We start from the raw sequence: 68,152 nt of genomic DNA, 5'->3' as shown, positions 1-68,152 counted from the left end.
ATTTGTATACCAGACAAAAACAAAGAACGTAATTATGCACTTAAAATTTGTCTTGACAACAAAATAATTTTATTAGCAATGATGTACTAAGGTTCATATAATTTTCTAATTGCACTTTAAAAATTATGATACCAGACATGCTTTTAGATTAGATTACTTACAGTGTGGAAACAGGCCCTTCGGCCCAACAAGTCCACACTGCCCCGCTGAAGCGCAACCCACCCATACTCCTACATTTACCCCTTACCTAACACTACGGGCAATTTAGCATGGCCAATTCACCTGACCTGCACATCTTTGGACTGTGGGAGGAAACCAGAGCACCCGGAGGAAACCCACGCAAACTCCACACAGACAGTCTGCCCAAGGCTGGAATCGAACCTGGGGCCCTGGCGCTGTGAGGCAGCAGTGCTAACCACTGAGCCACCATGCCACCACTTAGCTACAGATAAGGGAAACAACTGGCAATACATTGTGTCAAAATTTAGGGATTTTGTTTGTAAAAGTATTTACTTATGTACAGTATAAAAGTCAAATGTCGGTATGCCTACAAATTGAACCACAGCCTACTGAACCTAATACTGATCCAGCTTTGCTTTGTGTTGAATAACATACCGATCAGTTGTTGGAATATATGACATAGATATGGTATTGGACAGCCACATGTTTCAGGTTAATAACTACAAGTGTAATTTATTAACGAGTACAATTATATAGACAGAAACATAGATTAATACATAAGAAAACCACACTCTATTTACAAACAGGTTAATTGGTTTTATCAGGCTAACATGATCTGAAGTAATTTTTTTTCAAGATTTGTTAGGAGTACTTTAATATGTATTTTAGTCTACACTTAGAAATCACAATACCCTTTGGGAATATCATGGAATAATGGTGGATCAGCATCTACAAGACTTTACTTTTCTGTCAATCCATCCATTGTCTCTTTGCTATCAGGTGGTTTATTCATTATCCTAGTCTCCTGCAGTTAAACAATATAAACAGCAGCAACAAATTACATTCATATAGCACACATAATGCTGAAGCACATTTGACTGAAGCATTATTATCATAGAATCCCTACAGTAAGTAAACAGGCCATTAGGCCCAACAAGTTCACACCGACCCTCCAAAGAGTATCCCAGCCAGACCAGTATCCCCAACCCCATCACTTTATATTTCTCCTGAGTTATGCATCTAACCTACACATCCCTGAATACTATGGGCAATTTAGAATGGGCAATTCATCTAACCTGTACATCTTTGGAATGTGGGAAGAACCAAAACACCCAGGGGAAACCCACACAGACACAGGGAGAATGTGCAACTCCACACAGACTGTTGCCCATGGCAAGAATTGAAGCCAGGTCCCTGGCACTGTGAGGTAGCAGTGCTAACTACTGAGCTACTGCGCCACCACCAAAAAAGGAAGCGTTTTTAACAGCAAGCCACAGCATGAGCTATCAGAATAGCTGACCAAGAGTTTTATCTATGAGGTAGGTTTTGAAGGTACATTTAAAAGGAGGGGAGAGTTGTAGAGGTTTAAGAGGGGAATAGTAAAACTTAGAGCTAACTGACATGCAAATTGGGTAACTTGGCTTCTCGAGCTCACCCCATCATTCAATAAATTGTGGCCTCAACTTTATGTTCCCATCCACTCCGATAACCATGGATTCTGTTGTTAATCATGATATTACGGCCTTCAATAGGTGAACCTACGAAAATTGGGAATGTGTAAGAGACCAGAATTAGAAGAGCTCAGAGATCTCAAAGAGATGTAGGCCTGGAGAACTTTGTAGCAGGAGGGAGATGAAAGACCATTGAAGGTCTTGGAAGTAAAGGTGAAGATCTTGAAATGGAGACATTCACTTGTGCATTGCCAGTACATTTGCAGAAAGGTGATGGATGAGATGCAATATCAGATATAAGCAGTGGAGTTTTGAATGTGCATGAGATTATGTTGGATAAAATATGGGAGATTGATGAGGTAAGAACTGACACACTCAAATCTAGAGATGACAAAAGGGTGGATGAGCATCCCAGCAGCAGGTAAGCAGGTAAAGGAAGTTGGGAGTTGGAGTGTATTACGGACCTGGAAATAACAGAGCTTGGTGATGGCTACCTATATAATTGGAAGCTAACCTTAGCAATAAGGTTGTGAATGGTCAGGCTTAGCGTCAGAGGATTGTCACAGATGGAAAGCCTTTTCTCACTGAAGATACTAATTAACTACTGTTGCTCTTCATTTTCTTTCAGGTGATCATTATTGCACCTTTCTCCCCATTTGTTGTGAATGATCTTTTCCCTTTACTCAGCAAGTACTAAATAATGGCATTTCACTTCTGCGTCACATTATTTTTTAGCCTTTTGTCTTTCTGCACATTTTTATTTTATTCACACATGGGATGTGGGAACTATTGGCTGGGCCAGTATTTATTTCCGTCTCTAGTAGTTCTTGAGAAGGTGGTAGTGAACTGCCTTCTTGAGCCGCTGCAGTCCATGTGCTGTAGGTTGACCCACAATACTCTTTGGAGAGGAGTTCCAGGATTTTGACCCAACAGCAATGAGGGAATGGTGATATATTTCCAAATCAAGAAAGTAAGTGGCATGGAGGGGAACTTGTTCCCATATACGTTTTGCCCTTGGCCTTCTAGATGGAAGTGATTGTGGGTTTGAAAGGTGCTGCCTAAAGACCGTTGATGAATTTCTGCAGTGCATCTTGCTGCTACACACTGCTGCTACTGAGCACTGATGGGGGAGGGAGTGGATGTAATGCCAAACAAGCAGGCTGCTTTCTATTGGGTGGTGTTAAGCTTCTTGAGTGTTGTTGGAGCTGCACCCATTCAGGCAAATGGGCCCATCCTGAAATATTAACCCATTTCTTTACTTTTACTGACTGTATATTGAAAGTATTGCCCCACTTATGTTGAATACAAATTTCTGTTGAAGCTCTAAGCTCCATTTAAACCATAAGGGAGGCAAAGTTTTTTTTTGAAAGAACATGATATATCAGAATAGGTTATGTTTTTAAATGGAGAGCCGTGCCAAATGAATATATTTGGTAGAACTGCATTTTGATTTAGCAGTTACGGCTCTTCTGAAATAGCTATAAGGGTATTCACATTCCAAAAGCATTCACTTGGTGTGAGGGCCTGTCATCTCCTTCCAGCAGAATAAAAAAGCACAGATTTAAATAGAGAAACATTTCAGTCAGTTTTTGGCATACCAATCGACTGGATGCAGAATAATTGAATTCAATTATTTAAGGCAAGGTTTTGATATTTGCCTGTCTTTCACTCGAAAAGATATGCGTTCTCATTCAGATATGATAAAACACACAAGCCTGACACAGATACGCATTAAATTTTTCTTCTCAAAGACATGTCTTCTGCTTCAGCATCAGCATTCGGTCCTCTGAAAATTTGGAACAACAGCTTCAATTATTCATTACCTTTGAAATCCTACTTTTCATTCCAACACTTTAACTCTGCAAATTCCTCTGAAAGACTGAGATTGATAGCAAAGATATTCATTTAGGAAAAAAAGGTGGGGAAATTGAGTTAACATATACATCAACAATGAATAGTCAATGCTTGTTCTAATGTTTCTAAGACCCCTGTCCTTTCCTTTATATGTTGTTTCAATCGGTCATTGCTGAAGAGGACTTTCTTTCCTCAGTAGTGTAATGAACCATCCCAAGATGCTTTACATTACGAAAAAGAACAAAGTCTGACAGACACCAGTCACATAAGAAGATATTAAGTCAGATGATAAAAGAAGAAGGAGCTTTAAGCAGGCAGGTGAGTTGGAGAGATGAATTCCGATGGCCTGGGGGCTAGGCAAAAACTAAATGGATGGCCAGAAATCATGATTAAAACGTGGGATGCACAAGAAACCAAAATTATGAATTGCAGCTATTTCGGGGGCGGTGGGGTTTATAGGGTTGATGGGGATTACTAGAAATAGGGAGGGTTGAGGCCACAGAGGGATTTGAAAGCAAAAAGGAGAATTTAAAATAAAGTCTTTTCTTGATCAGGAGTCACATGAGCATTTCCTGAATGGGCAGCGGGGATGTGGATGACCCCATGGTGGAGGGTAGAATGTGTGACACCAGCCGGGAGTATATCGGTATATTTAGGTCTGAAGGTCATGAACATATGACTGAGGGTCACACAGAAAATGAGCTGAGACAGACAAATTCCTGGGGTGAAGACATTGTCTTATGGGGTAAGGTTGAGCCTTGTTCCTTGGAATTTAGATGATTGAGAGGTCATCTCATTGAAATTCAGAGGTGGGGGAGGGTTGGTAGGTTGGACGCTCAGAGGAGATTTGCCCTCACTTGAGAAAGCTAGAACTTGGGGTTATCTGAGGCTGTGACATTGAATATATTCAAGGTTGGACGGCACGATGGTACAGTGGTTAACACTGCTGCCTCACAGTGCCAGAGACCTGGGTTCAATTCTCGCCTCTGTGTGTGGAGTTTGCACATTCTCCCCGTGTCTGCGTGGGTTTGCTCCGGTTTCCTCCCACAGTCCAAAAATGTGCAGGTTAGGTGAATTGGCCATGCTAAATTGCCCATAGGGTTAGGTGAAGGGGTAAATGTAGGGGAATGGGTCTGGGTGGGTTGCGCTTCGGTGGGTCGGTGTGGTCTTGTTGGGCCGAAGGGCCTGTTTCCACACTGTAAGTAATCTAATCTAATCCAAATGTTTGATCTGTAATGGATTCAGATGTTGTGACTCCACAGAGAAGTGGAGCCATGTCCACAATCAGATCAGTCGTGATCTTATGGAATAGCAGAGAAGGCTTGGAGGTGGAGGTTTTAGCGGGGAGTGGTTTGAAAATAGTCTTCAATTTCCTATGTTCTATGATAGAGGAAGGGTACTATTGCATAAAGGCCATTGTCATGGCAATACAAATTAAAGTAGAGCCTTCAGAGCTGGGGTAGAGAATGGCAAGGGCAAGGAGAGATCGAAAAAAAATCTTACTCACTGTATTGAAGTAGCATGGATAGTAATTTTAAACTTGAGATTGACAGACTAAAAGCCAGCACAGCTCACCTAGGACAGGATTGACGACCTTATACAGGATTGAATATGAGGGGCAGAATCGTGGATGAGCTGGAGTATATGACAGGACTAGGTCTGTAAACGAGTAAGGAGTATATGTGAGTAGGTGAAGCAGAATGTGACAAGGAGGTGGAAGATGTTAAGGAAGGAAAGTAGGAGGGCTTCACGATGGAAAGCTAAGAATAGAGCTCAGTGTCAAACTGACTCCATGGCAGCCCTTGTTATCCTAATAACCCCATCCAATAAATCTCCCATTTGGCCAGTTGTGTCTCCCATCCTCCACCTTCAGAACTTTTGATGAAGTTTTGCTTCAGTGGTGCACATCTTTCCTACTGAGATTACAGAGGCTTACTGATTAAGCCAACAGCACCAAGAGCCTACCCATCATCTTAAATTGGAAAGTGGGGCTGCAGGAGGTCAGTTAGGAGGCCTTTGATTAAAAGCAATGAGCTAGTCTGGCTTGTAACAAGTCTTGACTCAGGATCCCTGTTCATTCCCGCATTGGGATCTGAGAGGCATGACAAAATTCATGCAAAACAAGAGGGGCAAGTAAACCATATCGAGGAAAGTAGAGTATGGTACATATTTGGAAACAGATCTGTTCAATCAGATATCACCCAGAATAGTTTTCAGACAGGGATCAGGAGGGGTGCTATAAAAGAACCTCTGGACACGACAAAGTTAATGTTGTGAGGTTAAATTGATGTTCATAGTAATTGTAGCTGGCTCATGAGGGCTAGTGACAATGAAGGTATATCTGTACAAATGTGAAAGGCTTAGGAAATTCACAGGTTGGGGTTGGGAAGGGTAAACTGAACTGAGATGAAAATTCAAATTGTTGAAGAGTTAGAGATAATTAGTGCAAAAATGGAGTGAGAGAACATTTTTTGGTGAACCTTGGATAGAGATGGAATGAAAGGGCAGTAATAGATAACTACCTTTTTTAACAGAAAAGGGAAAACACAGAACAAAAACTAAGCAGAGCTAGAGAATGGCTAGAGGACAGCACAGTGGCTCAGTAGTTAGCACCACCGCCTCACAGCACCAGGGACCTGGATTGGATTCCAGCCTCGGGCAACTGTCTATGTGGAGTATGCACATTCTCCCCATGTCTGCATGGGTTTCCTTCAGGTGTTCCAGTTTCCTCCACATGGTCCAAAGATGTTTAGGTTATGTCAATTGGCCATGCTAAATTGCCCATAGTGTCCAGGGATATGTAGGTTAGATGGATTAGACACAGGAAATGCAAGTTTACAGGGATAAGGAGCTGGATTTAAGTGAGACTCTTCAGAGGATCACTGTGGACTGGATGGGCCGAATAGCCTGCTTTCACATTGTAGAGATTCTATGATTCAAACAAGAATAGATGTACAGGGCTTAGGTTACATAGCGTGCAAAAAATGGACATGTGACCCTGTAAAGTTCTCTCTAATTACCATCTGTATTTAATTGACATATCGACTACCAACACTCCCCCACCCCGACCCCATCACACAGCCCAAAACTAATCGTTTCAATGATCCATCGCAATGGTTGTAGATTTTCTCCAGAAAATCCTGAGTCATACTCCCTCAATGCATGATGGGTAGCCAGAACTCCATGCCAGTGACGTACTATCATAAAATCAGACCACTAAGAGTTGATGATATGACACAACATGCATGAATATTTAAAGAAACAAGAACAGTCAGCATAGATTTGTTAATTGCAGGTCATGTTTAAATAATGTAATGGCACTTTTGGAAGATAATAAAACTGGATTGGGAAGGAAGTTGTAGAAGTGTTTTTCAGAGGCATTGATAAGGTGCCATGTAAGAGAAAGAAAATTAAGGCCTATGGAAAGAATTCAGTCTGATGGATAAAGGCAGAGGAATGACTATCTTCCAGAAAGTAAATCCCAGAACCTAGGATAATCCATCAGATTAATGTAGGTCTTGACATGATCCCTGTTGTTTACCTGAACGTCTTTTGTTTTCTATTTTTATAAATAGAAACAATAACATTATAGTTTACTGATGTTATTGATCATTGAAACTGTAACTAGGAATGTAAGATATTGCAGGAAAACAAAAAGCTTAGGGGCTAAAATGACTTCTGCAGTTCTGCAGTTGGCATAGTGGCCTGGTGGTTAGCACTGTGGCCTCACAGCTCCAGGGACCTGAGTTCAGTTCCAACCTTGAGTGAGTGTCTGTGTGGAGTTTAAACATTCTCCCCGTATCTGTGTGGGTTTCCTCCGGGTGCTCCGGTTTCCTCCCACATTCCAAAGATGTGCAGGTTAGGTGAACTGGCCAATGGTGTTAGGTGCATTAGTCAGAGGGAGGTGGGTTACTTTTTGGAGGGTTGGTGTGGACTTGTTGAACTGAAATGCCTGTTTCCACACTGTAGGGAATCTAATCTATAGTAGAGAAATTGTGAAGTAGCACATTTTGGGGGAAAAGTAATGTATCCATTAAATATGTACAGATTTCATCTACATTCTCAAATAGGAATGGATGGTGATATACTCAATGCTAGAGGGCAAATCTCACCAATCTCATCTTGTTGCTGGTCTCCCCACACTAAAAACATGGATTTGGCTTCCATGAAGATGTTAGCCAGATGTGCAACTTGGATCGATATTACGCTGATAGTTTCATACATCTACATATTAACTTGAAATATCACCTATCCAAGTATTACACTGAATGCTGTAAATGCATATAGTGCTCCGACAGCACCACATGCCCACATATTATGGTGAGCCCACCATGCACCCAGACCTTGCTCAGGTTCAGAGACTCAGGCATTGATATAATTATCCAGGCAAATTTATGAAATGCCAAATTCCCAGGCCCTCCTTTAGCACAAGAAAGTAATCAAACATTGAAGAATGTTGAAGAAACAAAAGCCATAACAGCTGGAAATTCATCAATAATCTTTTCACCAGTCCAGTTTGCCCAGTTTGAGAGAAAACAAGTGCCCGGCACTTTAAGTATGCCACCCTGCCTGGATTCTGTCTGCACATTCACTGCAGTGATGGATCACAGCCAAATAAGCTTGTTGCAACAATTTTTCTTCCCTATCTCTGTTTAAGTTAACGTTGGTGCTTAAGCATTCTACAGGAGTTTCAATCTAAAAAAGAGACTGTGGCCTACTAGTTGTGAATACAAAAATAAATGGCTGTTATTCTGTTTATACTTTTAGTGGTAACTTTTATAAAGTAGGTATATGATGTATGCAGGAAGCTATCAATATTCTCTCCAAAGAGTAGGCTGTTGGTGTTACTCACCCCACCACTTATCAAACAAAATTCAGCTTTATTTTATCATTTGAACCCATTATTTTTCGAACATTGATTAATGTCAGTCAGTGGACCTGCAAGGCACTTAAGACTCAAAGTTAAACCATAGCAAATTTGGAGCTTACTTTAATCGAGCAACAAATATAACCAAATCTCACCTTGATTCATAAGCCACATATCCCTCATTAAGCCTAAATTCTGCCTGTTCACAGAACTTCTGTTTCCAATTATCTTTGCACTTTGGATGAAGAGGTTTCAGCGTTGAGCTAGTTTATTGGCAATTCACCTGCTAAAACATAAATCTCTCCACAAAATAGAGTAGAATTTAGTTTGCAAATTACAGATTGCAAATGCATTTAGGCCTGATGTTACCTTGGAAGCACATTTGGTATATCAGGGAGAGGTTAGAAAAGGGAAAACTGCAAAGTGGGCTGAACATCTTGCAACAGGTTTCCTGCCCAACAGCCAGGCTTAATTGATTGGGCGGCTAGCTGTCTCCTGTACAAACCTGTGGCAGAATGACAGAGCAGAGGGAGACTTTGCTACCAGTGTTTCCGTGGGGTGGAGGGGCAGGCAAAATTGCAGAGTAAGAAGAAATTGGATTGAGTGTGGGTGGGAGGGGAGCAGTGATATTGAGCTCTGATTATGGGAGGAGGGCATTGCGGGTCAGCCACTTGGTGGAGACATTGTTGCTTCCTTTGCCCCATCCCTCCCAAAACGTACTGTGAAGGCACTTAACTGATGGATCTGATACACGTTGGTCTTGTGAAATGGTTTGCATGGCTATGTTTATGCACAGAGAGAACATGCATGCTGCAACATGTGATATAATCATACAATGAGCTCCTAGTTTTGTCTGCCTTTCTCCTCTGTATTTCTCTCCATCTTGATTGTACGGGTGCGACGTTGAGAGACTGGCCTGGCCTCACGTACAGAGAATATTGAAAATTATGTTTACTAAGCAGCGTTTGGTGGTCAATGTCGCCTCATGTCACACAACAATCGAGAATGCCCCCTGCAGGCCAAGCGCAGATCAGCACCTTTATGAAACTGTGCTGCATTGTGATGGTCACATTTTAGGCCCAAGACCATATTTTAAAAGCTCCGCACTTCAATAAGTAGAAGCTGTTCTACACTTCCCAAGTTCCCCTGACAACATTTGTACTAAAATGAGGTGAAAGTCAATTCCGATTAGTTCAATGTGGTCAAGCCCAATCTTACAACAACGTTCCTTTAATGGTCATGGTAAATATATTAACTCAGATGTATTCAGTCTCTCACCTTGCACAACGTGTCCTAAACCATCAATGTTTCACATCCATTGGCTGTGAGAAGGCAATAATGGGTTCTACTGATCTACACATTGGCTGAGGAATGGCGGGATTGTGGGACAGGTTTCAAGATAAGAAGTCCTCCAAGAGTACATTCAATCAAAGTTCACAACTGTAGCAATGGAAATCAAATAACAATGAAACTGGATAATTAGAATAATGTCAGTCATGTTCATCAGTGTCTAAACATCCAACCCATCTTTTCTTGATAGGATGACAACAGTACCTCAGGAGAATTCAAAAGCATCATGCTGCAGAAAACTAAAAGAAACAATTAAAAGGTGAGCCTGAAACTTACCAGGCACATTCAAGAATCTTGGGAAGGAGAAAATAGAAGTGTCAACAAAAGTTTTCAAGGACATTTTTGGAAAAAAAATAAACTTGTCAAAGGACTGTAGTGTATCTAATGTCACAACCATGTTTAGCTCAGAAACAATGGGCCAATTAGTTTCCTTTTGTGGGTAAAGCTTTAACATAGGATGAAGTGATAGTGTAAACTTCAGAAGTTGAATAACTATTTATAGATGGAAAGAATCAACACAGATAAACTGTTACACATGAAGAGAACAACAAGGAATGAAGAAGCTGCATCTGATAAGAAGGCAAGCTGCCGATTTGCAATATTGTGGATGAAAGAATCTAAAAGATCATCAGTAATGTCATACCATGGACATGAGGGATGAAAAAACTGTATAAGAATCCAACCAGAATTCCTTAGCAGCAGAACTTCAAAGAACAACACTGCACAAGGATCAAACCTTGGACATCAGAGACAGACATAGCTGGTCGGAATTGCAGCTAAGTTCAGGTGAAAGCCAAGTTGAATTATGAGACTTAACTTGCTTACTTGAGGGGTCTTATTTTGGTTGCTATGTGCAATAAAGTTTAAGTAATTGTTTCAGTACTTAATTGTCTGTGAGATTTCTAAATAAGCAACCAAATTGAAGGTAAGCTGTGGTGATTTAGCCACAACAAAATGAAGTTTCAAAACAAAAACATTGATTAAATCATGGACTATCAACATGGGTTTGTAAAGGCAGAGTGAGTTTGGATCATTTAATTGAATTTTGCAAGGAAATTGCTGCAGGAAATGGAGTGCAAGTTGTATGACTGGATTTGCAGTTGCACCTTATTAAAGTGCCAAGAGACTTGCTGTCAGAAAGGCATATGTTTTTTTAACTGGAATACAATCACCCAGGTGACAACAAGTCAGAGAACAGTAAAGTAGCATATGTGGAAAGATTGCAATAACATTCCCTGGAATCTCTTATCAATGCATGGTTTAAAGCATCGCATAAGAGGAATGATATTGAACTTTGCTGATGCTCAATGGAGAAAGAGAATCACATTCAAAATCTGATTTGGAGATGCCAGTGTTGGACTATAACCTGGTGTTGTGTGATTTTTAACGTTCAAAATCAATATTAAAAGGAAGTTTCCTATAGTGTCTCCTGTTCAGCTGCAGTGAATCCATCAGAGGTAAAGACATCCTGGGAATGTTAGCATTTAGCTTACAGCTGAGGTACTCATGATAAAAATGGATCAGCTCATTCCTGCTGAGCATTCATTCATAGAGTATAGAGATATACAGCATGGAAACAGACCCTTCTATCCAACTCGTCCACACTGACCAGATATCTTAAATTAATCTAGTCCCACTATCCAGCATTTGGTCCCTATTCCTCTAAATCTTTCCTAATCATTTACCCTTTAAAATGTTGTAATTTTACCAGCCTCCACCACTTCTTCTGGCAGCTCATTCCATACACGCACCACCCTCTGCGTGAAAAACATTGCCGCTTAAATCCCTTTTATATCTTTCTCCACTCACCTTAAACCTATGCCCTCTAGTTCTGGACTCCCCTACTCTTGGAAAAAGACCTTGACTATTCAACCTATCCATGCACCTCATGATTTATAAGGTCATCTCTCAATCTCTGACACTCCAGGAAAAATAGTCTCAGCCTATTCAGCCTCTCCCTATAGCTCAAACCTTCCAAACCAGGCAACATCCTTGCAATTCTTTTCTGAACCTTTCAAGTTTGACAACATCTTTCCTACAGCTGGGAGACCAGATTTGAACCTGTATTCCAAAATTAGCCTAACCAATATCCTGTACAGCTGCAACATAATGGCATTGCAGCACGAGAGTGAAGTTCCCAGTTACTCCCAAATCCCCCACTGAGTTAAGTGAAGGCTAGATGCTTATCTGCAGGGCAAAGGCATTTGGTAAAATAGCTGTTAACCCCAGGCTGCGTTGTGGGCCTTTGAGCAGCTATCTCAGATTGTCATTGACCGAAGCCATAAGCATGTTACACTTGTGTCCCAGATGGCCCATAGATCAGGGTGGGGGAAAGTGACAGAAAGAGATAGAGAACAAAGGGATTATCAGAGCAAACATTGGATCACCTTCTTTTATGTTCAAAATTTTAAAAATATATATATATTATTTGGCTAACTAAGGAAAGTCACCAGATGTTTTTGTTTATTTTTTAATGACTTAAAGTCGACATCAATCTTTGCTTCAGTTTAAAAAGATACACACATTGAAAAATCTCTAACCATTTAAAGTTGCAATTCTTTTTTGCCAAAACAAAACCCTGAGTAACCTAGGATTCAATTTAAGAGCAGATCACAGGTACTTAAGTCTACACAATCAAATTTTGTTCATTACCAACCCCAATCCCCCCACCCCTAACACAGTATCATTGCCTCAACAAAACCAAAACTCAGAGATATCATTCCAAGAAACTGGAAAGAACAAGTGATCTGATTCAATTCAGAGGTGTCACTCAAGGGAGAGGTAATTTGTTATAACTGCACAAGTGGTCGTAACATGCTAATACTGTTGTGTTGAGTTCATCGAGGATGTTGAGAATGTACACTTATTTATACTTGAGGGAATTTCTTGAATCCAGTTTAACTCAAAGGTTAAACATTAGACTTAGATAACCATTCTGGAAATGTCTAACAATGAGTAATGTAGGTTGTGAGTACTCCTTGAAAGAAAATACTGTCTTCCCCCAAGAGGCCTTAACTGCAACTGAAACATTTCTGTTGATTTTACAATAGTGAATCTAAACTGATGACTCAATCTTTTTCACTGTTCCAGTGATAGGGAGCAGCCTTTAATCTTATTTCGACAAATGATGCTGAATTGTTTGAAGCTATTGATATTTCCATTTAGATACCCCAGTTAGTGCCATATCATTATTTTATAAAAGTAACCTGTGGCAGGAATGAGAAACACCTACTGGCACTATGTGGTCCAAAGTGGTCAACTAGGTCAGTGCTGTTTCCACAGTCCAGAGAAATAGCCAGCAATGAAGGAAGAAGGTCAACGACTTCCTCCATTCTGAAGGGTAAGAGTCACACTCTTCTCTCTGTTAGCTCGCATTCACTCTGTCTCTGGTCAGTAAGTCACTCTGCCTTAGTAAGTCCTTCAAGAAGTCACAATTCTGATTTCCCCTTTTGAATCTTGGACTGTTGCATTATGGGAGAACCACCACATGCCAAGGAAGATACCTTTCAGATTGCTGATTACATGAGGATTCACTTAGGTTGGGTACTGAAATAGGGGAATGTCAATTCCTGTTAGTTCAATGTGTCAAACCCAATCTTATGACAACGTTCCTTTAGTATTCATGGTAAATATATTTTACTGGATTTGGATTCATGTGCCAACCTCTTGATTCTTTTCTGTTCGTATTTGACCTATAAGATCTGTGGTCCGGTGTATCTTGATATAGAGCTTGCAAAATTATAGCTTGTTTGCCTTTGAAGACTACACTTTTGGAAAGTACTAATTTGTCTCTAAATGCTCAGAACGAACATACCAATGCTCAGTAGCAGCAGCATGTCCTACCAGATGCATTGCAGATGTTTGACAAAGACCCTTCGACAGCACCTTCCAAACCCACGACTACTTCTATCTAGAAGGACAAAGGTAGGAGATACATGGGAATACCACCAACTGCAAGTTCCCCTCCAAACTACTCACTGTCCTCACTTGAAATATATTGCAATTCCTTCATTGCTGCTGACTCAAAACCCTGGAATTCCAACCCTTGTGGGTTATCTACAGCACATGGACTGTAGCACTTCAAGAAGGCAGCTCACCACCACCTTCTCAAGAGCAACTAGGCAATAAATGCTGGCTGAGCCAGCAACATCCACGTCCTGTGACTAAATTTAAAAAAAGAATACCCCAGAGATGCATTTAGGTCACCTGCTTTTGATGGATTTTTTTGAGCTGTTGCAATTGGTCATGATCTGATCCAATTTGCTGAATCTGTTGTGTTTGGATGTGACCAAAATCTACGAGGTCAATGTGGAGACTGTATTCCAGTTCAGATTCAATAGTTTGTCAACCAAATGTTCTTCATGGGGTTTGGAAGTCTGCTAAAATCATTGGAAAAGGTCATTGGGGAACTTAGTTTGTTTGGTACTTCTACCTTGGATCTTCACATGCAGGTATTGTAGTCACGGTGCATGTGTGAGGTTGAGGTTGGAATAAACAATGAATTACTTGTCAAATAGGTACATGTGAAACTGTTGTATCCTGAAAACTGAAGCTGCAGTCTTTTTTCAGTGTTGGAGTGTTAGCCTGAACTGTCGTGAGAGTCTTAGAACCAGATGCAATGGGTTTGCCACCCTGTCGTATTCACATTTTGAACTCTTTCTCTAATGCATTTATTTCCAATGTGGTGAGCTTGGAGGATCATAATGTCAGGGTACACATTTGTTGAATGATAAAAAATCTTTTTGAGATTGAGACATACATTCGTGACACGGATGAGTTGGGCTGAAGGGCCTGTTTCCATGCTACATGACTCTATCTTCCTGCCATATATATGGTGTGCCTTCATTGAGAAGATTTTGAAGAAGAGATCCTTTGGTCCCAAGTTTGGAATATATAGGATTAAAAAGTTGAAGAATCCAAGACACCTTTCTAAGTCATCTTTGTCTTGTAATATAAGCATTTTCTGTACATCTTCTATTTTGTTTGCCACTTGCCTTTCCAGACCTTATCAAATTATTTAAATATTTTCTGCAATGGACCAATGTTCTCTTTGTGACAGTCACCTGCTAACCTCTGTCACCCTTTTGAAAGATTTCTTCTTCTGGATAGATGAAAAAGCACATCTTTCCTTTTAGGGACTACATTTCTCAAAGCCTTCAGGGAATGCATCTGGGGACACCAGCCTGCCATTGCTTGTGTAAATCTAATAAGCATCAATGGTGTGGAGGAAGAATTTCTGGAATATGTGTGAGCAATATATATCTGGAGTGATATGTTGAGGAACCAACTGAGGAACAGGCTCTATCTCGGATCTTGGATTTTGCAATGAGAAATGACTCATTAATAATATGGTTGTAAAATAACACGTAAGCAATAGTGACCATAACGTGACAGAAGTTTCTATTAAGACTGAAGAAAATGTCGGTCAATCTCAATCGAAGGTCAAAAATCTAAGCAATTTTAAATGTATGAGGAGCAAGTTGTTGTGGTAAATTGGAAAAATGTATTAGGACATTTTATAGTGGACAAGCAATGGCTAGTATTTAAAGAATCAGTCAATTTTTAAAAAATGTGCATTAATTTAAGGCAAATATAACTAAAATAAGGAACATCAAGAGAACTATGGCTAACAGAAGGAGCTAAAGCTAGTATCAGAACCAAATACAGGCTTAAAAAGTTATCAAAAATGTTGAGAGCCTGAAAATTTGGAGAATATTAAAATTCAGTAAGGATGGACCAAAAAAAGATAAAGAGAAACAATATGAAATAAAATAGGAAGAAACATGAAAATGGGTTGTAAAAATAAGTATGTAAAAAGGACAAGATTAGGAAAGCCAAGTAATATTCCAGTACAGGCAGAGACAGGAGAATTTTTAATCAGAAATAGATAGTTGACAGAAAAGCTAAGTAAATACTTTTTGTTAGTCTTCAGCAAAGAAGACACAGAAGTCTCTTTGAGACTTCCTCTTGTGAGGTTGTGGAATTGAAATAAATTAACATAAGGAAAGAAGTAATGTTTAGGAAGTAAATTTTGAGGAAGATATCTCACACAGGTATGCCAGAAGCAGCTGGCAGTATAGTGGGTATCTTAAGAATTTCATACCTCAGAGTGTTCATCCACGATTATTATTGACATCTACTATCAGGTGCGAGAGACAGAACATGTTAACTTGGTGTTGCTGAAGTATTAATTCCATTGCAATCTTGTTTTGGCATTGGGCACAGGACAATTAGCTGGTCACGTGATATCATCTGTTGTAATTCTACAATGGCCAAGCTGGCATTCTGACAAATCCTCATCTGTTAAAAATGATCTTTTAATCCACTTCTAAATACTTTGATCTAGCTGTTCCGTGCATGCTATATGGACAACTGTAAATTAAACAAAAATTGTTACAGGACCCACAACATCAGTTACTGTTTAACTAAAACAGAGTGAGAGAGGAAATGAAAAACATTCAGCAGGCCAATGAATGTCATAGAGTCCCGACAGTACAGAAGCGGGCCATTTGGCCCATCAAGTTCCAGAGGAAATGCTGAATGCAGGTATAGCTATAGTATTAAAAAGACATTTGGATATGTTCATGAATGAGAAATGTCCCTGGGCATGATGGGACATTTCACCCAACCTGCATGTCTTTGATAAGCGGAAGAAAAACAAATTTCCTGGAGAAAACCCACATAGACATGAAGAGAATGTGTAACTTCACACAGCCAGTATGGACAATGGGGACAGTGAGAGCTGAGATTTTGGAATGGCCATGCGTAGATCTGTAAAGGAGAATGCTGCTCTTGAAAACAGTAGTGATAGAGCCTCAGTGGAGGTCATTAAAGATAACATTTGGGACAGGACAGCTTAGAATATATAATACTTTGGATGACATAGAGGTTGTGTTGGATGAAGGTGAAAATGACAGGGTAAACGTTGGAAATGTTTGACCTGGAGAGACAAAAGTAGCAGTGACAAAGTGAATTAGGGCTGTTGGTAGTTACACGGGTGGAAATATATTAGGTGAAAGTGAGGACTGCAGGTGCTGGAGATCAGAGTCAAGATTAGAGTGGTGCTGGAAAAGCACAGCAGGTCAGGCAGCATCCGACTTTCCTGCTCCTTGGATGTAGCCTGACCTGCTGTGCTTTTCCAGCACCACTCCAGTCTTGAAGTGGAAATATATTGTCCAGATTTCTGAGCCAATATTAAAAAGAGCAGAAGATAAATTTAAATAAGGTGATAACAAACATGAACTTCAAAGGCTGAAGACTGTAGGAGCTGCATCTCCATCTTTAAGGCATCTCCTAAATTCTTCTCCTCCACTAATCTTCCAGCTGCCTCCTGATGTCTGCCTCTTTGGATCAGTTGTTGCTTGATTACAGTCCTGCGAAAATCCCTGGGACACTTTAATACGCTATATAAATTTATGATGTCATATCAACATTTGCTGTTGTTGATGGGAGCATGGAAAGAGACAGGGAGTTACAGGAGATCTGGGAAATTAGATGAGAAGACAACGTATTTAGTTTGGCTTTTAAGAATGGAAGAGAACTGATGATAACAGGACGTCATAGATTCACAGAGTCATAGAGTCACCGAGTACGGACAACAGAACTTTCAATACAATGTGTCCACACTGACCAGATACCCTTAACAGATCCAATCCCATTTGCCAGCATTTGGCCCATATCCCTCTGAACCCTTTTTATTTATTTACATCCAGATGCCTTATAAGTGTTATAATTGTACCTGCCTTCATCAACTCCTCTGACAGATCACTTCATATACGCACTGCATGATAAAGTTATCCCTCAGGTTCCTTTTGAATCTTTCCCCTCTCACCTTAAAGTCAACAAGCTACAACAGCTGTATGATCACTGTGGGTTAAGGCAAACCTCCCAGAGTCAGTTCAAAATTCACTCTTGACATACCTGACTCATGTTCTATTACCCTGGCTCAGCTAAAAGATGGTTTTAGAGGTTTTTCTTTGCTGATGTGTCCCAGAAATAATTTGTTTTCCCGCAATTTTAAACAGATGGGTGAAATAACTTCAGTTTCCAAGTGTATGAGCAGTAACCATTTTGGGAAATTCACCCATATCTTAAATCCAAAATAAGCACCAACAAATGCTAGTGGCACTGAAATTCCAAACCACTTCGCCAAATTTGCCAAAAGCAAGGCTGGATATAGTGGGATTTGTTCACTGGAGTGTAGTAAATTGAGAGGTGACCTTTTAAAGATTTATAAAATCATGAGGGGTATAGATAGGGTAAGCAGTAGGTGTCTTTTCCCGAGGATGGGGGATTTCAAGAATGAAGGGCATATTTTTAAGGTGAGAGGAGAGAGATTTGAAAAAAGACATGAGGGGCAAATGTTTTACACAAAAGGATGGTTCGTGTGTGGAATGAAATTCCTGAGAAAGTGATGAATGCAGGTACAATTACAAAGTTTAAAAGACACATAGATAAGTACTTGAATAGGAAAGGTTTGGAGGGATTTGGGGCAGGAACAGGCAGGTGAGACGAGTTTAGTTTGGTATTATGTTTGGCATGGACTGGTTGGATCAAAGGGTATGTTTCCATGCTATATGACTCTAAGTGTTCCAAAGGGATTAGCAGCAAATGATCTTTCTATCTAAAGAATGAAGCTTATGATAAATAAATTGATTAAGACAATTCCAGGACATAGAAGCAAAGAGTATCAGGAGCAGGCAGGAAAGTGGAATTGAGGACACAATCAGATCTGCAATGATTTTGTCAGATAATGGAGTATGCTAAATGGCCTTCTCCTGCTCCTGACTTGTACCTTTATTTGCATTTGGCACACTGGGACTTTAGAAAGAATGAGAAAAATGTTTAAAAGATTGATGACCAATATACTGACAGACCAGAGAAAGACAGGAAAACTTGTGAAAAATGGTGAAGCTAATTGTAAGAGGGTCATTTCGCATGGAACGTGTATTCTCTTCAGACCTCAGGATGTGGTTGAGCATTCTTGTGCAGACAACTCACCTCCAATGTGGCAATAAGAGTGAAATTGAGTGAGGACAGAGATGGAGAAGCATTTTTAGAATCCTTTATTAAAGCACCTATATTACTTACCTTGGCGTTATGAAACAAGATCATTAATATTTGACCACGGTTGCTCAAGATTGATGAAATAGAGAGTGATTTCTGACTGCAAGTGTAAAATGGCCATGATAAAATAGGCCCCCCATTACACTCCATCAACTGCAATACAACTGAGCATTGGTCAATTCCACTTTGTTTGGTATTTGTCCAGGAATATCAGACAGGTTTGGAGCTTTCCAGATATAGAAAAGTAATCAATGTTCAATCCTAGACGAATAAAGCTTTCCATTCCACCTTTTACCTAGGTTCTCCAGTACAAAAAAAAAGATAGATTCCTGATAAGTCAAATATCAAATGTAATCTAAAAAAAGATTAAGAAGCATTTCAAAATGTTGTCATAATAATAAAAAACATTGTATTTATAAAACCCCTTTAATGCAATAAATGTCCCAAGGCTGTTCAAGGAGCATTATAAAACTTAAAGATATATGTAGCGATTGGAACCAGGTGGACCTCATTTACTATGAGATTCTTTACTGCGTTGGTTAACCTAGGTCAATCAGGAAAACTTTGGCTGACCAGTATAACCAGTAAATCACGCACGCTGCTAGTGAGCCAATCGGCAGCGGTGGGAGGGTGCAACGACAAGGAGTTGGATCGCTGCTCTGTATCCTGGTGAACCATCCCCTGCCCAACCACCCACCTTGGGAAAGAGGGAGACCTTAGTGACGTATGATGGACAGTTGCAACAGTGATTTCAATATCCTGCTGGGCACTGATTCTTATTGCACTACCTGCAGTATCCACCTAATACAAGGAAGGTATATTCTTACTTTGAATGTCATAAGAAGGGGAGGGAAGATATCAAATCCAAGAAGGTGCAATATAATGATACTGTGCTCTATGGTTTACAGTACATACTCAAGAAACATTCTATGAAAAAGAACTTTAGAATCTCCTCCATTTAGGGCACTGACTATGCTGACTGGGCCACAGTCAGTGTGTTCCTACTGCTGTTGGTTTCTGCATTTTTTTTGGGAGGGTGGAAACCTGATTCCTGAACTGGCTGAATTACCTAGCTAATTTGTTCCTTTTTTTTAAAAAAAGACACCTTGTGATACATGGACAATAACATTACACTGTCCAGCGAGCTCAGAACCAGCTCTCAGAGTGAGCAGAACCCCTGGCATACCTGTTTCTTTTATTTTTTTTAATTTAACCCCCACACTACAGCCTAACTGCGGTAGTGCTTATTTTTTCCAAGGACCCATGGTGTGTGTGTGCAGGTGTGAGACACAGTGAGAGACACAAGGTATATGAATCTTTATTCAATTTCCACCACCAGGAAGATAGGAAAACACCTAAGTGGCCAGTGACAAGCAGTGCCCTTCACAAAAGGGCACCCTTCTGTTTATTTTTTTTCTTTTGGCCAGTGACAAGCACTGCCCTTCTCATCAAAGGGCAATGATCTTCTGGTTATTTTTTCCTTTTAAAGTTAACCCCCACACTACCGCCTAACTGCGGTAGTGCTTATTTTTTCCCCAGCACCTATGGTGTGTGTGGGTGTGTGTGTGTGCAGGTGTGAGGCACAGTGAAAGACACAAGGTGTACAAATCTTTATTCAATTTCCACCACCAGGAAGATAGGAAAACAATCCAAGTGGCCAGTGACAAGCAATGCCCTTTACAAAAGGCAATGCTGTGTGATCAAACAGTGAAGGGGAGGGCAGGGATTAAATCAAAGTAAAGTTGGAGGGGGAAATAATGCACTTCACTCTCTGCAGTGCCCACCTCTCTCTGAACAACTCCAGGGTGTTGGTGGACACCGCATGCTCCTTCTCCAAGGACACCCAGGCCCTAGCTAGTTTGTTAACTGGTATTCCTTCTTTATTGAGGTCTGATTTCTAAATTGCCTGATTCACACAGTCAATATGTTTCAGGTATAATTCAGTTCTCATTAGGGGATTGTTATTTCATTGGCTGGTTACAGCCTGTGTTACTCTTTTCCCTTTTACTTTGAGAAAAGGACTATGTTGATTTTGTGGTAGTGCTTAGGCCTTGGACTCTGGTTTTCTTTTGGTGTTTGGACTGAGCTCCTGTGAGAAAATACACCTTTCCAGATGAGCTGCTCCTGTGGGTAGGCCTGGCCCTAGGACTAGGCCTCTGTAAAGACTGAACACTTATGTGTGTGCTGGGAGGTGAGCAATTGATGCAGCCTGAAGTTTGGGAGTGGACCAAATCCTGATTTAACTGTACCTTTACAATGTACTGTGTTCCTGTGAGTGGGCCTGGTTCTCTATGGATGAGCCAGGTCTCTATGGAGACTGAACATGTGTGTGTGGTTGCTGCCTTTAGGAGTGGACTATGCGTTTAGCAATGGATGCTGTAGACTGGAGTGGACCCTATTTTTTACAATGCACTTTGTATACTGGAGTGGACTCTGTTCATTGGAATGGACTCTACATTTTGAAGAGAACTGATTATGGTAACAGACCTGGTACCAGAAGGGACTCTGATAATTGACTTTGTCTTGTTATTTGGTGGGTTTATCATCTGTACTGTCTTGAGCCTCCCTGGGTCTGGGAGGAGCCGCAAGGGACGTGGTGTGGACCGAAAACCAGCAGGGACATAAGAGCAGACTGCCTTCAAGTAGCCACAAAATGGGAGGGATGGGTGGCTTAGTGTTGGGGAGGGGGGGAAAGAGTCTGTACTCTGTGCTGTTTGTTATGTAATTGGACTGTCTATTTGTTACTGTTACTGTTTTCCCGCCTCAGGCGACTGACTGTGTGGAGTTTGCACGTTCTCCCCGTGTCTGCGTGGGTTTCCTCCGGGTGCTCCGGTTTCCTCCCACAGTCCAAAGATGAGCAGGCCAGGTGAATTGGCCATGCTAAATTGCCCATAGTGTTAGGTAAGGGGTAAATGTAGATGTAGGGGTATGGGTGGGTTACGCTTCGGCGGGGCGGTGTGGACTTGTTGGGCCGAAGGGCCTGTTTCCACACTGTAAGTAATCTAATTACTTAAAGTGGGATTTGAGGTTTGTCCTCATTTCCCTGAAAACTGTTTGAACAGTGGAGTTTGGGGCCTGGCTTTGCCACTCCTCTCCCTTGTAAATTACTGTGAATCTTCTCAGCTGAGGACTGACTCTGAGCTGACTATTTACTAGAGCACAGTACACAGACTGTAGCCAAAGAGTGGCTTGGTGATGGGATACTGGCCTCTGTACTGTTATTTCAACACATTAGCTCAAGAGGTAGATGTTAAGGAATGTCTTAAGTGGAAAAGAGTGTTAGAGAAACAGTGATTTAGGGAAGGGATTCCAGTACTTGAGAGTAGTCAGCTAAAGGCACAGCAGCCAATAGTGCAGTGATTAAACTTAGGAATCTCAAGGGTGGCACGGTGGCTCAGTGGTCAGCACTGCTGCCTCACAGCACCAGGAACCCGGGTTCAAATTCCCACCTCGGGCAACTGTCTGTGTGGAGTTTGCACATTCTCACCATGTCTGTGTGGGTTTCCTCCGGGTGCTAAATTGCCCATAGTGTTAAGTGCATCATTCAGAAGGGAATGGGTCTGGGTAGGTTGCTCTTCAGAGGGTTAGTGTGGATTTGTTGGGCTGAAGGGCCTGTTTCCGCACTATAGGGAATCTAATCAAAATGATAGAATCAAAGGACCACCAATATCTCCCTTGATTCTGAGGACTGTACCATATTCATTGCTTCTCATCCAAACTGAAAGCAACTACAACTGACATCATATGACAATAGCTAATCAGTGTGCAATGGGCAAAGGCATTATTCCCAACATTCCAATATTTCATGCAAAAGTAAACAAATTGGCACATGCACTATCATTTGCACCTACCAGTTATTGAGTATATAAAGAGCTATGAAGAAAATTATCAGGGGTGGACATAAAGTATTTGCTAATTTCAGTCTGTCCCACCTTTTGGCTGCCTCTGCATATGCATTGCTGAATCTTAGGAATTTTTGGCCGAGTCAGTGTATTATCAGGTATTTTGGAGGCCTGTATGCCGTGAGGTCAACAAATTCTCTTGCTATACTTTACCAAACTCATTATATTGATTACTTACCGCACCCCATGGCATCTCTCCCATCTGATTCTGGGTTCAGCTTATCACACGCTGCTCCGGGAATGACTCAGCATTCACTACGTTTCATGGAATTTCTCAACATCCCTGACACGTGCCCACTTTTTAGAAGGCTGTTGTGCACCCAGACAAGCACTGTCACATTCCCACCTGGGTCAGGGCAGGTGCCAGCCCTGTAGGAATAAAGGGCTGGCACCATCCTAAGTACCGTCATCTCCTGATGCTCACTCTATCCCAGCCATGGTACCCAACTCCCACCAAGGCTCATGTTCTTCCATTCTCAGTGAAGCATCTTCCCTCACTTACTGCCACCTACTCCAACTCCTAACACCACTAACCCTTCAAACTCTCTGGCCTGCTCACTTGCTCCAGACACCTCCCCACTTGCAGCAAAAGTAACAGCTGTGCCATCCACTGCCATACCTGTCCCTCTCCCATTCTGGCAGCTGAACAGCCTACAGTAGTTCAGAGAGACAGGACACTGGTGGGTAGCCCAATACTCAGCTCCTCATTCCTTATGTGGGGAGGATCCTGACTCTAACCATCCTGAGAGCTGACCACTTCCAATCCTCTGACTAGTATTCGGACTTCCCTTGACTTACTTGACTTGACTGAAATTGTTGACAGATATGACACGTTTCCTTTCTGTGTGTCTCCCCTAAAAGGCAAGGCAGAAGTAATCTGAACATGGTATTTCTGTCTGAAGGGACAAAGCACAAGAAGGCAAGACAGGGATGCTGTGAGCATCCAAGTAGGCTCAGACTGAGTGAATGCTAAGATGGTATGTGGAGAGCCAGGATATCCAGCCTGGTCTAGTCCATAAGCTGGATGCATGTCCACGAGTGCACATTGTCCTTGCAGCAGCATTACAATGATAGTTGTCAGTGCAGCATTGAAGTGGCAAAGCATTCTCCTGGAAATGGACAGTAATTGTGCCTATTGTTGGCTGTTCCTAGGTCGATGGTTTTTTTTTTCTCTGTCTGAATACCATTTCGATATCCATTGTTGCTGCTGTGGTAACTGTTGATGCTAATCCATTGCCTTTCTTGTGGAATGGTTGACTTTGGCACTGATGGTTACTTTGTATTCAGATATCGCATCTTCCTCATCAACTTTGTGCTGCAGAGGTGCATCTTTTTCCAATTGCACATGTCCTAAGTTGCCAAATGGACTGACTTCTATCTTGTTTTATGCCCCACATTACCACTGCACCCAAGAGGGCTCAGAAATAGTGCTTAAGTTTGTCCCATATCAGCTGTGATTTTGTGTGTGTGTGCATGATACAAAAGTTTTATATAGTAACACACTAAAAATACACCATTGTGCGAAGCCTTTACTATAGGTTTTTCAATCACCAAGGAAACGCTCATGTGGCTAATGAAACATTTATCAGCAAATCCTGTTAAGGGCAATGCAGTCATCCAAAAGGTGAAAGGGGGGCAGGGTTTGGGGGAGGAGGGGAAAAAAATCAAAATGGACTTGGAGGGGGCAATAAAGCATGCCATTCCTCACAATTTCCACCTCTCCTTAAAGACAGTGAGAGCATGCTGTTACCACCTATGCTCCCTCTCCAAGGACACCTGGACTCGAACGTTACCGCAGAAGAGAGGCAGGCAGGCAGGCAGCAGAGATGACTTCCCACACAGCCCACTATCTGGACCCTGTTTATAGTCAGCCTGGCAGGTGCAGGAGGAAACTTTTATGAGGTGATCCTCCCATCTGCCCATCCCTCTCCGTATCAGGAGTGTGGTGCTGAAGGGCAACCAAACACAGAATGGAAGGCTTTTCAGATAACTGACTTCTATTGAGAGCAATGTATGATTACACTGATCAGCACTCTAATGCTAAGCTTTGGCAATGATTTGGCAGCTTTATGAAAATGAATTTTGGCTTTTTGTCATTTCACTTTGGCATTATCACTCATGCCATTTAATACTCTAAATTCAGTACTTTTCAGTTATTTGAAATGTAGTTTGAGTGTGACATTGCATTAGTGACTAGACTGGATGACTAACCATATCTTCAGTGGGTTTGCTTTGTACAAATCCTGTGTTGGATCTGTTGGACTTTTTAATGATCCAATTGATGATTTTAACAGTTTGACCAATCTTTCTACATAACGGGGGATAATGTGGAGAGAATGTTGAAGTTGAAATTCCCAGTAATGATGAAGTTCATGAATTCTTAATTTGCGAATGGAGGGCCACTGTGGCTCATCACAATACCTGCAACGTCACAATGACTGATGTCTGTATCCTTCAACCTTATTGGTAATCGTTGTCATTTTGTGAATGGCTCTTTAGCTTTCTTTGGTATTGATTCCAAGTCTTGCCTTCTTTTCCAGATCCCAGACTTGAAACTGGATTTGAGAGGAGGTGGAACTTAACTTGTCAGACACTGAATTGGTCCTGCGTTTTCGACTACTTCAAGATGGTACCCAATGGACAGCATCCAAAACCTGCGAGAACATCTTTGCGATTGTTTTAGGATTTGTTCAGTAGTCAATGTCCTGCAAATCTCTTCTGGTACATGTAGCTCTACCAGTCCACACTTTAGATTTGTCTCTGATGAGACAAGAATACTTTACCTCAAGTCTACTATCTAGAATTGCAGATCTTTTGGTTCTTCTTATTGCATGCAGATATCAGCTTCATTTCTTATCTTGCAACAAGTACTATTCCAGTGTCCAACCTCAACTTTATCTTCAAGGGCTTCATTTTCAGGTCACCATCTTAAGCCACTTTGCACAGATCTGGAAGCTCACGTTGTTATTTAAATTGGCAATCTCTATCTGATACTGCACATTAATTTAATGTACTCCTTTTGCAGTCACGATCCTAAAAGCTACAAATTATTTACCACTTTGAAATATTTTCCAGGCAGTGCCAACCTGCTGAATGGTGTAGACTGATACATTGGAGTCATCATCTCTCCAGCAGCCAGTTTATCTTCTTTCTAGCAAAATAGTTTCTTCCAGTGAGGACACTGCTTTCCCAATGCTGGACATGTTTCCTTTTCTTTTACATGGTGTCCTCAACAATATATAAATTTTTATATTTTTTTTAAAAACTAAAGAGCTGTGGATGCTGGAAATCAGAAACAAAAATATAAATCGCTGTAAGTACTCAGCAGGTCTGCTTGCAACTGTGGAAAGAAATCAGAGTTCACATTCGGATCCAGTAACCCTTCTTTGGAACTGATAGTAGCTAGTAAAAGGTTAGTAAATATGCAGAAGATAGGGGTTGGGGAGGGGAAAGGAGTAAATGATAGGTGGAGATGGGCTTTTTTGGATCACTTGGCTCTTTGGGTTCTACTTCAAACAATGGTTTATTTCTCCCCCGACTCCCACAAGCCTATCTTTACCTCACCACTATCAGATCTGAAGAAGGGTCACTGGAACCAAACCATTTACTCTGATTTCCATCCACAGATGCTGAGTTTCTCCAGTTTTTGTTTCTGGATATAAATCCTATATCTTGGCTTTGATCTTCCTGCTGGATTTTCTGTGAATATTTCTTGTTCTCTTTCTGAATTTCATATCAAACAGCTACAGTCCATACTACATTAGTAGACATTTAAAGCTGTGTCTTTGAGGCCTTCAATATTTCTCCAGTCAGTTTTTGTCTGCTCCACAACAAGACTGAAGGTACAATACAACTTGTAGCACTCTTTCCACAACAGTGATAGTGGTGGTGGAAAGCCAGGGACAGATTTGAAACTAAAATATTTTTTTAAATGGGAACTAATATAGGTAATGGTTGAAGACAACTTTGTGAGTCAGCACATAGGCAACAGAGCTGTTAGATGGCCTCCTGTTTCCAAGGAAGTCCAATCATGAGTGTGTTGGAATATCAAGTCTAGAGATACCAAAAGAAGGCTTGAGCACCAGATGAGCAGAGATTTGAAAAGAATTGTTATGTTAACAGCGTTGGAAATAATGATGTGGATGTAGACAGGAGCTGATCCTGAGATAAATTATGACACCAAGATGTGAACAATCTTGTTCAGCCTCAGACCATTGCCATAGAGTGAAATTGAACTAGTTTGTTTGGGACCAGTACCATTGAGTTTTACGATACTTGATTTCAGAAAATTGTTCTGCTTGATCTGACACTTACTAAGCAGATATGCGATATGATAGATCGGAAAGGGAGGTGATGGTTTTCAGACAACGTTGCTGGGGACACACAAATGAGAAAGTAAAATGGGCAATGATTGATCTCCTGGGGTCCAGATTTAATGGTGGAAGTTTGGACGAGATGCCATGACAGGTGATTTTCTTTTGATGATTATACAGTTAAGAATGGCACTGGTCAAATTTAATTCCCTTTAAGCTTGAAGGTATTTGAGAAAAGTTGGAGGAGGTTGGTGAAATCAATGGTTTCAAAGGCTACAGTTAAGTCAAAAAGAACCAGGAGGAATAATTTATCAGATCGTAAATGTAATTTGTGACTTTGAGAACCATTTTGGAACGATGGCAGCTGTAGAAACTTCATTAAGGTGATTTATGTGTTAAAGGTGGACTGCAGCTTGTGAGGTGATAGATCATTTAAGGTCTTTGTAAAGACAAGTAGTTTCTGTGAGAAATTCTGTGAAGTTAGGTAACCTTTTCATACCAGGGAGATGCCCTAGTTTAAATAGCTTCCTACAATTTTTTACACTTGCAGACTAGCTTGATATAATCCATCGTGTACACACCACTGGCTTCTCACCTTTCCCCTAACTCAAACTCAACAGAATGAATGTTTCATGTAAATATGAAGATAGTAATGACAAGTATTGACAAAAAGTCAGCAAAAATCAAAACTTATAAGAAGTTTCATTACCACTTCCTTTCACAAGTAAACATTGCTTAAAACCATGTGGGGAAGAGTTCGTGAAGCTAACCTGCTAGATTCTGCCTTCAGCCATTCTTGAGAATGCACCGATAACATGCCATGAATTGGAACTTCCCTGGAGCTGACATCCGTCATGCCATACTGAGTAGTCTCTGCTCTACATATCGAAACGAAAGAAAACCCTGCAGACAATAATGTATTCCTACCACATGCAGAACACAAGATGTGCAATCCTTATGTTGGTTAAATATCTTTGAAGTACGTGAAACCCCATCTTCATCTGCAGAAAGTGACAGACTGCAGTTTTACTGCCTGGTACAATTGCATTCCTATTGCGCCACCTATTGGCTTTTTACAGTCTGTTGGATTCTCATGAAAACTGTTTTAGATTAAAGATTAAATTCCCTGCAGTGCGGAAAAAGGCCCATCGGCCCTCCAAAGCGTAACCCATCCTGACCCATTTTCCCTCTTACTAATGCACCTAGCACTATGGGCAATTTAGCATAGCCAATTCACCTAACCTGCACATCTTTGGATTGTGAGAGGAAACTGGTGCACCCAGAGGAAACCCACGCAGACACAGGGAGAATGTCCAAACTCCACACAGACAGTCACCCAAGGTTGGAACTGAACCTGGGTCCCTGGTGCTATGAGGTAGCAGTGCTAACCACTGAGCCACCGTGCTGTTCCTTGACAACACTTTGATTGATAGGTTATCCATGCAAATTGGACACAGACAGTGGGTGGTGATGGGGGGATTGTTACTTGTCTCTGGTTGATTCTGGAATTTATTGGCATCTGTAACTTAAAACATTGGAGACTGTGTTTATTCCATATTCTGCTTCCCATTGATGACAAAGCACTGCCATACTGGTAGATGTACATAATTTTGCAAAGATAAAGAAAGCTTTCTGTCATGTTGTGTACTAAATAAATCACACATGAGATACATTGTAAATGTGCTGGGTCTCTGGAGAAGTTACCACTCGACTCAACAAATTGTTCACGTTTTGTTGTCCATGCTTATAAAGTTTAAAAATCACACAATACCAGGTTATCAACCACCTGATGAAGGAGCAGCACTCCGAAAGCTAGTGCTTCCAATTAAACCTGTTGGACTATAACCTGGTGTTGTGTGATTTTTAACTTTGTACACCCCAGTCCAACACTGGCATCTCCAACTCATGCTTATAAAAGAGGCTTCTCAGGTACATGAGACACATCTCAAGAAGCATTGGGTTTTCATGAGTTTAGGAGTCTATGCCACAAAGGCTTGATTTTAACTGGAGGTAAAACTGATGGATATTGGTAATGGCAGGGTGCGATCAGTGAACAGATTAAATAATACACCAAGGCTTGGAGGGATTTAAATTGTTGGGTCTCAATTTCATGTTCAAGCTCTGACTATTACACAAGAAGCAATTCAGATGTGCAGGAGCCCCAATGAGGGAGAGAAGTCCTCCATGAAATTCACCAAAATTGGCACTTCACCAATTTCTGGTAAAACTCAGCCCACTATGACAGATGATTTATCCATCCAATGTCACTGGTACTATTTCTAGAGAACAGTTATACCAGACTTGAACCACTAATTCTGTTTCCCTCTGCTCAGGGGCTTCCAGGCTTACCAAGATTCTCCAGCATATTATTTTTTTTTCAGATTTCCTGCAGTATAATCACAAATTCGCTCTGATAAATATGAATATACAAACACATTGATTAAGAAAAGGTCATGCTGCAAGGTATCTGGAAAATCTTTCTCCAATATGTTAAATGAAAATGAAAAGTTAGAGATGATCATAATATATATGCTGAATGGTAATTAGCTCTGCCTACCATTAGATTAGATTACTTACAGTGTGGAAACAGGCCCTTCGGCCCAACAAGTCCACACCGCCCCGCCGAAGCGCAACCCACCCATACCCCTACATCTACCCCTTACCTAACACTACGGGCAATTTAGCATGGCCAATTCACCTGACCTGCACATCTTTGGACTGTGGGAGGAAACCGGAGCACTCGGAGAAAACCCATGCAGACATGGGGAGAATGTGCAAACTCCACACAGTCACTCGCCTGAGGCGGGAATTGAACCCGGGTCTCTGGCGCTGTGAGGCAGCAGTGCTAACCACTGTGCCGCCCACAGTTTGTAATTATCAACTGTCCAGCCTGAATGCTTTCACTGCAGGGTGGTCATTTCATTGTTATGATCTGTGGTTGGTAATGAGTCAAGTTTGATCCCAAAGTGAAACTTGGTTTGATAGATCATAGTTTCAATTTTGCAATTTGTTTATTGTGGTGGTCAGTCATTGAACATACTCACAAGAGGTTGTCAATGTATTGTTAATCAAAGAACATCAAAATTTATTACGTACAAAATAAAAGGCAGTCACTTGGTTGATACTAGGTATGGAGGGATTTTCTTGTGAGGGGAGGTTGTGTAGATTGGGCCAGTATTCATTGGAGTTCAGGATAATGAGAGAAGACCTTATTGAAACATATAAGATTCTTCAGAAGCTTTACAGGGTTGATGCTGAGAGATTGCTTCCCACTGTGGAAAGGTCAAGGACTGGAGGGCATAAGCTCAGTTGGGGGAAATCCATTTAAGACAGAGATCATTTTTCTCTCTTCAATGTGAATCTGAGAAATTTTTTACCCATAGGGCTATCGAGTTTGGATTGTTAAGTATATGCAAGATTGAGGCAGACAGATTTATAATCAGGGAAGGAATCAAGTGTTATGGGGATAAAGCTGGAAAGTGAGTTGAGTATTTTCAGATCAGCCAAGATCTCATTGAATGGTCAAGTGGCCTCCCCCTATTCCTCCGTTTACGGAACTATGCTCTTAGAAAAGAAATGGATGAGAATCACTTGAAAGTCATGTAATAAATTGCAGAAATAAATATTCAACTTGTTTATCCTCAACAATCTTGCAAACTTCAAATCTCAGTGCCAGGTCACCTGTTTCCAGTTTTAACTTCTTTGTTCGTTATGTTGTGGTTGTAACTGATTTATTTATGGAAAATTTATTCATTCATTTAAAACTGCTACTTTTGTAAAGTCTTCTTGACACCCTTAAACGAGGAGCATAACTCACTTATTTATTAACATGGGTTCCTTAGCACCTCTTCCAAATGCTCAGTTTTGAGAGATTTCTTTCTTATTGACATTAAACCACATTGAATTTTTCTTCTATCCTGACTGTTTGGCAGCAGCTAAACTATGCTACTCATAATGGAGGCCTTTAATGCTTTGAATTAACTGCTCCTCTCTCTGAAAGAACCTACACACTCACTTGACCATTCTAAAGACCTTGGGTCTGCCTCTGTCTGCATGAGTCATGGCACCTTTGTTGCTATGCACCAGTTCAATACTTTTTTCTGTTCTACTCTTGTCTCCAAAGGACTGAACCCTTCACCGCAAGACTTTTAAAAGCCCCATTTAAATGCATGTAAACAAATTTCCAGACACTCCTATGCCACTCAGAGAATCAAAAATGAAACTAGATCTATGTCTTTCCTATCTTAACACATTGTGGTATTGGGCTTAAAAATGTATAGATTCAGACCTAGGGAGTGTTGCTGAACAAAGGAACTTTGGAGTGCAGGTTCATAGCTCCTTGAAAGTAGAGTTGCAGGTAGATAGGATAGTGAAGAAAGTGTTTGGTATGCTTTCCTTTATTGGTCAGAGTACTGAGTACAGCAGTTGGGAGATCATGTGTTGGCTGTATAGGACATTGGTTAGGCCACTTTTGGAATATTGTGTGCAATTCTGGTCTCCTTCCTATCAGAATGATGTTGTGAAACTTGTAAATCTTTTCTTGAACCCTTTCAAGGATGTTGCCAGGGTTGGATGATTTGAGCTATAGGGAGAGGCTAAACAGCCTGGGGCTGTTTTCCCTGGAGTGTCAGAGGCTAAGGGATGACCTTATAGAAGTTTATAAAATTATGAGAGGCATGGATAGGATAAATAGACGAGGTCTTTTCCCTGGGTGGGGGAGTCCAGAATAGAGGGCATAGGTTTAGGGTGAGAGGGAAAGATATAAAAGAGACCTAAGGAGCAACATTTTTCACAGAGGGTGGTACGTGTATGGAATGAACTGCCAGAGGAAGTGGTGGAGGCTGGTACAATTGCAACATTTAAAAGGCATTTGGATGGGTATATGAATAGGAAGGGTTTAGAGGGATGTGGGCCAGGAGCTGGCAGGTGAGACTAGATTGGGTTGGGATATCTGGTCGGCATGGACGGGTTGGACGGAAAGGTCTGTTTTTGTGCTATACATCCCTATGACTCAATGATTCTATTAAGGGTTAACAGTTAAGGGTGAATTGTACATGACAATGAGCAATTGAAGCGAAGTGAAAAAATACATGAAAATAGGCCTGGTGCGGGAAACATGCTTGTTTGGCTGGAAGGTAGCTGCATAACCTTGACTGGCTGTGGGAACGTTTTTTTCAGTGAACACAGAGCTGCCTTGAAATATTTTCAACTTATTTTCTGCACAACGGAATGTCTGGAAAAACACTGAGAGAATCACAAAATAGAGATTCTTAGACTCAATAGTATTGGGAAAGGTGATGGCTTAATAGTATTCTTACTGAACTATTTATCTAGACACCCAGATAATGCTTTGGGGAGCTGGGTTCAAATCCTGCCATGGCAGGTTGTAGAATTTGAATTCAATAAAAAAAATCTGGAACTAGGAGTTTAATTATGACCATGGATCCATTGTCGATTGTCAGAAAAACCCATGTGGTTCACTAATGTCCTTTAGGGAAGGAAGCTGCTATCCTTTAGCTGGTCTGGCCTACATGTGACTCCAGACCCACAGCAATGTGGTTGACTCTTAACTGCCCTCTGAGCAATTAGGGATGGGCAATAAATGTTGCCTCGCTAGTGACACCCTCTTCTTGTGAATTAATAAAGAAAGCAAAGTATTAATATCAGGGTCTTTGTCCTACTCATTGCACTTTTCACCACTGGGCTGGTGTTATGAGACTGGTGACATGGATTCTGAGATAGAGCTCTAAGTGCCATTGTCACCAAAGATCTCGACAACAGAAGGCAGTGTGGGATTCACTTATTCGTATATATGTACATTATGTAGCTTAACTTAACTTATTCACTCATTAGTTTATATATCTCTAATATATATTAAGTTAATAAATTTGCTTCATATTAAAGCGCATTTTTTTATTCATTGTGATTAGACCAAGCTTCCAAATAATAACAATAATAACATACATTGAGCCTTCATCATTGTTGTGGTTCTGTTCGCCGAGCTGGGAATTTGTGTTGCAGACGTTTCGTCCCCTGTCTAGGTGACATCCTCAGTGCTTGGGAGCCTCCTGTGAAGCGCTTCTGTGATTTTTCCTCTGACATTTGTAGTGGTTTGAATCTGCCGCTTCCGGTTGTCAGTTCCAGCTGTCCGCTGCAGTGGTTGGTATATAGGGTCCAGGTCAATGTGCTTATTGATTGAATCTGTGGATGAGTGCCATGCCTCTATGAATTCCCTGGCTGTTCTCTGTTTGGCTTGTCCTATAACAGTAGTGTTGTCCCAGTCGAACTCATGTTGCTTGTCCTTTGCGTGTGTGGATACTAAGGATAGCTGGTCATGTCATTTCGTGGCTAGTTGGTGTTCATGGATGTGGATCGTTAGCTGTTTTCCTGTTTGTCCTATGTAGTGTTTTGTGCAGTCCTTGCATGGGATTTTGTACACTACATTGATTTGCTCATGCTGGGTATCGGGTCCTTTGTCCTGGTGAGTTGTTGTCTGAGTGTGACTGTTGGTTTGTGTGCTGTTATGAGTCCTAGTGGTCGCAATAGTCTGGCTGTCAGTTTGGAAATGCTCTTGATGTATGGTAGTGTGGCTAGTCCTTTGGGTTGCGGCATGTCCTCGTTCCGTTGTCTTTGCCTGAGGCATCTGTTGATGAAATTGCGCGGGTATCCATTTTTGGCGAATAGGTGTTCTTCCTCTTTTTGCAGTTCTGGTGTACTGCAGTGTGTTGTGGCCCTTTTGAACAGTGTCTTGATGCAACTTCTTTTGTGTGTGTTGGGGTGGTTGCTTTCGTAGTTCAAGACTTGGTCTGTGTGTGTGGCTTTCCTGTATATCTTTGTGGTGAATTCTCCGTTAGGTGTTCTCATTACCATCACGTCTAGGAATGGGAATTGGTTGTCCTTTTCTTCCTCTCTAGTGAATCGGATTCTTGTGAGTGTGGCGTTGATGATCCGGTGTGTGTTCTCTATTTCTGTATTTTAATATACCGACCACTGCAGCGGACAGCTGGAACTGACAACCGGAAGCGGCAGATTCAAACCACTATAAATGCCGGAGGAAAGATCACAGAAGCGCTTCACAGGAGGCTCCCAAGCACTGAGGATGTCACCGAGACAGGGGATGAAATGTCTGCACCAGAATTTCCCAGCTCGGCGAACAGAACCACAACAACAAGCACCTGAGCTACAAATCTTCGCACAAACTTTGAGAGCCTTCATCATGGTGTGAACTCTGCTTCAGCATCTTGGAATCGATACTATATAAATGTAAGTCGCTGGTGCCAACCCAACAAAATTCAAATATTACAAAATTAATGCACTGGAGAAATAGAATTATACAAAATGGAGAAGGTTAATTACATTGAAATAAAGTAGCCCTGGGTAATATTCTTTAGTTGACCTTTACTAAATTATCATATGAATGACTGAGAGTCATCAGTTTCTATGGGTTGAATCTTACACTTCTTTGGCAAAGTTCGAGTTGTGTTGAACTTTTGGGAGGGTTTCTCACGACAAGATCTATCTTATTCACCCTATCTTAGCAAACTCACTTCATTAATTACCCACCTCATCATATGGGTGTCTCCCAAGTTCAACTTGTGCCCTGTCTTACCATGCACCATTTCTGGAATAATAGTTTGCTCTGTGCAATGACTGACATCCATTGTGTCCTTCCCATCATTAAAACATGCAGTAAATCAGGCTGAGCATTAGCTTTTCAAAGTTGCCCTGCTCATTGATGAACAGAATCTGAACATGGTGAAGGGGAAGATGGCACGATGTTTCTCTGACAGGAGGTTGGAGTGGTTAGGTGGTGTAACAAAGAGGTAACCTCTTCCAGGAAGACTAGCAGAGGAGGAGATGCCAGCAGACTGTGCCTGAGGTGGCTGCTTGGGTCAGTGCCATGTCCAGGGTGCATTTGAATGGTCAGCAATGCTGCAAGGACAAAGATATTCTCTTCTCTGCCAGGGTATGTGCCACATTCTTCTCTCTACCAACTCACACTCACTCTATCTCTGCTAGTGCTGCTAATCCCCACCAAGGCTCTTTCCCCTCAGCCTCCTACAGCACTAACTCTACACACCCTTAGTGCTGACTTCTCATTCCTTTGGAATGCCACACCAACTCGTCTCCACATGCACCAGGACTATATGGACTTCAGCAAGGTGTCTGACAAAGACTCCCCATGGGAGACTGGTTGGTAAGGTTAGATCTTATAGAATACAGGGAGAACTAGCCATTTGTATACAGAACTTGCTCCAAGGTAGAAGACAGAGGTTGGTGGTGGAGGGTTGTTTTTCAGACTGGAGGCCTGTGACCAGTGGAATGCCACAAGGATTGGTGCTGGGTCCACTACTTTTTGTCATTTACATAAATGATTTGGATATGAACGTAGGAGGTATAGTTAGTAAGTTTGCAGGTCACACCAAAATTGGAGGATTTAGTCAACAGTGAACGTTACCTCAGATTACAACAGGATCTTGATCAGATGGGCCAATGGGCTGAGAAATGGCAGATGGAGTTTAATTGAGATAAATGCAAAGTTTTGCATTTTTGGGAAAGCAAATCTTAGCAGGACTTATACACTTAATGGTAAGATCCTAGAGAGTGTTGCTGAACAAGAAGACCTTGGAGTGCAGGTTCATAGCTCCTTGAAAGTAGAGTCGCAGGTAGATAGGATAGTGAAGAAGGTGTTTGGTAGGCTTTCCTTTATTGGTATAATAGTTGGGAGGTCATGTTACGGCTGTACAGCACATTGATTAGGCCACTTTTGGAATATTGTGTGCAATTCTGGTCTCAGGATGTTGTGAAACTTGAAAAGGTTCAGAAAAGATTTATGATGATATTGCCAGGGTTGGACGATTTGAGCTACGGGGAGAGGCTGAATAGGCTGGGGCTGTTTTCCCTGGAGCATCGAAGGCTGAGGGGTGACCTCATAGATGTTTATAAAATCATGACGGACATGAAAAGGATAAACAGACCAAGTCTTTTCCCTGGGGTGGGGGAGTCCAGGACTTGAGGGCATAGGTTTTGGGTGAAAGCACTGCTCTATATAACCATCTCCAAAAAACGATTTCATGGAACTGCCCAAAATAAAATTTAAAAAAAAGGTCTCTTCCTCGGCTTTTGGGTGTTTCCCCTGAAACTTTTAAAAACCCCTAACTCTATAAATTTCTACCAGCCTTTGAAGCATAATGGTTACCTTGCCAACTTGTAAAACATCCTAAGATAAACAAGAATACATCGGTACTGCCAAAGTTGCACATGACCCACAGATTTTTGTTCATTTGAAGATCCAAAAAGGAACAGCTTGGGACCAAGACATTTTTAACAGGTTGCATCTTGCGGCACCTTGTGAGTTGTGTCTGTTTATTATCCTGATGTTTAATTTTCATTTTTTAAGGGTTTCTGTGTCCTGCAGCCATGTAGTTTTCAAAATGCTTGAAACCTGGCATTAAAGTAACTAAACCTTGTAATTTGACACAAACATGTTAGCCCCCTATACCAGACGTGAATCCTCAAAGACTAAGTCAAAATACTAAATGTGAAACCCTATCTTAAAGACTCATTATAATGTCAGAGTAATAATGTGTGAAGGACAGTTTGATAAAATGATGGTTGTGAGAGAAAGGCTCGGAAAAAGAGATGAGAATAAAAGTGGTAGAGAGGGAAAGGCCTTTGAGGTTATTGCACAGCATTTGCAGAAAATACTTAACCTAACCAGGCCCTAGAGAAAAATTATGTCTCCTCTGACATATTACAGCCTCTGGGATCTTGCTGTGCATAATGGTTGGAACAATAACTGTTTTAACACTTTATTATTTTCAACCTACCTAATGGGTCTGAAATTGAAACTCTGAAATGTTTTACTGATTTGTTCACATTTGCATCTTGCTGAGGGATTTCATGAGGTTTCAAAAGAGAGTTGGACATATATTTGAAAGTGATGAATTTAGAGGGCTATGGAGAATAGGACTAACTCTTTCAGGAACTGGTACAGAAATAATAGGTCAAATGACCTGTTCTGTACTGTAAATTCTGTATGGTTTTATGATTTTACAGAAATACTTACAAGCTAATTATTAAATTCAGTCACACAAAACTTATGTCACTAACCCAAACTTAATATAAATGACATTAATAATGAATATAAATCAAAGTTTAAGTCATTAAATTCAACAAGAGAAAACTATAGATTTGTGATGTCACTGGGCTAGTAATTCAAAGTCCCAGGAGATATGGGTTTGAATCCCAATATGGCAATATAGAAATTTGAATTAAATAACAATCTGGAATTGAAATCTAGTCTAATGATGACCATGCAACTGACAATCAATTGTCGTCAACAGCTATCTGGATCACTAATGCCCTTTAGGGAAGGACATCGACCATCCTTTTCATGGTCAAGCTTACTTGTGATTCCAAACTCTTAATTGAAATAGCTTACCAAGCCACTCAACAGTCCTACATCCCATGAATGAATGTTTAAAAAATGCTCAGTAGCGAATATTAAGATGGAGAGATGACCCCTTACTTATACCCCTAGAAGTCACTGTACCTCTTTTAAACACTGAAAAAAAAACATCCCCACCCTGACACGAACGCACGCAAATGCACACACATAGGCAAGGCATCAATCTCTAACCATATTCTTGGTTCTATTTGACAGCTGTTCAGGTGATTTCTTGGCACATTAGAAAATGTGGGGTGTTGTCTTCATTGTTAGTAGACTCAATTGCTACAGCTGTGCACTCAGAACAAACATAGAACATAGAACATTACAGCGCAGTACAGGCCCTTCGGCCCTCGATGTTCTGCCGACCTGTCATACCAATCTGAAGCCCATCTAACCTACACTGTTCCATGTTTGTCCATATGCTTGTCCAATGAAGTGTTGACCTTGCTAGCTCCAACAATTCTGAGTGTTCTGTCTCTCCTAATACTGTTTGGTGAAGGTTGAACCTTCAACTATTTACGTTTTGACTTCTCTTCTGATAAGTTCAGCTTCACCAAACACACATTTGGCTGCTATTTGCCTCAAGCAGGTGCTAAACTGTTCAGTTGTTTCACTTGTTTTATGCTTTGTGCATCTGAAGACAATTGTCTCATGTATTGTATTCTTACTGACTCTAGAATAGAACGATAGCGCCTTTGTAGCTGAACTGTAGGCATTTTGGAGTTAAATATTCCAAGAATATCTTTTGCTTCAACACAGCTGCAATGGAAAAGTGAAATATTTTGTCTTTTATCATCTGTGATAGGAAAAACTTGTTTTCAAAAGCCAAAGCTACATTTGCTAATGTGGGAATGCAACTGATGGTTCGAGATATACTCCAAAAGGCTATATATGGTAGATTGGGCATAGACAATATTATTTTTCTCAGCAGTAGCGAATGAATTTGTTTGGAAAGCTTTCCTGCTTCACTCTTCTAAGTCTGTGTAGCTTTAAAAAAGCTTAATTTTCTAATCCTGAAGCTTTAAATGTTTCTGGCAACATTTTTCTCAGCAGGCGTGAGGCAAGACCTTTCCAAAAGATACAGGCCTTCATATTTTGGATTATTCTTATCACTAATGTGAAATTCTCAGGAATAGAAATAGCCTGTGATAGAGAAGAATTAAAAGCACACAAACAACATGGTTCCTGTATTCAAAGTTTCTTACTTTCTACTTCTGCTTGCAGAGTCCCTCTGCTGGTATAATTCAGCATGATACCTTCAATTGAACAGTATTTACAACATTGCAAAGCATTCCTGATGAAGGGCTTTTGTCTGAAACATCGATTTTCCTGCTCCTCGGATGTTGCCTGACCTGCTGTGCATTTCCAGCACCACTCTAATCTTGATTGAAGGCCACGGCCTAACCCTCAGAAGTGAGGATGAAGGAAAAGTCCAATGATGCGATGAAGGAAAAGTCCAATGATGCTATGAAGGTTTTTTTTAAGTTTCCTTTGATACTTTGTTCTTGAATTTTTTGGAACAGTGGCGATGACAACTTGTCAGCGTTCATCACCATTATCTCTCTGAATCTGATCAGAATTTATGGATGTTCAGAACATGGGCAAATCAACATGGAACCCTGAGGTTGCAGTTTGTCACACCTGGGGCCAAATTGTACAGGTGGCAATGGTGACTTGCCAGCTCCCCCTGCCCCACCAATTTCCAGCTATTAAGCGATGGATGCCCTGCACAAGCAAAGAATGGGATGCCAGCCCTTTGATGCAAAATTCCAGAACTCAAGTCAGAATAGGCTGGGGCTATTTCACCTGGAGCATCGGAGGCTGAGGGGTGACCTTATAGGGGTTTATAAAATCATGAGGAGCATGGATAGGGTAAATAGGCAAGATCTTTACCCTGGGAATGGAAGAGTCCAAAACTAAATGACATAGGTTTAACATTAGAGGGGAAAGGTTTAAGTGGGACCCAAGAGGCAACTTGTTTCATGCAGAGTGCGGTACGTGTATGAAATGAGCTGCCAGAGGAAGTAGTGGATTCTAGATTAGAGTGGTGCTGGAAAAGCACAGCAGTTCAGGCAACATCCGAGGAACTGGAAAATCGATGTTTCGGGCAAAAGCATAGCTGTAGGATGTTCCTCGGATGTTGCCTGAACTGCTGTGCTTTTCCAGCACCACTCTAATCTAGAATCTGGTTTCCAGCATCTGCAGTCCTTGTTTTTGCCATGATGAAGTAGTGGAGGCTGGTAAGATCAACATTTAAAAGGCATCTGGCTGGTTAGATGAATAGTAAGGGTTTAGAACGATACAGGCCAAACTCTGGCAAATGGGACTAGATTTATACAGTACATGATTTGGAAGTGCCGGTGCTGGACTGGGGTGTACAAAGTTAAAAATCACACAACACCAGGTCATAGTCCAACAGGTTCAATTGGGAGCTTTCAGAGCACTACTCCTTCATCAGGTGGTTATACTCCTGAGGTCCTGGGGGTGGATGAGCGCCACTTAAAGGTCTCAAGAGACCAAATGAGCGTCAACTTGTCGAACCACAGGCTGCGAGTGAGGGAAGGGCAGAAAGGCTATGGGCAGGGCACCTGTCATAATTTATATGTGTGGGTGAGTGGCGAAGAACATTTTTTTCAAAAACACCGGCCAAAGTGCGGTAAACATTCAGCCTGTAGCCCCTAACCGCAGGTTTTACCACACGCCCACCTTCCCCGCCCCCCTCCACTGTCCGGGAGGACACACCGAGCCACATCCAGGCCCCGGGCTCAAACAACAAGCGGGGGCAAGGGTCGGAACTTACGTCATCAGGCTGCGCCACCGGCTGGTGACGCGTTGTGTGCGCGCGCGCGGCGGCAACGGGCGGACATGGCGACGGTTGACAGCAGAGGTGAGAGTGTCTCCATTCGGCGGGGGTGGGTGCCCCCGGGGGGAGGGGGCATGGAACGGAGATGGGAGGTGAGGGTCTTTCCCTGGGGGAGTGAATGGGGGTGTCTCCATTCAGGGGAGGGGGAGGCGAGGTTGTCTCCATTTGGGGGAGGGGTGTGGTAGACTGAGGTGAGGATGTCTCTATTGGGGGAGGGGAGTAGGAAAGGCGGAGGTGAGGGTGCCTCCTTTTGGAGGGGTGGGGAAGGTCAAGGTGAGGATGTCTCCATTTGTGGGGGGTTGGGAAGGCGAGGGTGACTCCATTCAGGGGAGGGGGGAGGAGAGGGTGTCTCCATTAGGGAGTGGGTGGGAGAGGTGAGGGTGGTCTCCATTTGGGGGGGTGGGGGAAGACTGAGATGAGGGTGTCTCCATTCTGGGGGGTAGGTGGAGGTAGGGCATCTCGATTCGGGAAGGGGTGGTAGATGGAAGCAGAGGTGAGAGTTATAGAAATGTACAACATGGTCCAACTCATCCATGCCAGCCAGATATTCTACATTAATCTCCACAAGGATCGGTGCTGGGTCCTCTACTTTTTGTCATTTACATAATTGATTTGGATGCGAGCATAAGAGGTACAGTTAGTAAGTTTGCAGATGACACCAAAATTGGAGGTGTAGTGGACACCTCCAATTGGAAAATTGGAGTGTTGTTATCTGTTACCTCAGATAACAACAGGATCTTGACCAGATGGTAAAAACAATGATTGCAGATGCCGCAAACCAGATTCTGGATTGGTGGTGCTGGAAGAGCACAGCAGATCAGGCAGCATCCAAGGAGCTTCGAAATCAACTTTTCAGGCAGAAGGGCTTGTGCCCGAAATGTCGATTTCGAAGCTCCTTGGATGCTGCTTGAACTGCTGTGCTCTTCCAGCACCACTAATCCAGAATCTTGACCAGATGGGCCAATGGGCTGAGAAGTGGCAGATGGAGTTTAATTCAGATAAATGAGAGGTGCTGCATTTTGGGAAAGCAAATCTTAGCAGGACTTATACACTTAATGGTAAGGACCTAGGGAGTGTTGCTGAACAAAGAGACCTTGGAGTGCAGGTTCATAACTCCTTGAACGTGGAGTCGCAGGTAGATAGGATAGCAAAGAAGGCATTTGGAATGCTTTCCTTTATTGGTCAGAGTATTGAGTACAGGAGTTGAGAGGTCACATTGCGGCTGTACAGGACATTGGTTAGGCCACTGTTGGAGTATTACGTGCAATTCTGGTCTCCTTCCGATCGGAAAGATGTTGTGAAAGGATTCAGAAAAGATTTACAAGGATGCTGCCAACATTGGAGGATTTGAGCTCTCGGGAGAGGCTGAGCAGGCTGTTTTCCCTGGAGTGTCAGAGGCTGAGGATGACCTTGATACAGGTTTACAAAATTATGAGGGTCATGGGTAGGATAAATAGACAAAGTCTTTTCCCTGGGTTTGGGGAGTCCAGAACTAGAGGGCATAGGTTTAGGGTGAGAGGGCAAAGATATAAAAGAGACCTAAGGGGCAACTTTTTCACACACAGGGTGTTACCCATATGGAATGAGCTGCCAGAGGAAGTGGTGGAGGCTGGTACAATTGCAACATTTAAGAGGCATTTGGATGGGTATATGAATAGGAAGGGTTTGGAGGGATATGGGCTGGATGCTGGCAGGTGGGACGAGATTGGTTTGGGATATCTGGTCGACATGGATCGAAGGGTTTGTTTCAATGCTGTACATCTCTATCACTATGACTATAATCTCGTCCCATTTGCCAGCACTTGGCCCATATCCTTTTAAACCCTTCCTAGTCATATACCCATCCAAATGCCTTTTAAATGCTGTAATTGTACCAGCCTCATCCTCTGGCAGCTCTTTCCATATATGCACCACCGTCTGCGTGGAAAATATTGTCCCTTAGATCCCTTTTAAATCTTGCTCCTCTCACTCCACACCTATGCCCTATAGTTCTGGACTCCCCCACTCCAGGTCACTCTGAGGTAATCTTCTTCGCTGTCCACTACACCTCCAATTTTGGTGTCATCTGTAAACCTTCTAACTATACCTCCTATGCTCACATCTAAATTATTTATATAAATGACTAAAAGCAGTGGACCCATCAATGGATCCTTGAGTCACACACCAGTCACAGTGTCTCTGACCTGGAGTTGGGGAAAGCAGAAGTGAGTGTGTCTCTGAGTGTCTCCCTCCTGGAGGCTGGGTGCCCTGACTGTGCTGCGGAGGAGTGAACAAAGCATATGTCCAGTGCCAAAAATCCAGGCTATTGTCATGGTTTTTTTTTGTCTTGCTTGCCTCTGCATGTTTATTATTTTGAGCATTGTGTCTTAACAAGAAGCCTGCCCCTGTTCGTGTCTTTATTAGCTTATCATATACCAAGTTTCATTTTTTGTTCATTTTATCCGCACATCTTGCCTTTGTACCATTTATTATAATTAGTAGAATCTACAAGACTCTTTATCTCTTGATGTTTTATTCTAAGGATCTCCCAGCCTCCCAATCCTGTACTTACGCCTCTCCCTAACTTATCTCCTAGCTTTTCTATTTAACTGTCTCAGCTCATCTTGTCCAGAAGCCCCAACTCCTGGTATTGTTGTTCCTGGTAATCTGATTACCACCCAATTTTCCTTCTCACCACCAATGTTATTCAAGATTTTCTCTTCTCTGGTACTGCCCCATCCCCTTTAAATTTGCCATTGTCACACTTCTCATTTAAAAATCAGCTTGTGACTCCTGGATCCTTACAAACTTTCATTCTGTCCCTAACTTCTCATTCCTTTCCAATTATGTGGACGTGCTGGTATTGGAATGGGCTGAGCAAAGTTAAAAATCAAAGTTAAAATTGAGCAAAGTTATAGTCCAGCAGGTTTATTTGAGAATACAAGCTTTTGGAGTGCTGCTGCTGCTTTGTCAGGTACATAGAACACAGAATTTATAAGTAAAAGATCAACGTGTCATACAACTGATGCAATCTATTAGATAAACTTAGGTGGCTGTTAAGTCTTTAATCACCTTCTTTTAATCCTTTGATAAACCCTTAAGTTATCTCAGGACTGTGACTTAAAAGACACCTGAACCAGAAGGGCACCAATATCCTGGGAGGTAGGTTTGCTAGCACGCTTCGGGGGGGTTTAAACTAATTTGGCTGGGGGAATGGGATCTGGACTTGTAGTCCAGCAAGTAGGCTAGCTGTTTGTCAGGATGTCCAAGAATGTAGGGAGGCTGTGGAGAAGGCAGCACTGACAGGGAATACTTGCGGACACAGAGATGGGCTCAAGTGTGTATACTTCAATGCAAGGAGTATCAAAAATAAGGTGGTTGAACTTAAGGCGTGGATCGGTACTTGGGACTACGATGTTGTGGCCATCACGGAAACGTGGATAGAAGAGGGACAGAAATGGTTGTTGGAGGTTCCTGGTTACAGATGTTTCAGTAAGATTAGGGAGGGTGATAAAAAAGGACGGGGGGTGGCGTTGCTAATTAGAAATGGTATAACAGCTGCAGAAAGGCATTTCGAGGGGGATCTGCCTTTGGAGGTAGTATGGGCTGAAGTCAGAAATAGGAAAGGAGCAGTCACCTTGTTGGGTGTTTACTAAAGGCCCCCCAATAGCAGCAGAGATGTGGAGAAACAGATTGGGAAACAGATTTTGGAAAGGTGCAGAAGACACAGGGGAGTAGTCATGGGCGATTTCAACTTCCCAAATATTGATTGGAAGCTCGTTAGACCAAGTAGATTGGATGGGGCGGTGTTTGTGCAGTATGTCCAGGAAGCTTTTCTAACTCAGTATGTAGACTGTCCGACCAGAGGGGAGGCCATATTGGATTTGGTACTTGGTAACGAACCGGGACAAGTGTTGGGCTTGTTAGTGGGTGAACATTTTGGTGATGGTGACCACAATTCTGTGATTTTCACCTTGCATATGGAGAGAGATAGGTGCGTGCAACAGGGTAGGTTTTACAATTGGGGGAAGGGTAAATATGATGCTGTAAGACAGGATCTGAGGAGCATAGGTTGGGAGCATAGGCTGTCAGGGAAGGATGTCGTGGAAATGTGGAACTTTTTCAAGGAACAGATATGACGTGTCCTTGATATGTATGTACCTGTCAGGCAGGAAAGAAATGGTCGTGTGAGGGAACCTTGGTTGACGAGTGGGGTTGAATACCTTGTAAAGAGGAAGAAGGAGGCTTACATAAGGCTGAGGAAACAAGGTTCAGATAGAGCGTTGGAGGGATACAGGATAGCCAGAAGGGAGCTGAAGAAAGGGATTAGGAGAGCTAAGAGAGGGCATGAAAAATCTTTGGCGGATAGGATCAAGGATAACCCCAAGGCAGTTTATGCGTATGTGAAAAACATGAGAATGACGAGAACGAGGGTAGGTCCAATCAAGGACAGTAGTGGGAGACTGTGTATTGAGTCGGAAGAGATAGGAGAGGTCTTGAATGAGTACTTTTCTTCAGTATTTGACAAACGAGAGGGACCGTATTGTTGAAGAGGAGAGTGTGAAACGGACTGGTAAGCTAGAAGAGATACTTGTTAGGAAGGAAGATGTGTTGGGCATTTTGAACAAGTTGAGGATAGACAAGTCCCCCGGCCCGATGGGATATATCCTAGGATTATGTAGGAAGCAAAAGAGGAAATTGCAGAGCCGTTGGCAATGATCTTTTCGTCTTCACTGTCAACGGGGGTGGTACCAGGGGACTGGAGAGTGGCGAATGTTGTGCCCCTGTTCAAAAAAGGGAATAGGATAACCCTGGGAATTACAGGCCAGTTAGTCTTACTTTGGTGGTAGGCAAAGTAATGGAAAGGGTCCTGAGGGATAGGATTTATGAGTATCTGGAAAGACACTGCTTGATTAGGGACAGCCAGCACGGATTTGTGAGGGGTAGGTCTTGCCTTACAAGTCTTATTGAATTCTTTGAGGAGGTGACCAAGCATGTGGATGAGGGTCGAGCAGTGGATGTAGTGTACATGGATTTTAGTAAGGCATTTGATAAGGTTCCCCATGGTAGGCTTATGCGGAAAGTCAGGAGGCATGGGATAGAGGGAAAATTAGCCAGTTGGATAGAAAACTGGCTAACTGGTCGAAGTCAGAGAGTGGTGGTAGATGGTAAATATTCAGCCTGGAGCCCAGTTACAAGTGGAGTTCCGCAGGGATCAGTTCTGGGTCCTCTGCTGTTTGTAATTTTTATTAATGACTTGGAAGAGGGAATTGAAGGGTGGGTCAGTAAATTTGCAGACGATACGAAGATTGGTGGAGTTGTGGATAGTGAGGAGGGCTGTTGTCGGCTGCAAAGGGACTTAGATATGATGCAGAGCTGGGCTGAGGAGTGGCAGATGGAGTTCAACCCTGTCAATTTTGAGGTTGTCCATTTTGGAAGGACAAATAAGAATGTGGAATACAGGGTTAACGGTAGGGTTCTTAGTAAGGTGGAGGAGCAGAGGGATCTTGGGGTCTATGTTCATAGATCTTTGAAAGTTGCCACTCAGGTGGATAGAACTTGTAAGAAGGCCTATGGTGTATTAGTGTTCATTAGCAGAGGGATTGAATTCAAGAGTCGTGAAGTGATGTTGCAGCTGTACAGGACCTTGGTTAGGCCACATTTGGAGTACTGTGTGCAGTTCTGGTCGCCTCACTTTAGGAAAGATATGGAAGCTTTGGAGAGGTGCAGAGAAGATTTACCAGGATGTTGCCTGGAATGGAGATTAGGTAATACGAGGATAGGTTGAGAGTGCTAGGCCTTTTCTCATTGGAACGGCGAAGGATGAGGGACGACTTGATAGAGGTTTAAAAGATGATCAGAGGAATAGATAGAGTAGACAGTCAGAAACTTTTTCCCCGGGTACTACAGAGTGTTACAAGGGGACATAAATTTAAGGTGAAGGGTGGAAAGTATAGGGGGGATGTCAGGGGTAGGTTCTTTACCCAGAGAGTGGTGGGGGCATGGAATGCGCTGCCTGTGGGAGTAGCAGAGTCAGAATCATTGGTGACCTTTAAGCGGCAATTGGATAGGTACATGGATGGGTGCTTAAGCTAGGACAAATATTCGGCACAACATCGTGGGCCGAAGGGCCTGTTCTGTGCTGTATTGTTCTGTTCTATGTTCTATTCTCCTTCCTCCTCTGTATGTAAGGATACTAGTAAGAATACCCCCTTGGCATCATGGTAGCCCACAAACCAACCAACACACTAAAACAGCAGCTAATGAACTTGAAAGACCCTATACACACAATAAACAAAACTAATATGGGTGGCACAGTGATTAGCACTGCTGCCTCACAGCGCCAGAGACCCGGGTTCAATTCCCACCTCAGGTGACTGACTGTGTGGAGTTTGCACATTCTCCCCGTGTCTGCGTGGGTTTTCTCCGGGTGCTCCGGTTTCCTCCCACGGTCCAAAAATGTGCAGGTTAGGTGAATTAGCCATGCTAAATTGTCCGTAGTGTTAGGTGAAGGGGTAAATATAGGGGAATGGGTCTGGGTGGGTTGCGCTTCGGCTGGTCGGTGTGGACTTGTTGGGCCAAAGGGCCTGTTTCCACACTGAAAGTAATCTAAAAAATACACAAAATACGGTGTAAGAACTGTAACAAACACTACATTGGACAAACGGGCAGAAAACTAGGATACATGAACATCAACTAGCCACAAAATGACATGACCCTCTCTCACTAGTATCCTTACATACAGATGAGGAAGGACACCACTTCGATTGGGACAACACATCCATCCTAGGACAAGCCAAACAGAGACACGCACGAGAATTCCTAGAAGCATGGCATTCCAACCAGAACTCTATCAACAAACACATTGAGTTAGACTTCATCTACCACACCCTGAGAAAAAGAACAGGGAATGACATCACCAACACAAAGAAACCCAAACGTATAAATAGAAAGCAGGACTTATCAGCAGTGCTTCGCCCGGAGGCTCACTGAAGGTGTTACCTAGTAGGGTGACGAAACATCTGGAAATGAACCTTCCAGTTCAGTGAGCAAACCTACGTTCAAACACAACTTGTCATGAACAATTCCATGTTGGTTTCCATTTATCTGTCCTATTTTTACAGATTCCAACATATGTATCGTTATTGTCTGTTAAAGTGTTCCCCATTTCAGAATTTGAGAGAAAGGCCTTCCTACATTTAGAAAGGAAGTGAAAGTGGACAGAGCATTTGGAGAATGAAACATTGATTTTTGACATTTATTGTGCCTGTTTGAATATATTGCAACATCTGACATGATTTTGCTGTAGTTTATTGGATGATAGAGTATAAGTATGTCTTCATGTGATCAGATTGGATTTTTATTTTTTTTGGAGGGAGTTTGGTTAAAGAAACTTGGCTAACTCAGTGTTGAACTGGTGGAGTTTCCTTACCAATGCAGAAATGAATAAGAAGAATATGCTGTTTTATCAAGCAATTTAAATAAATACATACTGAGCCTTGAACTTATGAAAAGGCTTAGACTGATTCTCAGTAGATAAGTATTAATGGAAGTTTTATAGTGTAATGGTAAGATGTTGGGTGGACAGAGACTTTTGGGAGGCAGATTATTGCTGAGGCTTTGTGAGACAACATTCAAAGAAAACCTTCTATTTATTGAGCTCATTTCATGATGCCAGAACAGTTCAAAGCCTTTTCAGTAAATGAAATATGTTTAATGTGTTGGTAACTGTTGTCCTGTCAGAAATTTAACAGTCAACATCTATTTGGCAATATCTCAACAGCAGCAATAGAACAGTGATCAGATCATTTGATTTCTTGATATGACAAACTGACTACTACTGGTCTGGTTCCCTGAAAGAAATTTCCTCTTTCAAATAGTGTCACTTGATTTTTATTTTAAAAAAACATTTATTTGAGAAGGCCCAAGAGGCCAGGCCTCAGTTTAACATCTCATCTGAAAGATTGCAGTTCAGTTTGTGCAACGCTCCGTTACTACTGCACTGGACGGTAAGCTTGTTCATGCTTATCATAACGTGTCTGAAAAGTAGGAGTCAAAACTAGAAACAATTGCACAGATGATAAGACAGAGATGGTGGGTGTCCAGTAGACCAGAGTCAAAGTTCAGTGAGTTTCAATAGAGAATATAAGGTTTGAAGCGTTTGCAGTGCTAGAGTGGATCTTTATAGATGTATTTGGGGAGAAAGGTGGAAATAATTGTGTTAAGACTCCAGATAGTTCAGTTGGTGAATACATTGCCTTTATTTCATGGAATCATGCAGAGGGCTTTTAGCCCATCAAGTCTCTGCTGACCCGTCTGCACAAATCCCATTTTCCAGTACTTGGCCCATGGCCTTGAACATTATGACATCTTGAGTGCTCATCCATGTGCTTTTTTAAATGGTCCTGCCTCTACTGCCCACCCAGGCAGTGCATGCCAGATTCCCACCACCCTCTGGGTGAAATAGATTCTCCTTAAATTCCCTCTAAACTTCCTGCCCTTCCCTTTAAATGATACCCCTTCACTACCTTTCAAATAAGGGGAACAGATGCTTCGTGTTCACCCCATCCTTGCCCCTTATAATCTTAAGCACCTCAGTTGGGTTCCCTTCAGCATTCTCTGCTCTAAGGAAAATAACCTGAACCTATCCAGCCTCTCTTCATAGCTAAAATACTGTAACACAAAGAATATCTTGGCAAATCTCCTCTGCACCCCTCCGTGCATTTGTATCCTTCCTGTGGTGTGGTGATAAGAACTATACGCGGTACTCCAGCTGTGGCTTAATCAAAGTTCCAACATAACCTTCTGGACTGATAACAGCAAGTGTATCCTTATGCTTTCTTAACTGCCACACTAGCCTGCCCTGTCACCTTCAGAGATCTGTGGGCAAGCGCCTCGAGATCCCTGTGTTCCTCTGAGCACCCTGGTCCATTCATTAAGTATTCCCTTGTCTTGCTACTTCCTACAAAGTGTATCACTTCACAATGTTCATGGTTAAATTCCACCTGTCACTGATCTGCTCATCTGATGAATCCGCCTACATCGTGCTGGATACGGGTTACAGGGAGAATGGGGTTGAGAAGCTTATCAGCCACGATTGAATGGCAGAGCCGACTCAATGGGCTGAATGGCCTAACTTCTGCTCCTATGTCTTTTGGTGTAACCTAAGATGTTCTTTCTCAATGTCTACCACCCAGCCAATCTTCACATCATCCACAAATTTACTTATCATCTCTCCCACATTCTTATATATATTGTTTATGTATTATCACAAACAGCTTGGACTCAACACTGATCCTTGTAATGTGCCATTGGACCCGAGTCTCCAGTCAGCCAAACAGTCTTCTCTTACCACCCTTCTGAGCCAGAATCACTGGACTTAACGTTAGTTCTGTTTTCTGTCCACAGATGCTGTCAGAACTGCTGAGTTTCCAGCAATTTCTGCTTTTATTTGTTTCAGATCTCCAGTATCAGCAGTTCATTATTTTATTTTACTTCTGTAATCACTTTTTATCTCCAACCACTAAGCCAATTTACCCTGGATTCCAATTTTATCTTCTTTATCAGTCTCCTACATGAGTCTTTGTCAAAAGCTTTGCTGAAATCCATATAAATTATAACAATTGGACTGCCCTCTTCTCCACACCTGATCAACCCTTGAAAGGTTTGAGTTTGTTTAAATGACTTGTCTCTGACAAAGCCATACTGATTATCTCTGATCAAACCTTGCCTGTTCAAGAGAAAATTAATTTTCTCCTTCAGAATTTTCTCCAACAGTCTAACATTGGATTGTGTAGATTATGATATCTCTGTTTGAATTTCCTTCTGTGCATTAAATAATCTCAATCTTGAAGGTGGTATGACTTGGGTTTGAGAGAGGGAAATTCAGGCAGGGTTCCCACTATATTGGCTCTTGTTTAAATGTGTGCAAATCAGATGAAGAGAGGATTAGAACTTGAAGTTGAACAGCCTGACTGATTGGCACTGTCCAGGTAGACACTTACAGAATGGACACTTGGGTAAGCCACTGGAGGATAATTGATGCTGTGTGAATGATCACCTAGTAAGACATTCAGAAGATGGCAGATGGGAAAAATTCACTGGCTTTTTTTATGATACCTAGCTATCTCTGCAAGTGCATTTAGTTAAAGCTGTGTGACAATATTTGTGTCTTGTCCACTTTGCATTCTGAAAGAATTATTCAATTAACATTTTAAAAAAATTTCTCTTGTATTCATTTCATCCTATTTCTTAAGATAACCTCCTGGGGATCTCGTGGGTGGACAGTGCTTGGATTCCAATCTTAAATCCAGGAAATGTGCTTGACTACTTCTCTGAAAGAAGCAACCCCTTTTATGACCGCACTTGCAATAATGAGGTGGTCAAAATGCAACGTCTCAGCTTGGAACATTTACAGTAGGTATTGCTTGATAATCAGTACAGCCTAAAATGCAGTCATTTTCCCGGAACGGCGGTATAATATCCAAGTCCATTTTCTATTCAGTGATGATTTTTGAAGTTAATTCATTCATACTCTGTTGTGGATTGACTAGACATTCAACGTGATGATATATGATGGCGATAAGACAATATGGTTAGTAGTTCTAGACCAAGTAGAAGTCAGGGCTTTTGATTGTGAAATTATTACCCCTTCAGTAAGGCCAGGTTGATTTTGATTTAATAGCCTTAGGTGTAAAGTCCTCATTTTAAGAATTTATCCAAAAGTTTCGATATTAAGAACTGCAATTTTCTATATTAAGATCTGTATTACTCTTAATTTTCTGTACTTTTTACATTCAGATCCCTCAATTCATGTTTTTCTTTTGATCTCTGTCGTAGTTTTTCACTTTGCTTCTCTTAGTAAAATCATGCTTAAAGGATGATTGGGGCCACATAGGGACCTAAAAAGGAATTTACACACAGTGGCTGAGGTTTTAAGGTTTTGCATCTATTTTTACCAAAGAGCAGGATGCTGCCTAGGTTGTAATAAAGGAGGAGGTAGGCTGACTGAACTAAAAATGGATAAAGAGGGATTATTGAAAAGATAGAATGTACCTTTTCAAAAACAAATGCCAAGGACGAGCTGATGGGCGCATCTGTGAATGTTGAGGGAGGTAAGGATAGAAATTGCAGAAGCATTTTAATCCTTCTTTAAATATGAGGGATGGTTCCAGAGATCTGTGGAGTTTACAAATATTAAACACTCATACAATAAAACTGTATAAGGATAAATCTGATTCGATAAGTTTAATCTCAGTGGTGGGAAAGCTTTTAGAAACAATCTGGGACAGAGTTAACAGTCACATGGATAAGGCGAATTAAGTATGGAAATCCAGCACAGATTTGTTTTTAAAAAAAGTAAATTGTGTTTACCCCTCTTAGCCAGCAAAAAAAAACTCAAACAAGTTAATGAGGGTGATGCAGTTGATGTGGTGAACAAAGATTTATAAAAGAGGTTTTTGGTAAACTGCCACATAAGATTGTCAACAAAAACCCATGGAATAAAAGTAACAGTGGCACCATGGATGTGGGGTAGGCTGAGTGACTGAAAATAATGGTAAATACATGTATTTTGCGATAGTGGAATGTCTACAATGTTGGGGAAATTTGCAACTGTACTGTTTAGAGAAGATTGAAGAATTTTGTTAGTGATACCTCTAATCTTGAGCAGTCCAGACAGAATAGATATCAAGAGCCAGAGGACTTTTCTGGTATTTTTGCCAAACACCTTAAATCAGTGATAACATGAGTACCATACTTCTTACTCAGCAGTTAGGACCTGCAGTACATTGCCTGAAAGTGTGATGGGGGCAGATTCAATGATGGCCTTCAAAAGTGACATCCACACTTAAATCAAAGGGAAGACATTTACAGGGCTGTGAGGAAAAGGCAAGAGAGTGAGGCAAGTTGAACGTCTCTTACAACTCTCTGACATGGTCATTACACGTCATATAGTGTCCTCTGCAGTCACCATTCTGATTCTTTTATTGATGATGTAGTTACTGCATTCAGGGATTGTCTGTGAAGCTGTGTACTAATTCCAACATTGGTTCTGCTTTAGAATTGATATTGATGGTAAAAGTTTCACTAATCATTTACTCTTGTTGTGATGCAGCAACATGACTGGCTTGGAATACATTCTACTACATGCTCAGGAGCCCATACTATATATAATTCGGAAGCAGCATAGATACTCTCCAACGCAAGGTAAGACTTAGCTGTATCAGAGAAGGCAGTTGTGACTTCAGTTTGGTTTAAGACCAGCGTTGCAGTGCTTCACGGATCACTGCTGAGAACATTGTTACATTTATGAAGTTTTGATAAGGATTCATTCCAAACTTCTTTGTCCATTTGACTATTCCAAAATAGTTTGTTTTTATTCAAGCTATACTGGGCTACTTTGGGAATGTTCGGCTCAGTTAACAGAAAGTACAAAACATTGCAGCAGAGGTGTATTCAGGTTTTGATGTCAGATGATAAAAATTAAGATGTGAAGTTCAAAGCTGTAGAGTTGACTGATATTTGAATTTCATATAAAAGAACTCATACAGATGAAGGAACAAATAGTGGTTGCAGCATTTTCCACCACTCATCCTCCAAGTAATTTGTTCTGTGTGGCTGCTCTGCATTGTGTTTTGTATAGTTTTGCTAATTATTTAGGTTAGATTAGATTCCCTACAACATGGAAACAGGCCCTTCGGCCCAATAAGTCCACACCAACCCACTGAAGAGTAACCTCCCCAGACCCATTCCCCTACCCTATATTTAACCCTGACTAATGCACATAACACTATGGGCAGTTTAGCGTGGCCATTTCACTTGACCTGCACATCTTTAAATTGTTGGAGGAAACCAGAGCAAACGCACGCGGACATGGGGAGAATGTGCAAACTCGACACAGACAGTCATCCGAGACAGGAGTTGAACTCAAGTCCCTGGCACTGTGAGGCTGCAGTGCTAACCACTGAGCCACCGTGCTGCCATAAAACAGAGGTTGAACCCAGGATCTCCTGTTTATTGGACAGGCGCTTTAATCAATAAAGCCACGGTGCCACACAAATCTTTGTATTTAATATTTGTAACTTGCGATGTAAACCCTGATTTTTGCCTGTTCCTAACTGTCAATGTCCAGGAATAAATGCTTTCCAAATCTCATCAAAATCAGATCAATGTCGAAAAACAAACTGATGAAAGATCTTAGTATCTTCTAAGTCACCATTCACCAACTGAATGATTCAACTGCTAATTATGAAGAAGTTGGATTTTTAAAATGTCTCACTGTAAGGTACCAATTGTTAGTACTAATCACCTATGATATGGGGTATGTTTTAATTAACTAAATCAGTTGTATATGCAGTGTGGCTCGCACAGTTTGCATGCCTCCCTGTCTAAAGTCTTCAAATTCTTTGTATTTTCCACATCCTAAATATTAACAAGTATACATAGAAACCTTCCAGACTTATAAAACTAATGCCATGTGTATGCATTCTGACAAATAGAAGATTGCAGCTACACTAGGGTGTTCTGACGCACTGTGCAGCAATATTGTCACTGCTGGTAATACAGGGGAAAGTGACAGTCAGTTTGCATTGTAATTTTAAAAATCAGATCTATTTTAGCAGCATGGCTATGGGGTAAGTGCTGGTTAAGGTTTCAATATAAGGTCTTTTACAAGGACAAAATAAGTAATTGTTTCCAAAATATGACCACTCTGATAATGTAGCATTCCATAAGTACTATGTTGAAGTCACAGTGCAAAGCAAACTGAGCTGGAAGATTTGTTTTTGGACGTTTCATCACCATACTAGGTAACATCTTCAGTGAGCCTCCGAATGAAGCACTGGTGGTGTAGCCTGTTTACTATTTATATGTTTGAGTTTCCTAGGGTTAGTGATGTCATTTCCTGTGGTGATGACATTTCCTATGGTGATGTTATTTCCTATTCTTTTTGGGATGCCACCACAGGAAATGACATCACCAAACCTAGGAAACTCAAACATATAAATAGAAAGTGGGCTACACCACCAGTGCTTCACTCGGATGGTCACTGAAGATGTTGCCTAGTATAGTGATGAAACATCTGAAAATGAACCTTCCAGCTCAGTGAGCAAACCTACATCCAAAACCTTAACATGAGCTACAAATCTTCTCAAAAATCACTAGTGCAATGCAAATCTGAAGCCTCTGGAATAGTATTTGAATCCATAACCTGCATTAAGAGAATCATCATTTGATGCAGCATGGAAGGAGGCCTTTTGGTCCATTGTGCCTGTACCCTAAACATTCTTCTGTCAGAAGGCGGAGGGTTTAGGTCCCCTGTAAGAACAATCCAGTTTGTCACTCAGTCACACAAGTGAGATAGCTGCTTAGTGACTGTGCAATTCTTAGGCTTCAGAATAAATTCTTAGCCCATCTACCTGCTGTGGTGGTGTTTGTGTGGATATTGAGATGGCATAGCACTATTTTGCAACATTAGCAAAGTTGCTTCTTCATTTTGTTGCTGATTTGGGGACTTTGTTTTATGCAGAGTGCGTTCCATGTTATCTCCAATAAATCACTGTACCTTGATTGTAAGCGAGGTGCCTTGAAATTTTGTGGGAGACGTGTTAATGTATCATAAAAATACAAATCTGTTTTGATATTTAGATACAGTTAATGAATAGCTTGGAAAAAGATTGATTTATAAAATATATCTAAAGTTGGGATCCAACTGGTGCTGCCAAAATTCCAGTAATTGTTCCATATTGAACCATTTTACCGATGGCTATTCCAAGTGCCTGACTTAATTTATGCTGCTCCACCTTCTCAGTAGTGATTTGCTAGGTTTATTTCATGCCGTGGATGTCATCTTGTCTTAAGGCAATCGTTTGAGCAGCATCAATTATCCTCAGTGCCTTACCCAAGTGTCTATTCTGTCTGGACAGTGCTAATCAGTCAGACTGTTCAACTACAAAGGCATCTCAACAAGTTATAATCCACTCTTCATCTGATTTGCACACATTGTAAAGAAGAGCCATAGAGCAGAACCCTTCTCAACCCTAAATTGTATTAAGACTGCCTATCACCTTTGAAGTTGAGATTATTTAATGTACGGAAAAAAACTAAAATAGAGAAATTGTGATCTACACAGCCCAATGTCAAACAATTGGAGAAAATTCTACAAGGTCAAATTAATGAGGGTTAACCACTTGCCAAATCATATTCAGACATAATTTATTTTAAGGATAAAGAATAATTAATCTCTAATTTCAGATTAATTTTTGGTGCTAATTGTATTCCCTCTTCTAGTTACTCCTTTGGCTGACTATTATATCATTGCTGGAGTGGTGTATCAAGCGCCTGATTTGGGATCAGTAATAAACTCTAGAATGGTGGGTGACTTCACTTCATGCGGTTTTTCATTGCTTTTCAGTGGTGTGTCTCAATCAAAAATGATTTATTTTGAATAAGTGAACATTGATGAGGTTGCTGAGAACATTTAAACTGGGGAGCCAGTTTAATTTATTGTACATGTAGTACAAATTGGCTTTTTTTTTGTAGCCTGCCTTGTCTGCAAGAAAGAAAAGAACAAAATGCCTTTTTCTTCTGTCCCTCCAGTGTAGTTGCATTATGCACAACAGTGAAAATTGAGAGATATTGTGTAACATGTTACATTTTGTGTTGCTGATTCACTTGTCGAAAAAGGCATTAAACTGAGAGAGAAAACTAACGTCAGGTTTAAATGCAGCCGTTTCATTAAAGCTTTACAAACAAATCATGGAATTCAATAATACAGGAGGGTGACATTTGGACTATTGAGTCTGTCCTGGTTCTTCTAAAGGGTAATTCTTTTAGTCCTAGTCTCATTTTCTTTCCCTATAGCTCTGCACTTTTTCTCCTTCAAGCATTTATCTAATCCATTTTTGAAGGTTTTTATTGAGTTTGCATTCACTCTCCTGTTAAGAGTGAATTCTAAATCCTAACATTTTTCATAAATAGGGTTTTTCCTCATGTCCCTTCAGATATTTTAGTCAGTGGCGTGAAGTTTGTGCCCTCTGTTTATTGATCCTTTAACCGTTGGAGAGTTTCTCTTTGTGTACTCTAACTTTATAATTCATGATTTTTAAACAATTCTATCAAATCTCCTCTTAGTGTTCTCTATTCTAAAAAGAATAACCCTAGGTTCTGCAGTGCAGCCATATAGATGTAATCCCTCATCCCTAGAATCATTCTACTTAATCTACTGCCACCTTGCCAATGCCTTCAAAACCTTTCTAAGATGTGGCAGCCAGAAGTGGACATAGTGCTCAAGCTGGGCCAGAACTAACATACTTAATGGTTCTCTATGTCTCTAATTATAAAGTGGGGAATGCCATATGCTTGATTAACTGCTCATTAACTCATGCCACTTTCAAAGGTTTGTACAGAAAACATTCTCAAGGTCTTTGCGTTCTTTAAATACTGCGTAATGTATATTTAGTAGTTATAATTGTCTGCATTCTTGCTATCAAAATGTGTCACCTCAGTTTGTAACACTACATTTAATCTGCCATATGTCCACCCATTCCATCAACCTCTGTATGTTTTCTTGATGTTGATCGCTATCTTCCTTAAAGTTTACTATACCTCCAAGTTTTGGTCATTGCAAATTGCAAGACTTTATTCTATACCCCTAAAGGCAAGTTCTCTGAAGAGAATTAAAGGGTTGTGGCCAGCACCTCAGCAATCTTGGATGCATGGCATGTGGACCAGGTTGCTTCCATGAATCTTTTGAACCCATTATTAATAGCATTATGGAATTGTGCAGTCTGCACGATTGCCACATTTGCCTCTGGCATCTACAGATATTCTCTCAGTTTAACAAGTGTTTTGAAACTGAACTGTGTTGGTACTTGTGTAATTAGAATTCTGCATAAACCTCTGTGTAATGGTGTTGAACTACACTGTGCATCTAGACATGCTCATTTCAATGCTGTGTAACACTCTGGCCCATCTGCAAATCTCAGTTTCCTTTCAAGTCGGCATTTCTTTTCAGGCACTGTGAAAAGAATAGTGCATTACTGGCGATGTGGCAACTGATGCATTGCTTTTATTTCCCTGTACCCAAACTAGCTGACAGCAATACATGCAGTTCAGTCTGCATTTGATGAAGCCATGTCTTACTGCCGATACCATCCTTCCAAAGGATATTGGTGGCATTTCAAGGATCAAGATGAGAGGGGTGAGTTCCAGTATGGTAATACCAGGGAGTTTGCTAAATCCTTCTAAAGATGGCCACTTCCACAAAATAATATACTGTCAGCTGGAAAAACATAACCTGACATGGAACACTCAGCTGTGGATGCAGGACCCTCCTGTTTTGTAAATTGTCTCAGCAAACCTTTGTCATGAGCTAGAGAATTTTAGAGATTGTGTAAGAGAATGTTAGAAGTGGACTGATGCCACTACTTCATGACTGCATAGTGGATCAATTTCTCATTCAGTTTGAAGTATCCGGGGAAACCATGACCCTGCTTAAATTCTGCTGTTTGTCCACTGTCCTAAAGAAACTATGCACATGTATAATGAGCGTATTCAGAGAGCCAGTAACAAATAAAGGGCTTACATCACCTATGCTTTATTTCACGAAAGCAAATTCACTCCATCAGAAGGTCTGCAATATAGTTTTATATTATGATACAAGCAATCCAAAGTGATAAATGAGAAACAGTTTAGTGATTGAGGGTTTCAATCCCTCTGTAGTAATTTGACAATTTGATTTGATATTTATCAATGTCTTAAAAGCAAATGACTTTGAAGATATTAGATTATCTTTTAAAAATTGCTTCACTATTTACAGAAGGTAATGGACTACTCTTACTCTATCTGACCTATATGTGGCTCCAGCCTCTCAGCAATGTCATTGATTCTTAAAATCCCTTTAAGGTGCAGCATCTCAACTGCAGCAAAGAATGGCAAAATCCCAGAAGTCCCTTACTAGTAGCACTGTAGGTATACCTACACAGCAAGACTGTAGCTATTGAATATTCTGTTCAGATAAAGAGGGAGTGGCCATAAATGCCAGTCTTGACAGAGAATTATCTCCTGAGAATTATTTTTTAAAGAAGGGGGTAAAGAAGATGTCAGACACTCCAAAATTTCTGCAAGTTATATTACTGCAGCAGGTCAGTGAGTTAGTAGGGATTGTCTTGAAAGGTTATGAATGACAGTCACTGCTTTTATAATGCCATGAAACAGTGACCTGAGTACACCTCAATAAGAAAAGCAACTGTGAAAATCTGTCATTGACTTCTCTCTCTCGGCTGAAACAATTAACAGAACGTCCAGATTCTGTGATCCTTCCTGTTAACAGCAAACAGGATCTTAAATTTTTTTTAGTGATTTACACAAATCTAGTGGCTTTTCACGTTGGTGTCTGTTTTGTAAATTAGTGGCCCAATTGACTGTCTGAATACTGAGCCCTATAGCAGATCACTGACCTGCTCCATCTGAATTATTGTTATTGCGGTGAAGTTCAGGGCGTTGACGCTAACAGCCATGTGACAAATGTAGCAGATAGAGCCATCTACTGCCATGTGTGGTGCAATTTGCAGTCAGCAAAACAGTGCATCATTTGTTAGGTGTACTCTGCAACCACTGATCTCAGAATAACTCCACACGGTGCAAAGTCATCATCTTTGCACCCAGCATCTCTGTGCGTAAATGGAGTTTAGATTCCTGGCTGGTAAGTTTACAATATTTTGGGCTCATTTTCAGTTTTGGCCAAAAAACAGACGGCTACCCATTGGCCAACAGAATTTCCTTGTCCAGAATTACATCCTACATCATGCCAAATCCACATAGTGAGAGAGCGAGCTTCTTGCATCTTGGTTCCAAAATGGTTTTTTCACTAAATCTTTTCCTTCTTGAAGTGGGACTTGTAAATTGGTGAGAAAGTAGACATGTGAGTGTTAATAAATGCAAATGATGAAAACTTTTGCAGCATTTTCTATCTCAAGAATACACCATAGCTTCGCTTAAGAAGTGAAAGGCCCAGACCTGTGGCCTACCTTTTCAAGTTTAACAAAGTGCCTAAGTAGCAGAGAGGAACTTTCTGTGATAGTGTAATTGGCTATGCAATACCTCTAAGAGGGATCAGTTTATTAACTTACATCCAGCAAAAGCATTTTTCAACTCCTTTCGGAAACAAATTACATTCTAACCATCTTTTCATTTCAACTCTTTCTCTTCATCCTGTCCAGATAAAGTAAAGCCAAAATCGAAAAAGAAGGAGGAACCAAGTTCGTTGTTCCAGCGTCAGAGAGTGGATATGTTGCTCCTGGATATTCGGCAAAAATTCCAGCCCAAGTTTATTCAGGTAATTGTCTGTAACTTGCTATGTTCCTTTGTTTCAAATATGTAACTGAAACCAAACAGTATAGATATAGAAGGTAGCACTGAAGTGTTTTTTTTTAAATTCCACAGGACATAGAGAAAGTGAAAGGTTTAGATCTTATAGTGGGCAAGGATGGAGCTATCCAGTGCCATAGATTGACTGACCATTACACACTTTGAGAGGCTTAGGGGTAGCACCCATTTACAAGTCTCATTTCAAGAGCCAACACAGTCTGTCACTTTGCAACTTAATGTATAGCTCCAATTTGGCTTTAATGGGATCTGAACCTGCCTTGATTTTAAAAACAAAAGTTTGTCATTATTCTAAACAGACTAAGGTTATAAGCTTTCAACAAAAAAGCAAATGCCATGCAGGTTTGATGTGCTACTCCCAAAGAGTGTGGGTTTGAATAATTTCATTCATATATCTAACCTGATCATTTGAATTTTCCTTTGAGGGGTGGTGAAAGAGATCTTGTTAGTTGCAGTGTAAACATAGAGGTGATTTTCCCCATTATTTCTTTTTCTCTTATTTACATCTACAACAAAAATGTGACAGCAATTTCAGTATACCATTGTAACTACTGAACGATGCAGTGTCAGAACTTGAATTTTCTTTGTTGCATGGATGTCTCGAAGTGTTCCTTATATTGCCTGTTGGTTTCATTTGCAGCCCAAATCCGGAGACAAACCTGTGCCAGGTGAGTATTTTTATCCTGAATCAAGCTAATTCCGATCAAACTTCTCAACTAATATTTTGACTGCAAACATTTCCATGTTTATGTTTCTGCTTTTCAGTGGAGCAAGTGAAGAAAGAAGCCGAGCCAACCACCGAGACCATCAAACAGGAGGAAAAAGACTCCACAAAGAACTCTCAGCAGAGCTCAAGCACCAAGGCCCCCCCTGAGAAACGAATGAGACTCCAATGAAGAGACTTTGCTGACTCTCTGGCTCAATTGTTGTGAGCCATTGAACCTTTGGACTTGATTTTGTATAGATGTGATTATTTTTTGTGCTTTTTATTTTTATATGTCAAGCATGAAATGGGTTCATCTCCAGGAGATGCTTAATCCTTTCAGTTCTCAATCCCTGTCCAATGCCAAGATTGCGTCCGTTCTTGTTGCTTCAGACATTTTCTGCAGAACGTCCTGCTTCAGTGGATACGAAGAGGAATTGGTAAAAAGATGTGCAGTTGTAATTTTAAGAATTACAGTATAAAAGGATAAAGCTTAGACTAAGTGGTGAGACTTCTGATGCTTGTAATATTGAGGAAATTAGTGTAAAAGATGGTTTATTGTACATGATTGTTATTATCCCATGACACCATTCTTTAACCGATGGATATCCACGGGCAGTAGAAATTGGAATCTCATCAAAATACATGGACACTATTCCAGCAAAGTTGTGATCTGGTGGCCATTTATAAGCAAGATGTACTTGCTTCTGATCAATAGCTACTGATTTTTGTATATTGATAGCCAGTGATGTTGTTTTATTTGTAGATTATTCTGCCCACTGTGATAATGATGCAGTGCCGCTTTCCATCTGACTGAGATTAGGAACGTATTACTTGGAAGTGTGAATGCAAGAGCTATTGTAGTGTGCATCTTAGCAATTCATTGTGTTGTTTTGTAAAGATATAGATTATTAAGAATCAAAGGGCCAACAGCTCCCCACCTGATGCCTTACTTGGTAAAAGCAGCTTTTGGAGAAGCGTAAAGCAAAAAGCTTCCACATTTGGCAATTAGTTAGTGTGTTGGAATAAGCTTTGGGAAGATCGTGATGGTCTTGCAGCTTATGCTAGAATCCATTCCTGAGTTCATATGCAAAGTGGGAATCGAATCAGCCAAGGGCTGCGCTTTGAAATTCAGAGTGCAATTATCTATTGAGAAAAATGGAACGGGTGTTGTGTGGCTACTAAGATCTGAGGAACTTTATTTCAGCAGGAGACAGGACCTCCAGAATCTCAAAGTGGAAAATTTGTAAAGGTAAAGTTGTACAATAGCTTCCACTTAACTGGCTCAGTCCCATGCAATTCACTGCTTGAAGATTGTACCCTTTGCAAAGTCCTTTGCTGTGTAAGGAGAGTGGAGTGGAATTAGTGAGTAGCATCCCAAAAGGAGTAATTTAGAAATAATTTGATCTTTAAGTTTAAATAAACATAATTTTAAAATAGTGTAACTAAAGGTCTGCCTGTCTGGTATTGGAAGTAGAATAAAAAATACATTTTTTTCTATCAATGAATAAAGAAGTCTGAAATTGTTTTGTACAGATTTTATTTTTAAGTATATTTAAGAGTGAACTTGTTGACATCCTGTGACGTCGCACACAAAATCAAGAGTACTGCAGATTCATTTGGAAGGAATTGGACAGATCGAACGTGGGAAGGAGTCTAGGAAAAAAAGCTTGAGGCAGTGTGGAAAATTGTGATCCTTGTTCATTCGTCAGAACCAAAATATCTCATTAGTTGTGAGTGGGATGGATTGATAAGCCAAAAGCACAAATGCTGAGCTTATTTTTTGGTAGGCACTGATTTTTGTTTAAATGGATAGGCGGTGTCTTCTCTGCCATTCCTTTTCCCACTTTACAATGGCAAAACAGGAAGCAAAAAAACCACTGGAAATCACATTGGGTCAGGTGGCTTGCATGGAGAGAGAACAAGCTTATGTTTTGGGTCTAGGTGACCCTTCATCAGAATGGTGCTTCTACAATGGGGAAAGCTGGTTTGGGAGTGGCAGATGAAGATGTATCAGCGTAGAAGTGCAGCTAGAAAATTGGATCACAGTCACCTCTGTTCAAAAGCTGCAGTAGTTAGGGGCATGGCATTGGATTAGGGCAGGAAATGAATGAGGAAGGGTATCACTTGCAAGGCAAAATCTTGAAACGCAGTCAAAATCAATTAATGCTTAAATTCACCTGGATTTAACATTTAAATTTGCTTGGAAAATTGGGGCAAAATTAAATGACAGCGATTGTTTCAATATTGCACCAAATGGATTGGTGCAAAGTTTCTGCTACATCTTCCTATGCAATTGCAGAAGGTGCAAAACTTATTGTTTACCTCCTCCCTCCTCACTATGCAAGGCCCCTGACACACTTCCCAGGTGAAACTGATTTACCTGTGCTTCGTTCAATCCAGTCTACTGTATTCGCTGCTCACAATGTGGTCCCCTCTATACTAGGGAGGTGAAGTGTAGACACTTGACGACTTTGAGGAGCACCTCCACAAAATGACCCTGAGCTTCCAGTTACCTGCTAATTCTTCGCACCACTATATTCTCTGGCCAATATTTCTGTTTCATGCTTGCCACAGTGCTCGAGCAAAACTCAATGCCAGCTAGAGGAACAACATCTCATCTTACAGCCCTCAGGATTCAACATAGAGTTTTTAACAATTTTAGAGCACAAGGACTTTCTACATGTTTGTTCTCCATCCCCATACTTCTCTCTCTCTCTCTCTCTCCTTTGCCCAGTCATCAGCATGATCACCTGTAACCTTGCAAATCCAGCAGCAGTATTTAGATTCAGCAAGATTATAGAGTGATCTAGTCAGAGAGAATCTGAGGAGGGGAGAGAGGACGGGGAATGTTGAGGTATTTGAATGGGGAAGGGTCAAGCTTAAATGTGTGTGCTTAGCCACTGTTCAATGTTCCTCACTTTGCCAAATTCTCGCGCCCTGTCTGAGGTATATCAAAAGGGGTTCAAAGGTTCACCAATCAAAGCAAGTTCTAATAAATGATAACTTTTGAAAAATATAACTTCAAGGCAAGTATTCTGTTTAATAAATCATAACTTCCTAATTATTGTCTGATGTTTCCTTGGCTCATGTTCCTTCCCTTGTGCCTGTTTCAGTGAGATCATGCCTGGTCCCTGGATCCCTTTGGTTAACAAAAATCTATCAGATTCTGATTTAACATTAATAATTGGTCCAGTTATTGGTTTTCAGGAAGAAAATTCCAAATTTCTACCCCCCTTTGTGTGAAGAAATGCTTACTAATTACAGTCCTTGGAACTCCAGCATTTTCTCCTGGCCTTATAATTCCAGATTATCAGCAATACCTTCTCTGTATTTGTCTGAAAACTTAATACTTTGAAAACTTTGATCAAATTACACCTTATTTATATGGATTCCATGCAATGCAAAGTCTAGCTTGTATAATTTCTCATTATTTAAACCTTGGAGCCCTAGTATCATTCTGGTAAATTGCTTTGCACTTCATCCAAGGCTGTCATATCAGTGCTAAGGTGTGCTGTCCAAACGACTCTGTTCCCCAGGTGGGCTGCAAAAAGAATTTTATATAGTTGAACAATGACTTCTATTCTTTTGCAATCCAACATTTCACTCCTTTCATTCATAGAAGCATAGATAGGAGCAGGAGGAGGCCATTCAGCCCATCGAGCCTCCTCCACCATTCATAGTGATCATGGCTGACTGCCCAATTTAATAGTGTAATTCTGCTTTCTCCCCTTAACCTTTGATCCCATTTGCCCCAAGTGCTATATCTAGCTGCCTCATGAGTACATTCAATGTTTTGGCATCAACTACTTCCTGTGATAATGAATTCCACAGGTTTGCCACTCTTTGGGTGAAGAACTGTCTACTCATCTCTATCCTAAATGGTCTACTCCAAATCCTGAGACTGTGACTTCAGCAAAAATAACACTAATCTCTCAATCTCTCCTCATACATATTATATTATATGGCTCCAGTGCTACAAGTCTGTTTTCATGTCGTGTTAATAGCTTTTCACCTTTTGCCACACCTCCAACTACATTGCTTACGTTATCAGTCTTTTGTGTCATCACCAACAAGAAGCACAAAGGAATGGGATGTCAAAGGAATGATGCAGAAAGGGAGAAAAGAACAGAAAAAAGAAAAGAATCACGCGAGATGTTTAGCAGAACTGCTGGGTATACGCTGTGGTGGGGGGAGGAAAAATCCGAGAGCCAGTAAAGAGCACAACTGACATGTCCTTCCTTCCCAATGTAGAAGATAAGCACTCCTGGTTACATTTATCAATCTGGTACAGAGCCTCACCTACTCAGAGAGCATGCTGAAAAACTGTGAACGCAAGTGCTTTTGTGTGCTTTAAAATGAAGCTGCTGGTAAAATCTAAATGCCAGTATGTGCACCCAGCAGGCAAGCTTCTAAGATTGAAGTAAGATTTATCCATTAATCTAAGCTTCGGGCAAAATCTTGAAAATTCTGAACTTTGTATAATTAACATTTTTTTTCAATTATGAAATGACAAAGAAGCTGCTGAACAGTATTGAATCACTATAGCTGTACTGTCAGTTTTAGACTCCCTCTAGTGTAACACATTTTAATGGCTTCGGAGGTCAAAATCCATTAGGGTTGTGAATAAATTGCCTGTGTTCCCAGTTCTTAATTGCAGTGTTTCCAACGTGACTTTGTTTTCCAAAGGATAAACGTAAATCCCACTTTCATGTGCTCAATGACAACAAACTGAAATATGATTAATATATACTCAAACTCAGATAGAAAATGTTGAAAGGAATGCACGAACGCATCAACCTTAGTTTTGCAATATTTCCAATTTCTATTCCCTAGTTACTTAATGCTTTACATTGATTTAGTATGAACATGTGAGAAAGATAGTCTTTTCAATGACAAAAATATTAATTCTGGGACTATGGTAATGGTGTGTGGTGAGGTAGTGATGTGCCTCTCTTGAGTTGCTGCAGTTTAGTAAAACCCAAACAAGTTCTGAACCAAATTCTATATCGTATCTGTTACCCCTACAGTTTGCTTCACGACCTAAAGAACTGAGGAGATTTTTTAAAAAAGACTATTCCAATTCTGCTTCATTATTTAAGTATCATCCTTACAAAGTAATTAATGTCCTACTACCACTCAGAGATTACATTTCTGGTCAGAGATGGGGAATTTGTGTTTTCAAGTCAATGCAATCCATTGCATAGACTCATGCCAGAATACAAGTAATAGCAGTTGGGTGGTGGTACTGAGAACAAGGAGAAGCACAAACTGGCAATAGCAAGAACTCAGTGGTTAGTATTTTACAATTCCATAATAACGCCAGTCCAGCTAACAGCTTGATGTCATTTTCAGGGATCTAACCTACAGACAATGTTTTAGACATTACCATCTCTAGGTACCACCTGTACCATCCAAAGGACAGATCCTCCAGAAGGGATGGTATAGTTGTACATAGCTGGGAGGAAATTGTTTTGAGACTTTTCAACATTGTCTCTGACTCCATGAAATCTTGTGGCTTCAGGTTAAACATAAGCAAGGAAACATATTGCTAATTTTCACTCTAGCCCCTTCTCTGATGGATCAGTACTTCTCCATATTCAACATGCATTGGAAAAAGTGCTGTGAGTGGCAATAGCCCAGAATGCACTGTGGGTGGGGAGTTCAATGTCCATCACCAAGAGTGGCTCAGTAGCATCATTACTGAGCAAACTGTTTGAGTCTGAAAGGACATAGCTGCCAGATTAGCTGAGGGCAATTGACGAGAACATAACTTAACTGACCTCATCCTCACCAAACCTTCCTGTTGCAAATGACAGTATTAATAGGTTGCATAGTCCTTCTGGAGGTGATGTCCTGTCTTCACATTTGAGGATGACCTTCATTCACTGCCATTGAATGGTATAGATTTCAAACAGAACTATCAGCTCAAAACTGGGCATCCGTGAGGCACTATGGATCATCATTGGCTACATAATTATAATCACCCATTCTGCCATTGCAGTCAAACTTGGAGATCAACTGTGGTTCAATGAAGAGTGTATGAGGGCAAGCCTGAAGCAGCACCAGAAATACCTAAAAATGACCAGGTGAAGCTGCAATAAGAACTAGATGTGTGCCAATCACTCAAAGCAGCATAATTTCATTAGATATAGGAGCAGAATTAGGCCATTCAGCCCATCGAGTCTGCTCTGCCATTTGATCATTGCTGATATGCTCCTCACCCCCATTTTCCTGCCTTCTTTCCATTTCCCTTCAACCCTTAACCAATTAAACATCTGTCTATCTCCTCCTTAAATTTACTCACCACCTCAGCGTCCATCACACTTTGAGGTAGCAAATTCCACAGATTCACAACACCTAGGGAGAAATAGTTTCTCCTCAACTCTGTTTTGCGTCAGAGTTACATAGTTACACAGCCAACAAATCTAAGCTCTGCAGTCCACATTCAGTTATAAATGGTGGTGGACAATTGAACAACTCACTGAGGAGGAAGTTCCACAAATATACCTCTTCCCATTGACAGGGGAACCTAGCTCATCAGTGTGAAAGATAAGGCTGAAGCATTTGAACCATCTACAGCACAAGTGCCGAGTGGATGATCAAACTTTGCATCCTCTGGTGGTCCCCAAGATCACAGATGGCGATTTTCATCCAATTTGATTTGCTCCATGTGATATCAAGAAGCAATCGGAGGCACTGGGTACTGCAATGTTTGCGGGCCCTGACAACATTTCGATAAAAGTACTGAAGGTATGTGGTTCAGAAGCTGCCGCACCTTTAGCCAAGCTATTACAGTATAGCTACAACACTGACATCTACCTGACAAAGTAGAGAATTGCTCACGTGTCCTTTCCACAAAAAAGCAGGACAAATCCAACCCGGCTAATTTCTGCCACATCGGTCTTCTCTCAATTATTTGTAAAGTGATGGAAGGGGATATCAGCAGGGCTATGAAGTAGTACTTGTAAAGGATGCTTAATTTGGATTCCACCAGGACCATTTGAACCTTGGTTCAAACATGGACAAAATAGCTGAATTCCGGAAGTGCGGAGTGCTTTATATCGAGCAATAACAACCAAACATATGGAAAGACTTGGACAACATCAAGCTTGGCTGACAAGTGATACCCCAACCCTATCCCAGTCCCAAGTCTCCAACTCGGCACTGTCCTCTTGACCTGTCCATCACCTTTCCCATCATCTGTTCCACCCTCCTCTCTGACCTATCACCTTCCCTCCCACGTTCATCTACCTATTGCATTCTCAGCTACCTTCCTCCAACCCCACACCCCTCCCATTTATCTCTCAGCCCCTCCCCCCATCCCACAAGTCTCATTCCTGATGAAGGCTTATACCTGAAATGTCGATTCTTCTGCTCTTCGGATGCTGCCTGACCTGCTGTGCTTTTCCAGCGCCACACTCTCAACTCTGATCTCAAGCATCTGCAGTCCTCACTTTCTCCTCCTGGCACCTGACAAGTAACATTGTCACCATACAAATATTAGAGAATTTCCAATTCCAGCATACAAGAATCTAACCATCCTTCCTATGGCATTCAATGGTTTTCCTGTTGCTGAATTCTCCACTAGGAGGTCTCATTGACCAAAACGTGAATTGGACTAGCCATATAAATACTGTGGCTCAGTGATTAGTACTGCTGCCTCACAGCACCGGGGTCCCCGGTTCAATTTCAGCCTTGGGCAACTGTGTGGAGTTTGCATATTCTCCCTGTGTCTGCGTGGGATTCCTCCGGTTTCCTCCACAGCCCAAAGATGTGCAGGGC

At 41.2% G+C, this 68,152-nt stretch overlaps 1 protein-coding gene across 1 annotated transcript; it reads left to right on the top strand.

The window, feature by feature from the left end:
* Positions 1–40,237: 40,237 nt before the first annotated feature.
* med6 (mediator complex subunit 6) lies at positions 40,238–61,894 on the top strand. Its single transcript, XM_072569202.1, has 8 exons — positions 40,238–40,323; positions 50,535–50,694; positions 52,394–52,485; positions 55,567–55,649; positions 57,370–57,478; positions 59,499–59,614; positions 60,305–60,332; positions 60,430–61,894. Exons 1-8 carry the CDS (start codon positions 40,302–40,304, stop codon positions 60,558–60,560), a joined length of 741 nt encoding a protein of 246 aa, XP_072425303.1. The 5' UTR covers positions 40,238–40,301; the 3' UTR covers positions 60,561–61,894.
* Positions 61,895–68,152: the final 6,258 nt, after the last annotated feature.

The sequence above is a fragment of the Chiloscyllium punctatum genome, chromosome 4, assembly GCF_047496795.1.
Source record: "Chiloscyllium punctatum isolate Juve2018m chromosome 4, sChiPun1.3, whole genome shotgun sequence".
Classification (NCBI taxonomy): domain Eukaryota; kingdom Metazoa; phylum Chordata; class Chondrichthyes; order Orectolobiformes; family Hemiscylliidae; genus Chiloscyllium; species Chiloscyllium punctatum.
The sequence above is the reverse complement of the archived record's forward strand: the minus strand, read 5'-3'. Positions and strand labels throughout refer to the sequence as shown.

Bases quoted from the DNA above. Each gene is read 5' to 3' on its own strand.
- med6 (XM_072569202.1), top strand. From the start codon at position 40,302: ATGGCGACGGTTGACAGCAGAG. The intron at 40,324-50,534 runs GTGAGAGTGTCT...CTATTTCTTAAG, and splicing joins GGCGACGGTTGACAGCAGAG to ATAACCTCCTGGGGATCTCG. The intron at 50,695-52,393 runs GTAGGTATTGCT...GTTGTGATGCAG, and splicing joins CTCAGCTTGGAACATTTACA to CAACATGACTGGCTTGGAAT.